Here is a 60,948-nt window from a genome sequence, read left to right on the forward strand (position 1 = left end):
CGGCATAATTCCCAAAAGACTTTACTCTAAAAATATTTTTATTAGAGTCTAAAATAATTTAATCATAGGCATCTATTAGTCAGAGTCCAGAGTACCCTGTTGCCCGACAGCGATATCCTCCCAGACTTTAAAACAGGAAGCTCTAAGTCCATGGCACAGAAAACATTCGGAACCCTGCCAGGGACTCCAAAAGTCATCCTCCACCCTCACACAGAAGGTATGTTACACCTAAAACTAAAGAGGGGATTTGAGGATTCTTTTCACAGTGTGCTCGGGCTGAAGAGACAGAGCCTGGCAGAATTACCTCTTTATGAAACAGCCTCTCTGTTTATGGTTGCCAGAGAGAAGGATGGGGGAAAGGGACAGTTGGGGAGTTTGGGATAGACATCTACACACTGCTGTACTTAAAGTGGATAACCAAGAAGGCCTACTGTACAGCACAGGGAGCTCTGCTCAACGTTATATAGCAGCCTGGATGGGAGCAGGGCTTGGGGGAGAATGGATGCATGTATCTGTATGGCTGAGCCCCTTGGCTGTTCACCTGAAACCACCACTGCATTGTTTGTTAATAAGCTATATTCAATACATCTTAAAATACTTAAAAAAAAAAAAAAAGAGCCTCTCTGACCTCTGAGTGCAGGAGAGAATGATTCCTGGAATCAGGTTCTAACCTTCTCTTTCAATCACAGAAGAGAAACATCCTCGTTAGCCCTCAGAACAAACCAACTCCCATGAACACCCAGCAGCCAGTATAGTCCGCTCATCCATTCATTTGATGTCTTTGAGAAATCTGTGGACCTCTGCTTTCTAAGGAACATTTATGAGAATGGATTCATTTAAAGCATTGAGGTACACACAGGAACAGAGATAAATGGGCCCTTAAGGAAGAGCTGATTCTTGGACACTCCAGGAGTTAGGAGTGAGCTTCCTAGACCGACACGGAGGTGGGGAACAGGGGCTGTGCTTCACATGCCCAGCACCCTCGCACTGTCCTTCATTTATTCATTCACTCATTAACTCATCTAGTATTTAGTGGGTGTTTAATGTGTGCTAAGCCTGAGTCATTACTTTGCCAACAAAGGTCCGTCTAGTCAAGGCTATGGTTTTTCCTGTGGTCATGTATGGATGTGAGAGTTGGACTGTGAAGAAGGCTGAGTGCCGAAGAATTGATGCTTTTGAACTGTGGTGTTGGAGAAGACTCTTGAGGGTCCCTTGGACTGCAAGGAGATCCAACCAGTCCATTCTGAAGGAGATCAGCCCTGGGATTTCTTTGGAAGGAATGATGCTAAAGCTGAAACTCCAGTACTTTGGCCACCTCATGCGAAGAGTTGACTCATTGGAAAAGACTCTGATGCTGGGAGGGATTGGGGGCAGGAGGAGAAGGGGACGACAGAGGATGAGATGGCTGGATGGCATCACTGACTCGATGGATGTGAGTCTGAGTGAACTCCGGGAGTTGGTGATGGACAGGGAGGCCTGGCGTGCTGTGATTCATGGGGTCGCAAAGAGTCGGACATGACTGAGTGACTGAACTAAACTGAAGCCTGAGTCACCAGGGCAAAGCCAAGGTGTAGAACGTAAAGACCCTACCCTCAGGGAGCTTAGGATCCATTTGAAAGCACAGACAAGGACACAGACAACTGCAGTGACTGGGGAAAGGCAAAATCAGAGGCTAAGCATGTGGCATCTGACTTAGAAAATTAAAGAGCTGAAACCAGGGCCCCAGCTGGGCCCTCATTAGACTCACCCGCAGGGCCTCAGAGGCCCCAGGAGCCCCAGCCATCAGCAGCAGGGCCCACGTGGTGAGCTCAGAGGGCAGAGCACCGCCTTCCTCTTTCCAGATGGTCCTGTGAGCAGCCAAGGCTGGAACCTCCCGCTCACCTGGCCCACACACGCTTGAATCAGGTCCTCCACATCAGAACCACATGCATGGGAGAGGAGGAGCTAAGATGGTGGAGGAGTAGGACGGGGAGAACACTTTCTCCCCCACAAATTCATCAAAAGAACATTTAAATGCCGAGTAAATTCCACAAAACAACTTCTGAATGCTGGCAGAGGACATCAGGCACCCAGAAAAGCAACCCAAGTCTTCGAAAGGAGAGAGAAGAAATACAGCTCCACCCACCAGAACACCGACACAAGCTTCCCTAACCAAGAAACCTTGACAAGCCATCTGTACAAACCCACACAGAGCGAGGAAACGCCACAATAAAGAAAACTCCACAAACTGCCAGAATACAGAAAGGACACCCCAAACTCAGCAATTTAAACAAGATGAAGAGACAGAGGAATACCCAGCAGATAAAGGAACAGGATAAATGCCCACCAAACCAAACAAAAGAGGAAGAGATAGGGAATCTACCTGATAAAGAATTCCGAATAATGATAGTGAAATTGATCCAAACTCTTGAAATCAAAATGGAATCACAGATAAATAGCTTGGAGACAAAGATTGAGAAGATGCAAGAAAGGTTTAACAAGGACCTAGAAGAAATAAAAAGAGAGTGAATATAAAATGAATAATGCAATAAATGAAATTAAAAACACTCTGGAGGCAACAAATAGTAGAATAACAGAGGCAGAAGATAGGATTAGTGAATTAGAAGATAGAATGGTAGAAATAAATGAATCAGAGAGGATAAAAGAAAAACGAATTAAAAGAAATGAGGACAATCTCAGAGACCTCCAGGACAATATTAAACGCTACAACATTCGAATCATAGGGATCCCAGAAGAAGAAGACAAAAAGAAAGACCATGAGAAAATACTTGAGGAGATAATAGTTGAAAACTTCCCTAAAATGGGGAAGGAAATAATCACCCAAGTCCAAGAAACCCAGAGAGTCCCAAACAGGATAAACCCAAGGCGAAACACCCCAAGACACATATTAATCAAATTAACAAAGATCAAACACGAAGAACAAATATTAAAAGCATCAAGGGAAAAACAACAAATAACACACAAGGGAATTCCCATTAGGATAACAGCTGATCTTTCAACAGAAACTCTTCAAGCCAGGAGGGAATGGCAAGACACACTTAAAGTGATGAAAGAAAATAACCTACAGCCCAGATTATTGTACCCAGCAAGGATCTCATTCAAATATGAAGGAGAAATCAAAAGCTTCTCAGACAAGCAAAAGCTGAGAGAATTCAGCACCATCAAACCAGCTCTCCAACAAATACTAAAGGATATTCTCTAGACAGGAAACACAAAAACAGTGTATAAACTCGAACTCAAAACAATAAAGTAAATGGCAACGGGATCATACTTATCAGTAATTACCTTAAATGTAAATGGCTTGAATGCCCCAACCAAAAGACAAAGACTGGCTGAATGGATACAAAAACAAGACCCCTACAGATGTTGTCTACAAGAGACCCACCTCAAAACAGGGGACACATACAGACTGAAAGTGAAGGGCTGGAAAAAGATTTTCCATGCAAATAGGGACCAAAAGAAAGCAGGAATAGCAATACTTATATCAGATAAAATAGACTTTAAAACAAAGGCTGTGAAAAGAGACAAAGATGGTCACTACATAATGATCAAAGGATCAATCCAAGAAGAAGATATAACAATTATAAATATATATGCACCCAACACGGGAGCGCCAATAATATGTAAGACAAATGCTAACAAGTATGAAAGGAGAAATTAACAATAACACAATAATAGTGGGAGACTTTAATACCCCACTCACACCTATGGATAGATCAACTAAACAGAAAATTAACAAGGAAACACAAACGTTAAACGATACAATAGACCAGTTAGACCTAATTGATATCTATAGGACATTTCATCCCAAAACAATGAATTTCACCTTTTTCTCAAGCGCACATGGAACCTTCTCCAGGATAGATCACATCCTGGGCCATAAATCTAGCCTTGGTAAATTCAAAAAAATTGAAATCATTCCAAGCATCTTTTCTGACCACAATGCAGTAAGATTAGATCTCAATTACAGGAGAAAAACTATTAAAAATTCCAACATATGGAGGATGAACAACACGCTGCTGAATAACCAACAAATCACAGAAGAAATCAAAAAAGAATCAAAATTTGCATAGAAATGAATGAAAATGAAAACACAACAACTCAAAACCTGTGGGACACTTTAAAAGCAGTCCTAAGGGGAAAGTTCATAGCAATACAGGCATACCTCAAGAAACAAGAAAAAAGTCAAATAAATAACCTAATCCTACACCTAAAGCAACTAGAAAAGGAAGAAATGAAGAACCCCAGGGTTAGTAGAAGGGAAGAAATCTTAAAAATTAGGGCAGAAATAAATGCAAAAGAAACAAAAGAGACCATAGCAAAAATCAACAAAGCCAAAAGCTGGTTCTTTGAAAGGATAAATAAAATTGATAAACCATTAGCCACACTCATCAAGAAACAAAGGGAGAAAAATCAAATCAATAAAATTAGAAATGAAAATGGAGAGATCACAACAGACAACACAGAAATACAAAGGATCATAAGAGACTACTATCAACAATTATATGCCAATAAAATGGACAACGTGGAAGAAATGGACAAATTCTTAGAAAAGTACAACTTTCCAAAACTGGACCAGGAAGTAATAGAAAATCTTAACAGACCTATCACAAGCACGGAAATTGAAACTGTAATCAAAAATCTTCCAGCAAACAAAAGCCCAGGTCCAGACGGCTTCACAACTGAATTCTACCAAAAATTTAGAGAAGAGCTAACACCTATCCTGCTCAAACTCTTCCAGAAAATTGCAGAGGAAGGTAAACTTCCAAACTCATTCTATGAGGCCACCATCACCCTAATACCAAAACCTGACAAAGATCCCACAAAAAAAGAAAACTACAGGCCAATATCACTGATGAACATAGATGCAAAAATCCTTAACAAAATTCTAGCAATCAGAATCCAACAACACATTAAAAAGATCATACATCATGACCAAGTGGGCTTTATCCCAGGGATGCAAGGATTCTTCAATATCCACAAATCAATCAATGTAATACACCACATTAACAAATTGAAAAACAAAAACCATATGATTATCTCAATAGATGCAGAGAAAGCCTTTGACAAAATTCAACATCCATTTATGATAAGAACTCTCCAGAAAGCAGGAATAGAAGGAACACACCTCAACATAATAAAAGCTATATATGACAAACCCACAGCAAACATTATCCTCAATGGTGAAAAATTGAAAGCATTTCCTCTAAAGTCAGGAACAAGACAAGGGCGCCCACTTTCACCATTACTATTCAACATAGTTTTGGAAGTTTTGGCCACAGCAATCAGAGCAGAAAAAGAAATAAAAGGAACCCAAATTGGAAAAGAAGAAGTAAAACTCTCACTGTTTGCAGATGACATGATCCTTTACATAGAAAACCCTAAAGACTCCACCAGAAAATTATTAGAACTAATCAATGATTATAGTAAAGTTGCAGGATATAAAATCAACACACAGAAATCCCTTGCATTCCTATACACTAATAATGAGAAAACTGAAAGAGAAATTAAGGAAACAATTCCATTCACCATTGCAATGGAAAGAATAAAATACTTAGGAATATATCTACCTAAAGAAACTAAAGACCTATATATAGAAAACTATAAAACACTGGTGAAAGAAATCAAAGAGGACACTAATAGATGGAGAAATATACCACATTCATGGACTAGAAGAATCAATATAGTGAAAATGAGTATACTACCCAAAGCTATTTATAGATTCAATGCAATCCCTATCAAGCTACCAACGGTATTCTTCACAGAGCTAGAACAAATAATTTCACAATTTGTATGGAAATACAAAAAACCTCGATTAGCCAAAGCTATCTTGAGAAAGAAGAATGGAACTGGAGGAATCAACCTACCTGACTTCAGGCTCTACTACAAAGCCACAGTCATCAAGACAGTATGGTACTGGCACAAAGACAGAAATATAGATCAATGGAACAAAATAGAAAGCCCAGAGATAAATCCACACACCTATGGACACCTTATCTTTGACAAAGGAGGCAAGAATATACAATGGATTAAAGACAATCTCTTTAACAAGTGGTGCTGGGAAAACTGGTCAACCACTTGTAAAAGAATGAAACTAGAACACTTTCTAACACCATACACAAAAGTAAACTCAAAATGGATTAAAGATCTCAACCTAAGACCAGAAACTATAAAACTCCTAGAGGAGAACATAGGCAAAACACTCTCCGACATACATCACAGCAGGATCCTCTATGACCCACCTCCCAGAATATTGGAAATAAAAGCAAAAATAAACAAATGGGACCTAATTAAACTTAAAAGCTTCTGCACAACAAAGGAAACTATTAGCAAGGTGAAAAGGCAGCCTTCAGAATGGGAGAAAATAATAGCAAATGAAGCAACTGACAAACAACTAATCTCAAAAATATACAAGCAACTCCTACAGCTCAACTCCAGAAAAATAAATGACCCAATCAAAAAATGGGCCAAAGAACTAAATAGACATTTCTCCAAAGAAGACATACAGATGGCTAACAAACACATGAAAAGATGCTCAACATCACTCATTATCAGAGAAATGCAAATCAAAACCACTATGAGGTACCATTTCACGCCAGTCAGAATGGCTGCAATCCATAAGTCTACAAGCAATAAATGCTGGAGAGGGTGTGGAGAAAAGGGAACTCTCTTACACTGTTGGTGGGAATGCAAACTAGTACAGCCACTATGGAGAACAGTGTGGAGATTCCTTAAAAAACTGGAAATAGAACTGCCTTATGATCCAGCAATCCCACTGCTGGGCATACACACTGAGGAAACCAGAAGGGAAAGAGACACGTGTACCCCAATGTTCATCGCAGCACTGTTTATAATAGCCAGGACATGGAAGCAACCTAGACGCCCATCAGCAGATGAATGGATAAGAAAGCTTGTGGTACATATACACAATGGAGTATTACTCAGCCATTAAAAAGAATACATTTGAATCAGTTCTAATGAGATGGATGAAACTGGAACCTATTATACAGAGTGAAGTAAGCCAGAAAGAAAAACACCAATATAGTATACTAACGCATATATATGAAATTTAGAAAGATGGTAACAATAACCCTGTGTACGAGACAGCAAAAGAGACAATGATGTATAGATCAGTCTTATGGACTCTGTGGGAGAGGGAGAGGGTGGGGAGATTTGGGAGAATGGCATTGAAACATGTAATATCATGTATGAAATGAGTCACCAGTCCAGGTTCGATGCACGGTAATGGATGCTTGGGGCTGGTGCACTGGGACAACCCAGAGGGAGGGGAGGGAGGGAGGAGGGGGGAGGGTTCAGGATGGGGAACGCGGGTATACCTGTGGCGGATTCATTTCAATATTTGGCAAAACTAATACAATATTGTAAAGTTTAAAAATAAAATAAAATTAAAAAAAAAAAAACTCAAAAAAAAAAAAAAGAACCACATGCATGAGGGAGCAAGGTTGCATGGGGTCCTGACCATTCATACATCAAGAGAACACCATCACAAGGCCAGAGGGTCATCCTCATGGGTCCGAGGGCACAGGGGAGGCCACTGATCTTCTGAGGGTGGTTCTGTAGCTGAATCTGGGCAGGGAGAGAGTGCTTCCCTTGGAAAGGCCTAGAACATTCCACTCACAGGCTTCCCTGGTGGCTCAGTGGTAGAGAATCCTCCTGCCAGTGCAGGAGACATGGGTTCAATCCCTGATCCAGGAAGACCCCACGTGACTCGGAGAATCTAAGCTGATGCCCCACAACTACTGAGCCTGTGCTCTAAGAGCCCACATGCTGCAACTGCTGAAGCCTGTGCCCTTGAGCCCGTGCTCAGCAATGAGAGAAGCCACTTCAGTGAGAAGCCCAACACTGAAACAGAGTCGACCACCTCCCCACCCCACCCCACCCGCCACCCCCCACAACTAGAGAAAGCCCACGCAGAGCAATCAAGATAGAGGGCAACCAAAACTAAAGAAATTAAGTATTTTTTTTTAATTGATGATTCATTGCTTTGTTCCACTGAAGGTAAATCATGAAAATCAAAAGGAAGAAAAGAAATTTCTGCTCAGGAGGCCGTGGTCCTCAGTGTTCTGGCCCAGGATAGTCTGTGCCCAACGATAACATTCCTGGGGACAGTTTGTCACCAGAAAGGGCCCAAAACACATGACTTAGGGGAAAAGACCCAGTAAGAAGTTCTGAACATGCTTGGTAGGGAAGAAAGGCCACAAAATGGCCCAGAGCCTGGGAGATGAGGGTGGAGGGAAAGACTACCCTTGCAAATGCCTGAATTAGTCATGAAAGCATCAGAGGCTGAGCTACAATGCACAGGTTGGATTTCACAGATATGGTCACCGTGGTGCTGTTGCTCATGCCTGTTGGAGGAACTGGCCCAACAGAACTCACATTCCCAGGCCATGGGTTATAGACAGAGCACAGCGGGGCCCAGACCTTGAGGAGCACGAGACCACTTGAGAGGGCCCGTGAGCAATGGGTCCCGGGCCCAGCACTCGGCAGCCCTGTCACTTCCAGTGAGTCCCTGGGATGCTGATGCTACTGGTCTGCAGTCCACGCTCTGTGCTGGCATCTGTCTTCGCTTCCACCTCCAGGTAACCCTGAGGCTCTGCTGACACTCAGCACCTGGCTCTGGGAGCAGCATTTGCCTGGGAAATCTGCCCCCAGAGACCAGTTCAGTTCAATTCAATTGCTCGGTTGTGTCCGACTCTTTCGACCTCATGGACTGGAGCACACCAGGCTTCCCTGTCCGTCACCAACTCCCAGAGCTTACTCAAATTCATGTTCATTGAGTTGGTGATGCCATCCAACCATCTGATTCTCTGTCCTCCCCTTCTCCTCCTGCTTTCATCTTTTCTATGAGTCAGTTCTTCGAATCAGATGGCCAAAGGATTGGAGCTTCAGCTTCAACATCAGTCCTTCCAACGAATATTCAGAGTTGACTTCCTTTAGGATTGACTGCTTTGATCGCCTTGCTGTCCAAGGTACTCTCAAGAGTCTTCTCCAACACCACAATTCAAAAGCATCAATTCTTCAGCACTCAGCATTCCTTATTGTACAACTCTAACATCCATACTTGACTACTGGAAAAACCATAGGTTTGATTATATGGACCTTTGTTAGCAAAGTAATGTCTCTGCTTTTTAATATGCTGTCTAGGTTGATCATAGCTTTTCTTCCAAGGAGCAAGTGTCATTTAATTTCATGGCTGCAGTCACCATCTGCAGTGATTTTGGAGCCCCCAAAATAAAGTCTCTCAATGTTTCCACTGTTTCCCCATCTATTTGCCACAAAGTGATGGGACCAGATGCCATGATCTTAGTTTTCTGAATGTTGAGTTTTAAGCTAACTTTTTCACTCTCCTCTTTCACTTTCATCAAGAGGCTCTTTTGTTCTTCTTCACTTTCTGCCATAAGGGTGGTGTCATCTGCATATCTGAGGTTGTTGATATTTCTCCCAGCAATCTTGATTCCAGCTTGTGTTTCATCCAGTCCAGAATTTCTCATGATGTACTCTGCATATAAGTTAAATAAACAGGGTGACAATATACAGCCTTGATGTACTCCTTTCCCAATTTGTAACCAGGCCACTGTTCCATGTCTGGTTCTAACTGTTGCTTCTTGACCTGCATACAGGTTTCTCAAGAGGCAGGTCAGGTGTTCTAGTATTCGTATCTCTTTAAGAGCTTCCCATAGTTTGTTGTGATCCACACAGTCAAAGGATTTGGCATAGTCAATAAAGCAGATGTAGATGTTTTTTCTGGAATTCTCTTGCTTTTTATGATCCAATGGATGTTGGCAATATGATCTCTGGTTTCTCTGCCTTTTCTAAATCCAGCTTGAACATCTGGAAGTTCACAGTTCATGTACTGTTGAAGCCTCACTTGGGAGAATTTTGAGCATTTCTTTGCTAGCATGTAAAATGAGTGCAATTTTGCAGTAGTTTGAATATTGCTTGGCATTGCCTTTCTTTGGGATTGGAATGAAAACTGACCTTTTCCGGTCCTGCGGCCACTGCTGAGTTTTCCAAATTTGCTGGCATATTGAGTGCAGCACTTTCACAGCATCATCTTTTAGGATTTGAAATAGTTTAACTGGAATTCCATCACCTCCACTAGCTTTGTTTGTAGTCATGCTTCCTAAGGCCCACTTGACTTCACATTCCAGGACGTCTGGCTCTGGGTGAGTGATCACACCATCATTGTTATCTGGGTCATTATGATCCTTTATGTATAGTTCTCTGTATTCTTGCCACCTCTTCTTAATATCTTCTGCTTCTGTTAGGTCCATACCATTTCTGTCCTTTATTGTGCCCATTTTTGCAAGAAATGTTCCCTTGGTATCACTACAATTTCTTGTAATTGGGCCCAGAGATGTGATAATCTTGTACTAATATCAGGGTCATTTTTCAAAGGGTGTGTAAAGTGAAGGTTGTACTAGTGGTAAAGAATTCACCTGCCAATGCAGGTTAGATGCAAGACACTCGGGTTCTATCCCTGGTTGGGGAAGATCTCCTGGAGGAGGAAACGGCAACCCACTCCAGTATTCTTGCCTGGAGAATCCCGGGGACAGAGGAGCCTGGCGGGCTGCAGTCCATAAGGTGGCACAGCGTTGGACATGACTGAAAGAACTTAGCATGCACACAAAGTGAGATAAGTCAGATACAGAAGGAGAAATATCATATGCCATCCCTTGTGTGGAATTTAAAAAGAAATGATACAAATGAACTTACAAAACAGGAACGACTCACAGACTTAGAGAATGAACTTGTGGTGGCTGGTGGCGGGGGAGCGGGGGCACAGGGATAGTTAGGGAGTTTGGGATGGACATGTAGACATTGCTATGTTTAAAATGGATAACCAACAAGGACCCACTGTATGGCATAGGGAACTCTGTTCAGTGCTATGTGGCAGCCTGGATGGGAGAGGGGTTTAGGGGAGGAAGGATACATGTATATGTTCGGCTGAGTCCCTTGGCTGTTCACCTGAAACTATCACAACATTGTTAATCGGCTTTACTTTTTTTTTTTTTTCTGGTACGTTTTTTTTTTTTTTTAATTTTTATTTTATTTTTAAACTTTACATAATTGTATTAGTTTTGCCAAATATCAATCGGCTTTACTTTAACAGAAAAAGGTTTTTAGTTTTTTTTTTTTCTTTTTAAATAAAGGGGTGTGTGGGAGGTCAAGTTGATGACACAGGCCCAAGAAGCCACACCCTTCCCTGCAGACGACAAGGCAGCCTGGACTGTGGTCCCCTTCCCAGACAGAGGAGTCTCCCTGCTGGAACTAGGGAGGAAGGAATTGATGAGGAGGAAACACAGACCTTGATTTCAACATCTGTGAGGTTTGGTTTCATTGTACTTCAATTTACAAGGGCAAAGTAACTTAATCTTTGGACTTTAATGTCTTCTCAGGAACTAGACCATGGGAAAAGGCTGAAAATCAAACGTGGGACTACAGGATAATACCTTGTGTGTGTGTTGGACACAAAACCACAAGCAAGAAGCTCCATTTATGTGCAGCACTAGCTTCCAACTGCTAATGCTTCCCAGGTTTATGGTAACTGTTCTACTGGCTTGACTGTGCTTAACAAACGCTGTTTCAGCCATGGGATCCAGCAGTCCCACTCTAGGGCATGTATCCAGACAAAATTATGATTCAAAACAATACGTGTATCCCTATGTTCACCGCAGCACTGTTCGCAATAGCCAAGGCATGGAAGCAGCCTAAATGTCCATCAGCAGATGAATGGGTAAAGAAAATGTGGTGCATGGACACAATGGAATATTACTCAGCCAAAAAAAGAACAAAATAATGCCGTTTGCTCCAACATGGATACAACCAGAGATTATCATACTAAGTGAAGTAAGTCAGAAAGAGGACAAATTTCATGACATCCTTATACGTGGAACCTAAAATATGATAGGAACGAACGTACATGTGAGACAGATTCACAGAGAACAGACTTGTGGTTGCTGAGGGGGAGAGGGTTGGGGAGGGTGGAGTGGGAGTCTGAGGTTAGCAGAGGATGGACAAACAAGGTCCTTCTGCATAGCACAGACTATATTCACTATCCTATGATAAAAGTGGAAGACAATGAAGTCACTCAGTCGTGTCCAACCCTTGGTGACCCCATGGACTGTAGCCTACAAGGCTCCGTCCTTGAGATTTTCCAGGCAAGAGTACTGGAGTGGGTTGCCATTATCCTTCTCCAGGGGATCTTCCCGACTCAGGGATCTAACCCTATGATAAACCATAATGGAAAAGAACATTTTAAAAAGAATGTATACATATGCATAACAAAATCACTTTGCTGTACAGCAGAAATTAACACAAACATAAAAATCAGCTATACTTAAAATATTAAAACTGAAAAAAAAAAGGATATTTGACCATCTCCTTGAAAAGAATAAAACTGGGAGCCTCTCTGTTTGGCTGGCACTTTACTTTTGGCCGTCTGATTTCCTTGCATATCATGTGATGCGCTGTGTCAGACTAACTGGGCATAAATGTATTAACCACTTGTTTCTGAGGCTTTGATATCCAGGCCTTGCTTGCTCTGAAGGGACTTCCCCTCCCCAGGCTAGCCAATTCCCAGAGCATGTGTTTCAAACAGTCCACACACCAAACATCTCCTTTATCAGCTTTCACATTCTGGGCCACCCTTTACCTGCCCCAACCCACACACCAGACCACCAGGGACAGCCCCGTGCCCCAGAGCCCACTGAAATGATTCAGACGAGCTGCCACTAAGCCCACTTCTCCTGCCTCACCGATTCCTTCCATAGGAACCACACTAAGGGCTCTCTCCTCGGCCCCCTGACCCACACCGGTGCTTCCCCGTGTGACCCTACAAGGTACGGCATGCCGCTTCTCTTGGGATCTGTGAGTAACACGCCATCTTTCCAGTGACACTCATCTCTTGATCTGCTGGCCTCACCAGCCCTGAATAATAATAAAACCTACATTTTCATGTGGTTACTGGGGACAGGAAACACAGTCAGGTGAATTTCCAGCTCTGAGTAGAGCGTGGTTTTGCTGCTAATCTCATTCCCATCATGTTCTGAATCATTTCTGAGCCTTCTGGAGGCTAAATGAATGTTGTCCGACAGCAGGCTCAGAATGATCCGGAAAGTGCACCTGTATTTCCAGGACTGAGCAGGACTGTATTGGTGGGCTGCTCACCTCCATCCCCGTGGGGTAAGCAGGGCCCTGGCTGGAGTCCCATGAGCCAGGAGAACAAGCCCCAGCGAAGGCAACAGGACCACTTGGCTCCCATGTCTGGGTTTGGTGCTTCCTCCCGTGTGGAGGGACCCCCATGAGTCACTCTGGTCCCCTCACAGATTCTAGATGAGTGGGGACAGGAGCTGGACACACGTAGCTCAGCGCTTCTCGGCAGCCAGGCTGTGCTTCCCCCACCCCCACCCCTAAAGACAAATATTTGCCCTGCCCCTTTCTCCCACGTTCTTGAAAAGAACTTGCCCCCAGCTGTTCTCAACTGTGCCGAGTTCTGGAATCCAGTCTTAGGCAACCCTTTGTGGCTGCACATCTAAGCCACCTTCTCTGGGAAATAATATTTAAACTCCTTGGTTTCCTCATCTCTCAAACATGAGTTACAGTATCCACCTTGCAGATTTTTTTTTGAGGATTAAATTAGGTAAAACATAGAAAATCTTGCACATTTACAGACGCTTAAATGTCTGTTTCCCCTTGTCCATTCTTGCTTTTTTTCTCCTCTCTCTCCCACATCAACAGTTTTTCTCTCCCAGTCCCTGCCTCTGGCCAAGCAGCTCCTGGCCTCCCGGAGCCCGAGTCCTGGGCCTCCCTCAGGGCTTACAGCCGAGCCGTTTCTGAAGAAGCAGTGGTCAGCACCCCTGGGAGTCTCTCTGCAGGAGGGTTGATCTGGTTTTTCTCTGTCTGCCAAAGAATGAGGAAGTGGTTTCGGCAGGCAGCCAGGGAGGAGGCGGGTGGCTCCGTGGCCAGACCCGTGGGAGAGAGGCTATGAGGCCACCAGCACCACCATTGTGATGCCTGGAACGGGGGGCCCTACAACAGTACGAGGCGGCTCCTGACACATAGCTGACAGAGGCTGCAGCCCGGGGAGGGGGCAGCTGGGCCGCTTGCTCCCCAGTCAGGTCACCCCAGAACACTCTGCAGGGTGACAGTGCTCTCAGAGGCCAGCAGCTGTAACAAGGGGCCCTGACAAGATGGCACGAGTGACAGGTGCCAGTGGGGATGGAGGGGCAGACAAGAACAGGTAAGAAACCACAAAAGCTCAAGACCCGTTTCATGTTGGAGTGAGCCATGGTGAAAGCCACGGAAACAACCACAGCAAGTTTGGGAGCAGGATCAGGAAAAGGGAAAATCGAAGGGTCTCACTGAGGCCATCCCGTTTGTTCACACAGGCTCACGAGTCCCCGGAAAACTCAGGTCACACACGATTTATCCATCCCCCCAGCAGACACTTCCTCAGTGCCTGTGGGAGCTGGGGATACATCAGAGAGCAAGAACACCTCGCCATCACGGTAGACAGACAACCCAGCCTTCTCCGAGAAGCACCTATCTGCTCCCGAAGCATATGAAATGCTTGAGACATCAAATTTCATTTCTCATGCAGAAATTATTGTTGATACCTGGTCCAGGTGTTCACTGTCATCCTCAGGCAGTCCTTGGGCTGGTGGGATGGGATGACCTCGGGCTTGTTTTTCCTATGGGCAGCAGAGAAGTGCAAGGTGGTCAGATGCTATCTCCCCTCGCCCCCACATTTTGTAGGAGGAGGTGAAAAAATTCACCTTAAGAAAGTGAAACCAATGGAATCAAAGTAAAATGGATGAGATCAGCCACATTAAGAAACCATCTTGTTTCTTTTTGTTTAATTTGGACTCAGGGGCTCAGAATTAGATTAATCAGAATCTTTGGTTCAGGGCACATACTCTTAAGCGGCCTGTTTCTTGACCTGTTTGATAAAAATAAAAGCCCACCACTCAGTATAAAAGCCAGGGCATTCTTGGTGGCTCAGTGATAAAGAATTCACTTGCAATGCAATGCAATACAGGGATGTGGGTTTGATCCCTGAATCACAAAGACCCTCTGGAGAAGGAAATGGCAACCCACTCCAGTATTCTTGCCTGGGAAATCCCACGGACAGAGGAGCCTGGTGGGCTGCAGTCCATGGGGCTGCAAACAGTTGTACCTGACTTAGTGACTAAACAACAGTGTGACAGCCAGCACTTGAGGAAACTTACACCTCCCTCCGTATCTCCACCCTGGTCCTACCTGTCACCTGATGACGTCACTATCCTGAAACTTACATTTCTCATCTCCTGCTTTCTTAAGTGTCAGTCACTCAGCTGTGTCCAACTGTGTGTGACCCCATGGACTATAGCCCGCCAGGCTCCTCTGTCCATGGGATTCTCCAGGCCAGAATACTGGAGCGGGTTGCTATTCCCTTCTCCAGGGGATCTTCCCAACCCGGGGATCAAACCTGGGTTTCCCACATCGCAGGCGGATTCTTTACCAGCTGAGCCACCAGGGAAGCCTGCTTTCTTAAAAGTACAGGCAATTTTAAATGCTTCAAATCACATATGTGCTCTTTAAATACAGATACATTCACATACAGTTAAAATAGTTTTATCGTATGTGTTCAGATACAAATTTGAATGTATGTTAATATATGTGCATGTATGTATTTAGAGAGTTTAGTTTTAGTTGTTTTCCACTTTCTATAAAAGAATGTATGTGCGTGCTCGGTTTTGTCCAACTCTTCGCAACACCATGAAATGTAGCCTGCCAGGTTCCTCTGTCCATGGGATTTCCCAGGCAAGAATGCTGGAATTGCCATTTCCTTCTCCAGGGGATCTTCCCAACCCGGGGCTCAAACCTCAGGTATCCTGCATTGGCAGGGAGGTTCTTTACCGCTGAGCCACCAGGGAAGATCATATAAAAGGACATCATTCTACAAATCAATGTTTCTGGGATTTGATATTTCTTCAAGAATATCTTTCTAAGAGTCAACTGCAGGTAGCTGTCCTTTATTCATTTTAACCTTTGCAGAAGATTGCACTGTGCTATGACATCTCAGTTTATGTAGCCATTGTCTTGTCTAGTGGGTATCTGCATTGCTTCTACGCTCTGACGGAAACTTTTTTTTTTAACTTTACATAGTTGTATTAGTTTTGCCAAATATCAAAATGAATCCGCCGGTCATGTGTGCAGGACATTCCTTACACCAATCTCTCTATAAAAGTTTCCGTCACAGGTTGTGAAAGGAATTGGTGTAAGGAATGTCCTGCACACATGACCGGTGTAAGCAACGGTCAGCACACGGCCAGTCTTATTCCACGCGCATCACTCCCACTCCAGCGCTAGACTGTGCATGCGTGCTAAGCCGCTTCTGTCGTGTCTCACTCTTTGCAGCCCCATGGACTGAAGCCCACCAGGCTCCTCTGTCCAAAGGATTCTTCAGGCAAGAATACGGAGTGGGTTGCCATTTCCTCCTCCAGGGGATCTTCCCAACCCAGGGATCAAACCCACATCTCCTAAATCTCCTACACGGGGAGGCAGGTTCTTTGCCACTAAGGCCTCCCGGGAAGCCCAGGTGTCCCACTTACCCCTGGATATGATCATAAATCAGTGCCCCAGACTCCCCGAGTGTCTCCCACTTTCTCTGACAACGTGACCCAGACTTCAAATCTTCAGAGAGGAGAGGAAATGCGTAAGGGAGCTGTCAGGTAGAGTCTGGTAGTGGTGGCTCTCCTGGCTGCAGGCTGCTCCTTTTCTGGGTCATGGCTAAAGCCGCCCAGATCTGAAGGTGGGGTGAAGAGCCCGCAAGGAGGGGCCCCAGGAGGGAAGCAGGATGAATGCCACGTGGCCCCCGAGCTGAAGACCCAGCAAAGGAGAAACATCTGGAGCAGCCATTCACAAGGCTCCTGTCCACCATCTCCAACCTCACTTTCCACTCCTTCACGTGAAAGTTCCTGATGGATGCAAAGACCTCTGCCTGCTCCATCTCACGTCTCTCTCTTCACCAGCTTTGAAAACAGGCAAAGAAGGGGAGAGATGATAGTAACAGGGAATCTAAAATGAAGGGTCAAAACTGCCCATCATCTCTTGTCTAAACCAGCCATCTGCAAACCTTTTCTGTAAAGGGCCAGAGGGTAAATTCTCCAGCCAGAACTCCACTACTCAGCCCCACCTTCAAAGAGCCAGGGTAGCCGTGGACGGTCCATCCACAGACAGGCCTTCCTGTGTCCTGATAAAACTGAATTTATAGAAACAGAGGCCATGTTGGATTTGGCCAGAAAACTCATCTGCTGACCTTTGGTCTAAACATTTACTTCTAGATGTTTAGAAGTAATGGTTCTAAGTAAATGGTCTAAATATTTACTTCTGTCTATTCCTAGGTGTTTTTGTTTTTGTTTTTGTTTTTGCCTTGCCACTCAGCTTGTAGGATCTTAGTTTCCCCAACCAGAGGTGAAACCCGACCTCCACAGCAATGAAAGCCCTGGAGTCCTAACCACTGGACTGCCAGGGAATTCCCACTATGGTTTTTGATTATTAAAGAGCCAAAGACTCAAAAAATAATAATAATAAATAAACAAAAAGAGCAAAAGACTCTATTAAAGACTCCAGGGTCAGGCCTGTTACTATCCCCATTTTTCAGATAAGAAGACTGACCTACCATGAGATGAAAGGGCTCGTGCAGGATCACGAAGGCAGCTTGACGTGAACCTAAGAAACATGTGTTCAAAGTCTCTGGGTTTTGTTTTTCTCCTTGTCTCAATGCAAACAAATTTTAACATCACTGCAACCATTTAAACTGCATGGGCCCAGGACGCAAGAGTGGCTCCTCTCTTGCTCTCTGTGCGTCCCACACGTGAATCATATGGACTTCCCCTATGCCCACTCACACGAGAGTGCTCTCCCTCTGCTCCAGGCCCAAGACTGTTCTGATCCTTAGGCCAGAAGGGCTCCACCTGCTAGCTTATTAAGGGGAAATGTCTTTAACCTGAGGGCCTGTGAGGTCAGGCCTGAAGCTGGTTTCTCGGGTAACCAATAAGCCAATCTGCATCAGTTCCCTTTAGAACCGGTAGCCTCCTGCTCTTCCCTGGTAGCTCAGCTTAAGGAATCTGCCTGCAATGCAGGAGACTCAGGTTCAACCCCCAGGTTGGAAAGATCCCCTGAGAAGGAAATGGCAACCCACTCCAGTATTCTTGCCTGGGAAATCCCATGGACAGAGGAGCCTGGTGGGCTGCAGTCCATGGGGTGGCCAAGAGTCGGACACGACTGAGCAACTAACACTTCCTGCTCCCCCAGGAGTGAAGACTGCCACCCTGTGCTGCTAGCCAGCCATGGTGGGCGGTGGATCCAGGCCACTTGGCCCCATCCAACAAGCCACTCATGTCTCTGCCACCGTTTCCAAGCTTTCTTGGGTCTCCAGGCTGGGCAATTACAAGGCTTGCAGACCTGTGGGGTGCAGTCCAACTGTATAAAACAACTTCTGTTTTGCATACAAACTTACTTTAATATTATAAATATCCTGGTCTCAGAATCTTGATAATTATCACTTATTACTGAGGCATAATGTTTCATCATCAGGGTGGTAAGTTTCACTGAATGCTATCTCCTATTTTACTGAATCAGGTCCTAAGTTCCCAGGAATAGCAGTACTGGGCATCTCTATGGTCCTCATAGTGGGGTACCGCAGAGGGGAAACTTGTGGCATTTGCCAATTTCTGTGATGTAAATTCTCCTACCAGAGTTGGTTTTAAGCTACAGATGACATCACTGAACAGAGTAGAGAGGAGATGACACACTGGCTCTTTAAGAAGGTGCAAGCTGGTCCCAGGTGGTGCAGTGGTAAAGAACCTGCCTGCCAACAGGAGATGCGGAAGACTCTGTTTCGATCCCTGAGTCAGGAAGATCCCTTGGGGTAGGAAATGGCAACCCACTCCAGTAATCGTGCCTGGAAAATTCCACAGATGGAGGAGCCTGGAGGGCTACAGTCCACGGGTCGCAAAGAGTCAGATGCGACTGAACCCACACGCACAGGACTGGAAGCTGGTCCCAGCACCCCACTGGCATCGCGGGTATTCCTTGTCACCTCCCAGTGCCAATGTATACACGGTATCACAGCGTGTGAGGGTGACTGTTTTGTAATGATCTTGGTATCACCTTTAACACTGGATAGTAGAGGATGAGATGGTTGCATGGCATCACCAGCTCAATGGACATGAGTTTGAGCAAACTCCAGGAGATGCTGAAGGACAGGGAAGCCTGGTGTGCTGCAGTCCATGGGGTCACAAAGAGTTAGACAGGACTTAGCAACTGAACGACAGCAAAAGTGTGTGAGTGCTTCTTTAATTCATCTCTGATTATTACGGAAACCACAGTTCCTCGGTGCTTGTTTCCTCTGCAATTCTTTACTCATGTTCTTTCATCTGTTCAGTTCTGACACCTTTCTTAAAACCTTGAATCCCTCTGAAAATTATAGTTATTAATGCCTTGATCTTGCTTGATGCAGTTTCTTTGACATTTTGCTTTTATTGTTCTATTATGCAGAAATCGTAACATAATGAATCCTGTCCATCTATTGCTATAAAGAGAATTCATCCTATTTTCTTCTATTCTACAAATAATTATTAAATGCCCAGTGAACAGCAGGCTTGATTCTAGGTACTGGGAGTATAGTTGAGACCAAAATAACATCTCTGCCCTCAAGGATCTCCCATGCTGGTGGGGAAAACAGACATAAAATAAACAAGCAAATATAAAACAGAAGGTCTGGTGTGGGTAAGAGCAAAAATGACACAAAGCACAGCTGGTGGGGGGACACAGAAGGATGGAAGTAGAGGGGCTCTTGTTTAACTTATACGCAGAGGACATCATGGGAAACGTTGGGCTGGAAGAAGCACAAGCTGGAATCAAGATTGCCGGGAGAAATATCAATAACCTCAGATATGCAGATGACACCACCCTTATGGCAGAAAGTGAAGAGGAACTAAAAAGCCTCTTGAAGAAAGTGAAAGAGGAGAGTGAAAAAGTTGGCTTAAAGCTCAACATTCAGAAAACGAAGATCATGGCATCCAGTCCCATCACTTCATGGGAAATAGATGGGGAAACAGTGTCAGACTTTATTTTGGGGGGCTCCAAAATCACTGCAGATGGTGATTGCAGCCATGAAATTAAAAGACGCTTACTCCTTGGAAGGAAAGTTATGTCCAACCTAGATAGCATATTCAAAAGCAGAGACATTACTTTGCCAACAAAGGTCCATCTAGTCAAGGCTATTGTTTCTCCTGTGGTCATATGTGGATGTGAGAGTTGGACTGTGAAGAAAGCTGAGCACCAAAGAATTGATGCTTTTGAACTGTGGTTTGGAGAAGACTCTTGAGAGTCCCTTGGACTGCAAGGAGATCCAGCCAATCCATCCTAAAGGAGATCAGTCCTGAGTGTTCTTTGGAAGGACTGATGCTAAAGCTGAAAGTCCAATACTTTGGCCACCTCATGCAAAGAGTTGACTCATTGGAAAGTCTCTGCTGCTGGGAGGGATTGGGGTCAGGAGGAGAAGGGGACGACAGAGGATGAGTGGCTGGATCGCATCACAGACTCGATAGACGTGAGTTTGAGTGAACTCCGGGAGTTGGTGATGGACAGGGAGGCCTGGCGTGCTGCGATTCATAGGGTTGCAAAGAGTTGGACACGACTGAGCTACTGAACTGAACTGAACTATAAGGGCCTTTGGGAAGATCACATTTGAACAAAGACTTGAATAGGTAAAGGAGTGAGTCATGCCAATTTTTCTGCAATTTGATTTTTAAATTTAACTCATTAACTTAGCAGGAATTTATTTTTGGTATATTATATATAAGAGGCTGTGATTTTTTTCCCCACAATGTGTATAAACCATCTCAACACTCTTCCTCTTTATTTTCAGAAGTTTAATTATGAAAGCTGAATCCATTTCTCCATTTACTGGTACGTTACGTATTTTTCAGACCATCTATTTGAAATTACCATTTTCTGGACCATCCTTTTCAAAAGCATTTACCAGTTCTTGAGGATTCTTCCCCTTTAGTATTTCTAAATCATCCTTTCCAGTTTTGAGATAAAATTCCACCCTTCCAAAAGGAAAACCACGCCTTCACTATTTTTGTATCTAGAACATCTGCCATAGAACATAGTCAACATAGAACTTTTAACAAACTTTTATGAAATGAATAAATGAATTTCAAAACTCATTTTGATGTTTTCACCTCTTATTCAAAGAGCGCCTCACACCCACCCACACGCACCCTGGTTCCCGTGATCTGGTTTCACAGTAAACATTACGTGGACATTTCAGTCTTTCACTACAAACCCACTATAAACACAGTAGCTTTGGTAAATAACTGAGGAAAAGAACAGCATCCTTCACAAAGCTGAGCCGCTCCCGTTGGAAAGGACATGGTTTGATTTGAACTATTTTATTTCCTTTATTTTACTCGGATAGGATTGCGAATCTGGATGGCCAGTCTTTAACTCCATCAAACCATAGGCTTTTCCAGTTCTGCGTTTATACCGTCTGTGCATCCATATGCCCCCCAGAACCAAGACGATGAGGGACAGCGGGGCAAGCATGATCTCCCAGGAGAACGTGGCGGCTGTAGGAAGAACAGAGACACATGAGCTGGGAACAAGCTCCTGCGGCCAAATGGGACACTGCTGTGCACTCTACAGAGAAGGACGCCCGGATCAAGAGTACTGAGAATGATATTGACGGCATTATGGAAACAAGGAAGGTAAACAGGAATTTCCTGGCAATCCAGTGGTTCACTAGAAAAGCCCCAGAAGCTGGGCGAGACTGAAGGCAAAAGGAGAAGGGGATGGCAGACGATGAGTTGGTTGGATGGCATCACCGACTCAATGGACATGAGTTTGAGCAAACTCTGGGAGACGGTGAGGACAGGGAAGCCTGGCGTACTGCAGTCCGTGAGGTCACAAAGAGTCAGACATAGTGACTGAACAACCAGTTCAGTCCAACTCCAAGCTTCCAGTGTAGGGGGCATGGGTTTGATCGCTGGTTGGGGAAGATCCCATGTGCCCCACAGTGGGTAAAGAAATAAATAACAACAACAACAAAGTCAGGTAGAACAAATATCCAGCAGAGAGAAGCAGTGTGGATTTCGGCGGGGGTGGGGCATGTGTCAAGGTCTAATTTTGTTCCACCTGCTGGACTGTATGCAGTAAGGGGTCTATCGAGGTCTTTGCTGGCTAACTGTGATGTGACCAGGGTATAATATGTCCTTTTCCAGGGAGCCTGGGTGTCAGGAAGAGTCAGTAAAGTAACAAAGGAAAAGAAAAATCTGGGATAAAGGAGCTTTAGGTGTCAAGATTATTGCCTGGATCCAGCTGTTTTTAATTCTGTTCCTTTGCAGCTCTGTGTTATGAAAATATAGGAAGCAAGTGTTGATTAAAAGTTAACAAGTGCTGCAGGAGAGGGATAAATTGGGAGGTTGGAATTGGCATATACACACTATATAGAATAGATTACTAACAAGGACGTGCTGTATGGCACAGGGAACTCTACCCAATACTCTGCAATAACCCATACGGGAAAAGAATCCAGAAAAGAATAGATACGTGTGTATGTATAACTGAATCACTGAGCTGTACACCTGAAAATAATACAACACCATAAACCACCTATACTCCAAAATATAATAAAAATTAAATTTTAGAAAGTTAACAAGTATATTTTAACACTTTAAAATGGTGACTTGTGGTATGTGAATAATATCTCAATAAAATAAATATAAAAGCACAAAAAAGAGTAAAGATGGAATTAGAGAAGGTGTAGTTCAGATGTAGAGAACAAATGTATGGATACCAAGAGGGAACAGTAGAGGTGGGGGATGAACTGGGAAGTTGGGATTGACATACATACACGATTGACACTGTATAAAACATGATTAATGAGAATCTACTGTATAGCACAGGAAACTCTACTCAGTGCTCCGTGGTGACCTAAAAGGGAAGAAAATCCAAAAAAGGAGGAGATAAATGTAAACATATAGCTGATTCACTTTGCTGTACAGCAGAAATTAATACATGGTAAAGCAACTATGCTCCAATAAAAATTGATGAAAAGGTTAATAAGTATATTACTTGTTAGATTCACAAAAGAGGCTCTGATTATTGATCACACATGGATGAGGAGGCCAGAATTCTACATTTCTGAGATACTATTTATCCTACTCTGCCGATTTTCGGGAAAAAACACATTCTCAGGCAATTTCTCCAGATGATTCTTGCATCTTAAAATTCCACAAACCGAGTGAAGCTTTCGTTTCTGGAGCCACTATTGGGAGGCACCTCTGAGCCCTGGTGGAAGCTTTCAGCTGTGAGCTCTGTGGTCAGTCAGGCTTTGGCCTCCCCCCGAAAGAATTTCACTGGGTAGGTCTGGGGGTGAACCCAGGATTCTGCATTGTCAACCAGTGGCTCAAGCAGGGCATGCTGGTGTGTACAGAGAATGGTTGCAGAGAAGTTACACTGTGTGGTCATTCCTGCCCTAAGGCTTATCCAGATCCTCAACTGTCCATTAAAAGCTTTCCTGATGTTTCAAGTTAAGGAATTCAGTGCTTTTCTCTGTATGGGAAGATGCAAGAGTCTGGGCTAACTAAAACCATCCTTTCCTATACATCTCAGCTTTCTGGGGCCAGTATCTGGTGGTTTTTCACATCCTCCCCCCACCCACCCCCAGCTCCTCCATGGTCACTGTAGGAAGTGGGTGCAGCCTGGTGGGGGCCTGGATCATAGGTATTGTTCTTTCTGGGTGCCCTCCAGAAGTAACTCTGAACTTAAAAAAAACTTGTCCGCAGCTGCCTCCTCTGCAAACACCCAAATGTAGGGGGGCTTGTGTTTACTGATTGTGATGAAGTCAGGGTAAGGTCCCCAGTGGGAATCACTTTGTCTCTTCCCTTCTTGTCCTTCGAGCAGCTGACAGACTACATCACTTATACCTCCCTTTTCTGCTCAGCACTCAAATACTGAGAAGAAATCAATCTTTCAAAGTGATTTTTTTTAATTTTGAAAGTTGCTCAGTTGTGTCCGACTCTTTGCAACCCCATGGACTATAACAGTCCATGGAATTCTCCAGGCCAGAATACTGGAGTGGATAGCCTTTCCCTTCTCCAGGGGATCTTCCCAACCCAGGGATCAAACCCAGGTCTCCCACATTCCAGGAGGATTCTTTACCAGCTGAGCCACGTCAAAAGGATAAATCAGGTTTTTCTTTCCTCCTTGTTTCAATGTTCTTCCATGAGCAGTGAGTTGATCTAGCTACAGTCTTGCACTTTATTTCCTAATGTTGTTGTTTAGTCACTCAGTTTTGTCCAACTCCTTGTGACCCCATGGACTATAGCCCGCCAGGCTCCTCTGTCCATGGGATTTTCCAGGCAAGAATAGTGGAGTGGGTTGCCATTCCCTTCTCCAGGGGATCTGCCCAACCCAGGGATCAAACCCCTTTCTCCTGCATCACAGGCAGATTCTTTACCACTAAGCAACCAGAGAAGCCCTATTTCCTGGTGACTGATGGCTTTAACCCTAAACCCACTTGAGCTCTGGGTACCTCCCAATCCCCAGTCCTGGGAGGATGAAGTTTCTCAACCTCAGGATGAAAAACCTCCTACCCGCCTCGAGGGGTCAGGGAAGCACACTGGCCCTGCTGATCCGGCAGAACCACAGGAAACACAGGGTTTGGTTTTGTTTTTTAACCTATCACAGAACCATTTTGTCTTTTTTCCAAAAAATCAGCTTCCTCTTTAAATTTTCCTTTGAGTATAATCTCCCAAAGCCAGCCTCCACCCTACCAAAAACATTCACAAATACGGAGAGATGTGTTTTCTGAGCTCCACTAACAGAAAACTCACAGATTCACCTAAGTAACCACCTGATGAACCAGGACCTTTGTTTCACATCCACAGAGCACCCAACACCTGTCTTTCCCTTTCATGACCCGCCCCCGAAATCCATACCTTCTTTGACCGTGGTACGAAGCGTCTGGGAACTCATCGTATTACGGACAACACATTTAAAATCCGTGTGCAAATCCTCTCTTCTGACAGGATCAAAAATCAGTGGCACTTCAATGTAGTTCTCATTGTTTTCTGAGTATGCCCTGAGTGAGAAAACAGTTCAACATCCGCTGTCAAAGGCCGGCTTGTCTTCTCAATGCAGACACCTACACATCCTCAGAGCTCCGCTGGACTTAAACTGATGGCACGATTTACCAAGTTAGGGCGACTTGCCATTACAGTTGTTATTTACTTGGGAGATTTTCTAAGCCTATTCCTGAAGATAAGAGTAACTCTCAAGATGCTGGTAGCTGTGATAGGATGCTTGTGACAATGCGAACTTACAGAAGCCAGCTTCTTTGGATAAACAGGTGAGGGGGCTCACTTTTTAAGGCTCTTGATGAACAATGAACCATTGGTGGGAACAGAAATGTCTAGTCTGGGGAAATTGGACTGCATGACCAGCCAATCATTTGCATATTGAAGGGAGGGAGGGAGTTTCCAGGAATCCCATCCTCCTCTGTGTCTGTTCTCATCACCATTCACTGCCAGCTCTCTGGAAGTTCAAGTTCAGAACCAAGGGCAGCAGACGTGGGGGAGGGCTCTAGTCAACATCACTGCCATTTGTAATGTTACAGGAATCCAAAGATGCCTCACATTATTTATTAGTACAAATAAAAATATCATGGCTGTGGGTCCACTAGGACTATTTTCTTTTTTCATCTATGGGGGAAAAAATAGGCTCCTGTAAGTAAATGGATAGTATGAGCAAGCTGGCATGTGGCATGTGAGTCCTGCCCAAACTTCTTGCAATGAGGATCCACAAGCAAAAGGTCGTGCTAACCACACCTAATTTCTATCCACTAAACTGCATCTAGAAAGGTCATGTTGGATAGATCTTTCCAAAAAGACAAGAATTTGGCAGGCAAAAATTCAGGCAAATTCAGAGTACTGACACTACAATTTAAAAATCCTTTATAAAAAATAAATAAAATTTAAAAATAAATTAAAATCCTTTATAATTTGGAATATGGAAGGGTCTGCCTTCCTCACACAAAAAAATGGTTCCCATTTACAAGGCGTGACTGTTCTGCGTTCAGAGGGAGAAAACGTTTTCCAGAGAAGGCTTATGAGAACAGAGTTCTCTCTTTCATAGCATCCTTCCTTAGAGACTGTGGTAGCTCACGGTTTCCTGAGAAATAGGCGGGGCTCAGATCCAGCTGCTACATCTCAGGGTCTCTTTAAGGGCTATGAAAATGTTGGACTCCTAGGTTGCAAAGTCAGGAATGGACACATGTTAGCTCAAAGTATTTGTTTGAAAACTGCAACACTCGAGAGAAAAACATTTAATTAAACAACTAGAAGAGGCAACACCAACCAAGTATTAGGCTGCTACTCAACTCATAGCATTACAAGCCTTGATTCTCAAGAGCAGTTGGTGATTCTTAGCAAAGCTCAATGTCAAACATGCTAAAAATCCAACAGATTAGAATAAAAATATATATATAGGTTTGTCCTGTGGTGTGTGTGTGTACGTCATATAGGATGGGTTGGCTAGGACACCGTCTGTACAAGGAAGTGACGTCTGCGGAGGGTCACAAACAGCTGCGCCCAGGGGACAAGGAAGATCCGCCCCATCACTTACTGGCGCTCGCCCTCGGTCACGCGGCCCCCGTGGTAGGCATCCTCTATGAAGGTGTTGTTGGCCGTCCACCACAGCAGAGTGGTTGTGTGTATGCCGGCTCCCAGAAACACCTTACATGGGATTGTCAGCCTGGACCCTGTGACAGCAAGACAGTGCATCAGACGTCAGAACCCAGCTGGCGGACAGGGGTCACGTGTCATGCGGAGTGAATAAGTCAGACAGAGAAGGAGAAATATTATATGACATCCCTTATATGTGGATGAGCAGTGGGCCTTTCACTTCTTCTCAGACACCCTCAACACACTATTATTTTTTCTTAGAAGGAATGTTAGTTCCCTTAAGCTTTCACCTTGAGCGTCAGTATTTACTAAGCATCTCCAGCTCCTTCCTCGTGGCAGATGGAAAGCCAGAAGCAAACAGCTTCCCAAGGCCACTGGGCTCCTACAGAGCATTCTGAAGTCCCAGGCCACCTTCCTCCACAGTTCATTCTCGCTGCCTCCAAAAATCCGGGTGTGTGTGTGCATTCTCTTTGCCCACTGCTGGTCCCGGCTCTCCTGTTTGCCCAGGGCGCTCTCCACCCAGGTCGTGCTCATCTGGGATTAACCCCTTCAAAGGTCACTGTGTTCTACATGCATGGTCCAAGAGGATGCACGCACCTCAGTGTTCACTGCAGCACCATTTACAACAGCCAGGACATGGAAGCAACCTAACTGTCCACAGAGGAATGGATAAAGAAGATGTGGTATATACATACAAGGGAATATTGTGTGTGTGTGAGTCGCTCAGTCGTGTCTGACTCTTTGCGACCCTACGGACTGTAGTTCGCCAGGCTCCTCTGTTCATGGGACTCTCTAGGCAAGAATCCTAGAGTGGGTTTCCATTCCCTTCTCCAGGTTAATCTTCCTGACCCAGGGATTGAATCTGCACTGCAGGCAGATTCTTTACCATCCGAGCCACCAGGGAAGCCCAAAGATGTGGCACATATATACAATGGACTATCACTAAGCCATAGAAAAGAACAAAATAACGCCATTTGCAGCAACATGGACAGACGTGGAGATTGTCATGCAGAGTGAAGTGAGTCAGACAGAGAAGGAGGAATATTACATGACATCCCTTATATGTGGAGTGTAAAAAGAAATTATACAAATGAACTTACAAAACACAAACAGGCTCACAGACTTAGAGACTGAACTTACGGTTGCCTGCAGGGAAGAAGCGGGGGAAGGGACAGTTAAGGAGTTTGGGATGAACAAGTACACACTGCGATATTTAAAATGGATCAAACAAGGACCTACTGCACAGCACAGGGAACTCTGCTCAATGTCATGTGGCAGCCTTGGGGGGAGGGGAGTTTGGGGGAGAATGGACACATGTATGTGTGTGGCTGAGTCCCTTTGCTGTTCACCTGAAACCATCACAACATTGTTAATTGACTATACCCCAATACAAAATCAAAACTTCTTTCAAAAGAAAAAGCCACTGCGTTTTACACGAAGGGTGCCTTCTACAGTTGTGTGATGTGATGGTCCTGAGTCCCTTGCCTCAATCACTCTAAGTTTTTTTTTTTAGTCACCAAAGTGGGGAACAAAAGAAGAAATCCTTCCCATGCGTATCGTCCTCGAGTGATGGGCCTCCCTGGGGCATGGCCTTTAGCCCCCCTGGCCCCACTTCAGGCTCAGAAAGCCTGCTTTTGTTCTTCCTGCACACCCCTCTGACCTTAAAAGATTTCTCAGGCAGCAGCAGCCCATTCAATCTGGCCACAAGTGACTCTGCCAGGCACATCCATGCGTGCAAAGCAACGGGGTGGGAGGTAAAGTTTTGTGGGCTGGGGAACATGGAGGAGCCAGGGTCAGCACTGACCTGGGTCCCCACATCCCCAGGCTTCCAGAAAGCTCTTCTGAGACCCAAGATAGCTGAGGCTTCCAGAGCTGCAACTCCGGTGTCAGGCCACAACCCCAGCATCTGCAAGAGCCCCCCTAGGCTCCATGGTCACCAATTAAAGTTTAAAATATAAATGCTAATTGCTCAGTTGTGTCCGACTCTGCAGCCCCACAGACTGTAGCCCACCAGGCTCTTCCATGCCTGGGCTTCTCCAGGCAAGAACACTGAAGAATACTGTTTGAACCACCAGGGAAGCCTCAAGAATACTGGAGTGGGTAGTCATTCCCTTCTCCAGGGCATCTTCCCAATCCAGGGATCAAACCCAGGTCTCCTGCATTGCAGGCAGATTCTTTACCATCTGAGCCACCAGGAAAGCCCTTAAAATATAAGCCTAAGACCAAACAGAAGAGATAGGTAGGTAGGTAGATAGATGAATGGATGGATGGATGGATAGATAAATGATTGATGGATCAATAGACATGTGATTGATAGATGGATAGATAGACAGAACTCTGCAGCCAGGGTTTAATAAATGAGCATAAGACCTAAAAAACGATTATATAAAAACAAACACACACAAAAGGTGCAGGCCTCACAGACACACAGGCCTGAGTCTGAACCCCAGCCAGACTCAACTGAAACTTTTTGACAGACGCTGAGCCAATGACCCCCACCACCCTCACCCCAGGCATCTTTTCTTCTGGAAAATGGGAGAAATAAGACCATCCCACAGGGTTGATGTTGGCATTGAAAGACATCTTATTAGACTTCACAGTGTTTGATAAGAAAGTGTGTGCTGCTGTTTATAATAGCCAGGATATGGAAGCAACCTAGATGCCCATCAGCAGATGAATGGATAAGAAAGCTGTGGTACTTATACACAATGGAGTATTACTCAGCCATTAAAAACAATACATTTGAATCTGTTCTAATGAGATGGATGAAACTGGAACCTATTATACAAAGTGAAGTAAGCCAGAAAGAAAAACACCAATACAGTATTCCAACGCATATATATGGAATTTAGAAAGATGGTAACAATAACCCTGTGTACGAGACAGCAAAAGAGACACCGATGTATAGATCAGTCTTATGGACTCTGTGGGAGAGGGAGAGGGTGGGGAGATTTGGGAGAATAGCAGTGAAACATGTATAATATCATGTATGAAACGAGTCGCCAGTCCAGGTTCGATGCACGATACTGGATGCTTGGGGCTGGTGCACTGGGACGACCCAGAGGGAGGGTATGGGGAGGGAGGAGGGAGGAGGGTTCAGGATGGGGAACGCGGGTATACCTGTGGTGGATTCATTTCGATATTTGGCAAAACTAATACAATATTGTAAAGTTTAAAAATAAAATTAAATTAAAAAAAAAAAAAGAAAGTGTGTGCTGGCCGGAACAGTGAAAGGGTGAAAAACGAAAACCTCTGACAAGCATTACCTCCCTTGACCCACTGACCTGATAGGAAGCGACAAGAAACTGTCTCCAGGGAGCCAGCAGGGCAGTCTGAGCCTTGGGTGTAATGCTAGCATTAGCCACATGTTGGTGAAGTGAATTATTAATGTTTTAAATACACCTCAGTTGCTGCCTGGGACATCATGCCATCAATTATTTCTTTCATGTAGTTAACAATGGCCAATAAATGTTCTGATTTTTTACATTGAGTGTTTTTGTTGGTAGAGTTTTCAAGAAGTTAAATATGCCTGCTTCTCAACAATGCCATTTCTATGAACATTTGACAAAGAGAAATGTTCGCTCACACTTGTTAATTCGCGCTGGGGTAACAACATTGTTATTTCTTGCAGGGAGGGTCTCCACCGAGACATGCATCCCCTAGGGCAGGCACAGTGGGTGACACGGGGGTCCCGGGGCCCCAGGTTTGAGATTGCAGGCACCCCCATGGGTCACATGGTCCTTACCCAGTGAGGCTGAGATGGTCTGGTGGGGAGAGATGATCACAGGAATAGTCTCCTCGTCTCTTTCTGAGAAAGACAGGAGGAAAGGAGATTCAATGAGGAAGCACTTCATTACGAGCTGAGGGTCAGGGTCTATTGTTTAGCTAATTAGCTAAATTCTCTTTTGCAGCAGAGCCAGACATTGTGAGTCTCGGCTTTTGTCTGGCAAAGGAAACCGGCTAGCCACAAAATTGAGGCTCTGTGGCCAACGCTTTTCCCAGAAGAGAGATTACTGGAAGAAGCCGCAGTTACACACATTCCTCTCGCAGATGTTCTATGCTCTGCGATAACAATTAACCATTCCACTCCCCAGCTTCCTGAACGAACCCTTAACAGGAATGTTCTCGATGTCCACGGGACGGGTGTTACTTCAAAGGCTCCTCACCCTAAAGTAGCCCCCTCCACACCTGCCACTAGAGTCCTGGAGTCACTTCTGAAAAATAAAAAAGGCACAGGACATCCAGAACCACCTGTTCGTGATGCTAACCCCACGTGTGTGTGTGGCTTTGTGCGACTCTATAGACTGTAGCCCACCAGGTTCCTCTGTCCATGGAATTTTCCAGGCAAGAATACATGCCCTCCTCCAGGGGCTCTTCCTGACCCTGGGATCCGACCTGAGACTCCTGCATTGGCAGGTGGGTGCCGCTGGGAATGGCCACCTGGGAAGCCTGTTAACCCCACACTGAGAGAGAAACGGGGTAGCCCAGCTTGGCCACCTGCTTGTAATTGAGGAAATCGACTCTTTGTGGAGGAATCAGAGCCCAGCTCCCCAAGAGGCAGTTCTCCCTGCAGCTTGAAGAAACTGGGCATCTAAACTGGGGCAGAAAGGACAGCGAAGGGTGGATGAAGGGCTGCCCATGTCCACCACGGCTCTATCCTCGCGTCTTCCACTAAAGAGCATCTGAAACCCTAGTGGGATAAGCTTTAGGCAGCATCCCCGGCGAGCCCAGAGAGCAGCCGGCTTCTCCATTGTGACCGAGATCACGACCAGGAGCCTGCGCCTCCCTCCAAGATCACAGGGCTGCTTCAGGGAGGCAGATAGGGGAGAAAGATGCCCCAAGGACGAGATACATCCGTGGGTCGAAACTCCAGGGCATGTCAGGATCACCTGGGAGCTTATTAAACATGGGTTGCTCATTGTTTCTTATTCAGTACGTCTGGGAGGAGGCCTGAGAGCCTGCGTGTCTAATGAGTACCCAAGTGATGCCGCAGCTGGCGGAGGACCACCCTAGAAAACGGCTGAGACATAGTGTGGTCGGGACACAGGATAATAGGTAGGTTGGCGCCCCCTCGTGTTCCTGTGCTGTATCACATGAACAGGATAACGGTGGAGGGGGGCGGGATTCTAGGGGATCCCCTCTGCGGGGGAGCAAGGGGCTGATGCGATTGAATCCTCACCAGACACAGAGATTTCCATTCATGGAAGACTCGATTTCCCCTGTAATAAGACTGGATCTCTGTATTCTCTGGGAGAAGAAAATCTTTTCCCTTTGTAGACTAATTATATGCCTGAACATAGTTTCAAAGCTCTCTGAAATGTCCGTGTGTGTGTGTGTGTGTGTGTGTGTGTGTGTGTGTCTGCTCACTTGCTCAGTCATGCCCACCTCTTTGCAACCCCATGGACTGTAGACCGCCAGGCTCCTCTGTCCATGGGATTCTCCAGGCAAGAACACTGTAGTGAGTTGCCCATCCCTCCTCCAAGGGATCTTCCCGACCCAGGGATCGAACCCTCATCACGTATATCTCCTGCATTGGCAGGCGGATTCTTTACCACTAGTGCCACCTGGGAAGCCCTGAAAAGACCCCGACTGTGTAGTTATTCAGCGTATAAAATTAAGAGAAGCATCACACTGTCCAGAGCAGGGGCCAGGACTTCACCGCTCGTGTGCCTCTGCACCAAGCTTGATGCCCAGCACGTAGGAGGCGTGGAAGAAACAGTGAACAAACTTGACTTGCTACTTGGTGCTGTTCACACATCATTTTCAGGTAGAACTCATGTAAACCAATGCGCACCCTTGCTATTTCAAACCCTGGTTTCAAGAGCCACAAGACACTCTTGTGTGTTAGTCGCTTAGTTTTCTCAGTCGTGCCCGACTCTTTGTGATACCCTGGGCTGTAGCCCACCAGGCTCCTCTGTCCATGGAATTCTCCAGGCAAGAATACTGGAGTGGCTTGTCGTTTCCAAATCCAGGGGATTTCCACAACCCAGGGATTGAACCTGGGTCTCCTGCACTGCAGGAAGATTGTTTACCGTCTGAGCCTTCAGGCTAGACATGCTTGGGGAAGATCAAAAAAGAGAGATTTTTTCACCAGCTATACCAGTGTATAGACTTCTCATTAAAAACTCCAAAAAATCCTAGTATCCTAGAATTAGGAGAAGGAAATGGCAACCCACTCCAGTATTCTTGCTTGGGAAATCCCATGGACAGAGGAGCCTGGTGGGCTACAGTTCATGGGGTCACGAAGAGTCGGACACGACCCACCAAGTGATCACGCATGCACATCCTAGAATTAGACACAAAGTTGTGGCAACTGGGTTCTGATGACTGGCCCTTGAGGTGCAAGCCTTCCAAACCGACCTTGCAGAGGGACCTTCCAAGTGAACTCCTGTTTGGCTCCCTCTATTGGTGTATATTTTAACTTCAGACTTAGAACCCTGTCACCTACCCAGGGATTCACTGTTCATAACATCACCCAGCTTTCTATCCTTCCAAGTGTCTTATAAGCCTGGTGCCAAGAGATTTGCCATATCTGTTTTCCTCTCATACCAAAGACACTCAAAGAATTCTACGTGAAATCAAACCAATTGAAATCAAAGCAATTTTCCCTCAATTAAAAATATTTCTTTAAAAAAATCAATCAAGAAATAACAACCTGGGGGTAAAAAAGAGTTCTACGTGAGCCCTAATTTTTTCCTTCCATGCTTGTTGCTGAACCAGGGTACAGAGGTTTCTTGACGGCAAGTACTCACTCTTAACTCGGAGTTTGATATTCCTGGTGATGTTGTATTGCCTGCCTTTGTGGGCATACGTCATGGCACAGGTATAGTAGCCTGCGTCCTCCATGGACACATTGTTTACGAGTAAGCGAGTTCCCCTCACATTGAGAAACTTCTGGTTGTCTTGATCCAAAGGGACAGAATCCTTAAGGGAAAATGGTTTTCAAAGTTACACTGTATCCTTGTATATGTATGGCTGAATCTCTTCATTGTCTACCTAAAGCTATCACAATATTGTTCATCGGCTATATCCCAATGCAAAATTATAAGTTTTTTTAATAAGTTAAACTATATTCTAACTGATATCTCAAAAGCTATGAACAGCATTGGTATTGTGCATCACTATTGAATTTGCAACCCAAGAATCACCCTGGTATTTACTTCGCAAATATTGTCCTTTGAGGCGTGGTTTTATCTGTATTTTGAGGAGAGGGAGTTTGTTAGCATATAAAATAAAATGGCTGGATTGAAAAGAATGAAATAATGCCATTTGCAGCAACATGGATGGGGCTAGAGATTGTCATACTGAGTGAAGTAAGTCAGAAAGAGGAGAAATATCATATGGCATTGCTTATATGGGGATTCTAAAAAGAAATGATACAAATGAACTTATTTACAAAAAAGAAATAGACTCACAGACCTAGAAAACAAACTTATAGTTGCTGGGGGGAAGGATGGGGGGAAGGATAGTTAGGGAGTTTGGGATGGACATGTGCACACAGATATATTTTAAATGGATAACCAACAAGGACCTACTATTTAACACAAGGAACTGCTCAATGTCATGTGGCAGCCTGGATGGGAGAGGCGTTTAGGGGAGAGTGGATACATGTTATATATGGCTGAGTCCCTTTGCTGCCCACATGAAACTATCACAAGATTTTTGTGAACTGGCTATACCCCAATACAAAATAAAAAGTTTGTAATAAATGGCTGGGTCTGTTTAACCACAAGGTTTAAAGCACGTTTGCTTCAGCACAATGGGAAAAAAAGAAACTATCTTCTTTGAAAAAGTAGGCCATTAAAATATAGATATATTTATGGCCTAACTGCTGCCTATAGGCCCTGGGAAACATCCAGAAAGGAGTGCTGTGATGTAGTCACGGTGAATGCCCCCAAGAGTTGATGTTGCAGTAATCACATTAAGAATCATTTCTAGTTAAAGAGTCAGGAGAGATGGAGAAAATTTTGTAAGAGAAAACTGAGTGTGAGACATGAAGCCGCACTTTGGACAAAGGTACTGCAGAGCAGAGCAGGGGAAATACTTCACAAGCACAAAATGTTCTCAGGAACATCTCTTTCAAAACCATGACGATTGCAATCGTCAGATAGAAGCCTGAGTCAGTTCACAGACTTATTCTGAATGAGAACATGGGCATAACTGGAGGAGTTTGTCAGCCACATGACTCATTAAGTCTAATTGAACAATATACTTAATTAAAAACAGACTTCATCATTCCCGACACATGTTATCAAATATGAACAAACCCAAACAGGGCTCAGATGGTAAAGAATCTGCCTGCAATGTGGGAGACCGGTTTTGATCCCTGGGTCAGGAAGATTCCCTGGAGCAGGAACTGGCAGCCCACTCCAGTATTCTTGTCTGGAGAATTCCACGGGCAGAGGAGCCTGGCGGGCTACAGTCCATGGGGTCCCAAAGAGTTGGACACGACTGAGCGACTCACACACACACAGAGTGTGGGTTTCTGATTAGTGTACTTGAAATGTGAACAGTCTCTAGTGTGTTGATTAAGTTTAAAAAGTTAAAACAGGGCAGAGCCACATGGTTCTTCCAGGGTCTACAAGTCTCCAGGGTTCCCTGTGTGCCAGGGATGTGTGTGTTCTGGCCTCCACGATCAGAGGTCAGACTTCACCCTCTGCCAGCTGAGTGACCTTGGGCACAGTACTCGCATTTGTGTGTCTCCCTCTCCTAATCCATAAAACGGAGATGTTAACAGCCCCTACTGCACTGGGCTCATGTCGGGGACCTGAGAACAGACTTGGACACAGTCATGCTCAGCGACGGTCAGCACTCTTAGGACGGGAACCGACATCATTAAGAGCTACCAGGATGCCCCTGTCCACCCACATTTACACACCAAGCACTTCCCAGGGTGTTTCACACACTTGCTCCATGTCAACTCGAAACAGTCCCAGGTGGTGGGAGGGATGAACTGCCCTCTTGCGGAGAAAACAGGTTAAAGAAGGAAAAAAGCTGACCAAGGCTAGACAACAGGTCACTGAAGATGCAGGGTTTCCAATCCAGACTGGTCACCCCCAGAATCGGTGCTCTTTCCTCTATGGTAAAATCTCTCACTTGACCTTTTTATACTCTTATGAAACCAAGAGTTCCTCTATTGGGTGGACTAATTCATAAGAGCTGGCTACTTACTGGGTTCATTAAAAAGGTCGTTCAGGCTTTGCCATGCCACCCTATACAAAAAACTGAACAGACTTTTTGGCCAACTCAATATTTTCTCTGAAAATCACTTAAAAGTTTTCAATATTAACTTGACATACTCTGGCTATTTTGCAGTTAGAATGCTTGTCAATTGGTCAACCTATTTTTTTTACTGAAGTGTTCATTTCTATCCATTTTTAAACAAGTAACTGTACTTTTCAGTATCAACTCACAGTCTATATCAGGGGTCAGCAAACTTTTTCTGTAAAGAATCAGCAAGTAAATATTTTAGGCCACATATCTTCTGTCCAACTATTCAACTCAGTTGTCGCTGCCCCATAAAAACACAGAAACAAATAAGCACGTCTCAGTAAAACATTACTTACAGACACTGAGATTTGAGTTTTATATCATTTTCACAGGTCATGAAATAATAGTCTTCTTTTAATTTTTTAAACCATTTAAAAATGTGAAAACTATCCTTAACTGGATAGTTAACATCCAAAAATGAGTAGCAGCTAATATTTAAAATGGATAATAACAAGGACCTACTGTACAGCACAAGGGAACTCTGCTCAATGTGATGTGGCGGCCTGGAGGGGAGGGGAGTCTGGGGGAGAATGGGTTCATGTGTATGTGTGGCTGAGCCCCTTTGCTGTCCACCTGAAACCATCACAACATCATTAATTAAATATACTCCAATACAAAATAAAAAGTTAAAAAACAAACAAAGGAGCGGCAGCTCACTGGCCCACGGCTGTCTTTTGCCCACCCCTGGTCTACCCAAGGGAGCTGACAATGGTATTTATCAAACAAGATAGGAAATCATGTTTACATCAATATTTACTCCTTTAACCCAAAGGCTGACTTTCATGTGCTTTTACAAAAACTCTACTAACATGTATATAAAGTTGTTAAACAGTTCTTTCTAAATTTCTATAGACACAGCATAGAGTAAAAAGCTACTTTCTTCAGCTTTTATTTATTCTGCATTCATTTCACACTCTGTCTTTTCAAATAACTATCTGAGGATGCTTACTCAAGCTTATAAAGATGCATAGAATATACTAATCATGGTCCTTTTTAACAAAATAGAAATAGAGGAGTGAACATATTGCCTTCAGAATGGGTGTTTTATGTCTTTTCTATGGCTCTTCAAACATGTATTCATTAAATGGCAACTTTTAGAGACGTACCTTGTACCACTGAATCTCCACGTCAGTTCTGTTACCGATGAATTCGCTCAGATCAGGACAAACTAGTAGCCCAGAGGCTGACAAGGGTATAATTTGTGGATAGAAGATGAGAGGCACGGAGGCATCTGTCTTCTCGAAAACCCTGAGCTCAACGGACATTTTGTCACAGTAAGAGGCATTTCTGATTGAAAAGAGGAGAAAAGAGTACTAAATGGCAAGGCAGAATGAAAGTAAAACTAAATGAAATGAAGAATAACTTCCCCAATCTCAGTGAATACTTCATTCTGTATTTTTCTCATTAGTATTGTAGTATTTCTGTCTCTAGTCCTTTCAAATCTTTGGGGGGCAAAAGAAGTACCGTGTCATAACTGTCATATAGGAATGGTGATGTATTCTGCTTGTTTCTCAAAGGACCCTTCACAAGACTGCTTTCAAGGCCATCGAGGCCACTAAGAAGAAATTCCAGTGTCTTAGTGGAGAAGGAAATGGCAACCCACTCCAGTATTCTTGCCTGGAGAATCCCAGGGACAGAGGAGCCCAGTGGGCTACAATCCATGGGTTGCCAAGAGTTAGACACGACTGAAGTGGCTTAGCACACGTACAAGAAACTCCAAGTCCTCTTCAAAGGGGTCTATACCCTCCCAGGTTCTGGGGGGTGCTTCAGCACAGCTCCAGCATGCTCCAAATCCCTAGCCCAGGAAACCTTATCCAGATGGAGAGGCTGTTTCCGAAGAGCCACTGTTTCCACAGAAAGAATATCCCCTTTACTTCTCTTGGAAATCATGTATCAACTGAAATCAAATATCAGGAAACTGTTACCATCTTTGGATAATATCTGTGAAGTATTTTTTTCAATACTGCATGGGGGAAATGAGCTTGGTAAGTCTGTTTGGGTTTTTGGTTGGTCTAACAATAATCTCAATATCATCATTCTATCAAGACCTTAGAACTGGGGAAAAGGCAGAGGCAAAATGGTGGTATTAATGGAAACAGAGACTTGGAAGACTGCAGTTGACACATATACGCTATTGATGCTATGTGTAAAGTAGACAATTGATGGGAACACAGTGCATAGCACAGGAAGCATACTCAGTGCTCCGTGGTGACCTGAATGGGAAGAAGCCCAGAAGGGAGTGGATGCATGCATAGGCACAGCTGCTGCCCCTGCTGTGCAGCAGAGACCGATGCAACACCGCAAAGCAGCTGCGTGTGCTTAGTGACTCTGTCATGTCCAGCTCTTTGCGACCGTTTGAACTACAGTCTGCCAGGCCCCTCTGTCCGTGGGGTTTTTCAGTCAAGAATACTGGAGTGGGTTGCCATTTCCTCCTCCAGGGGATCTTCCCGACCCAGGAATCGAACCCACGTCTCCTGTGTCTCCTGTACTGCAGGCAGACTCTTTACCCACCGAGCTATTGGAGAAGCCCTAAAGCAACTACACTCCAGTTAAAATTTAGAAACAAATAAAAATAAATTCAGCTGATATTAAAAAAAATTTTTTTTAAAGGTTAAAATGGTAAATGTTATATTATCCTTGTGTCGCCACAATTAAAGAGGAAAAAAGGCAACAGGACAATAAAGGGGGAACTAAGTTCCATGTCAGGAACTGCGGGTTCCAGCCTCAGCTCCACACCCACCACCTGGGAGAACTTTATGAGCCTGGCTCTCCCCGCCCCATAAGCATTTGGATTAATTGCTTCCTAAAGTCTCTCCCCCGTCTCCAATCCGACTCAGGGTTCTGCATGTATTCCTTAAGTCCTTGTGGATTCAGCAGTGAACGAAATAAACCACGCCCCTGCACTCCGGAGCGTATGTTCTAACGGGGTGGACAAGTCCTTAAATACATCAAACCAGTACGTGTGTGTCAGATGGAGACAAAGGAGAGAGAGTGACAGGAATCCCGCTCTAGACAAAGTAGCCAGGGACATCCTCTTCCTAGAGCTGACACTTAGACAAAGACTTCAGTGAAGGGGAGAACGGGCACCGTGGGGACGTCTGGGGATAGGCTCCCGGCTAGGAGGCATTTCAGGAACAGTGAGGCAGACGGAAAGTAGGTTCCCCCTATGGGCCGGATGCGGAAGTCCAGGTTGTTATGGCAATGCCATGCAAGCATCCGTTGTGGAGGAGCCCCCTCCCCTCTTGTCCCCAAGGGGCTGACCTGACAGTGCAGATGTAGGTGCCCGAGTCTGCCTGGGAGGCTGGCACGATCCAGAGAGCTCCGTCTCGGACCCACACGCGCGACTCTTCTTCCCCTGGGACCGCCACGGCGGAGTCATTTCTACGCCAAGTCACGTTGACATGGGCGCTGGTAGACTCCCAGTGGAGAACTTGGGGGCACGTCAAGACCAAAGGCTCCCCTTCTACCTTGAACCTTGTTTTGGGGTGCCTGCCATGAAATCGGCAGCTTCCTGCGGCCACTGGAGGACAGAGAATCCACAGTCAGGTTTTGGGTCTCTCCAGGCGCACTACGTGCCCTGACGATGTGGGGCCCCACCAACAAATCTGAAAGCTCACAATGCTCTCCAAGCTCCCAGATAATGACATTAGGGCTGCTAACAAGGTCCATCTACATCTGGTGGGAAGAGTTAAATTAGATTCACAAGATAAAAAAAAAAATTTTGGTCTTTTTTAAGAATTTTTTTTTTTAATGTGGACCAGTTTTAAAGTCTTTACTGAATTTGTTACAATACTGTCTCGGTTTTATGTTTTGGATTTTTGGCTGTGGGGCATGTGAGATCTTAGCTCCCTGACCAGGGACCAAACTCACAGACCTTGCATTGGAAGGCAAGCTCTTAACCTTACTGGGCCACCAGGGAAGTCTCAAGTTTGGCCTTATTTTTTATTTGATGACAGCTGGCCATTCAAAGTCGATCCTGATTGAGTTTAGCTTAGTTCCAACACATTGGACGGTAAAAATCCAAAGCCACCTTTTATCAAGGGCAAAAGCACAGTCTCTTTGGTTTGTTCCTTTGGCAGGAGTGACTGACGCCCACAGGAAACTCATCCACCAGACGAGACCGGCAAGAGAAGACTGTGTCTCCTACCAAGGCATGGATGGCCACACCTTGCTTCTCGATAACAACAAAATCTCCCTAGATAAAAGCAACTCCTATCCCCAGGTGGCTCAGCAGTAAAGAATACGCCTGCCAATGCAGGAGACGTGGGTTTGATCCCTGGGTCAAGAAGATCCCCTGGAGAAGAAAATGGCAACCCACTCCAGTGTTCTTGCCTGGAGAACCCCATGGACGGAGGAGCCCGGCGGGTTACAGTCTATGGGGTCACCAAGAGTCAGCTTAGTGACTAAACAACACCATCCCCAGAGAAGCTGCAGGCAAGCCCTTCCAGCTGAGAGTCACTACTTACCCAAGTGCTCCTCAGACTGCACGGCGAAGGTGGACACACCCATTATCAATACGGACAAGAGGAACATGGCTCCCAGAAACTTCTGGAGGACACAGGAAGGGGAGGCTGCCAGTCCAGCACACCAGAGCCTAGCAGAGGAGACAGAGAGAGCGGTATCACCAGGAGCCACCACACCAAAAGAGCGGACCCGTAAGGGTGGTCCCGGGCTGGTCTCTGGAGCTTTTACCTGACAACAGAAATCTTGTAGCCTAGATTTTTTTTTTAACAAGAAAACTCAAAAATTTTTAATCTGTTCTTCCTCTCTGGCAATTTTCACTTGAAATAGGAGTTTTGTACCCTAAGTCTCCTGAAATGTGCCTTAGCACTCCCGGCTCCTCGGCCCAAGAGGTTCGTTCCCCACCTAAGGCCACTGCTAATGTTTTGGCTCAAACACCACTCTTCACAAGGTCTTCCCCGACCTTCCCGCATAATTGCACCCCCTTCTGCCCCAACACTCCATCTTTCCTTTCCAGCTCTATTGCTCTCTTGACATTTATCATCAACCTTGTCTTTTCTCACCATCATGTAAGCTTCAGGTGCTCAGGATTCTAATTCATTTTGTTCAGAGCCATTTCCTAACTCCTGTCTGTTGAGTGAGGGATGAGTGAATGAATCACAAAGTCAAAAGGCCCTCATATTTAACTTGTCAGAGAACTTTTGCCACAGTCCTTATGGATTAACTCTTATTTTACACACAATACTGACATAACCTGAGGAATTCTATATAATCTGTGGTCTAGAGCATCCCAGAGGAAAAAGCAAAATGAGGGCCAAAACCTGAATATTTTACACCAGTTCACGAAGCGTTCCTCCCCATCAACCTCCCCAAAGCTGGAGTATCAGATGCCCCCTGTACTTCCCCCCAGGCCCCCGCGCCTCCCCCGTGGGGCCCCCGCACCTGCCCCCTGGACCATCCACATCTCCCCTGGTCCATCTCACACTCTATCACAGGTGCCTCTTGTATCGCTAGCCACTGCCACAACCATACTGCTAACAAGCCAGCCCCAAACCAGTGCCATAGAACACCAGTCTTTCGTTCTCGCTCACAGGTCTGTGGGTGAGATGGAGGTTGGCCGACCTAGATTACGCTGGGTTAGGCTCAGCTCCGAGCTTCAGGTGGGACCCAAGTCAGCTCCATGGATGTCTCGCTGTCCTTGGACCAGTGACTTTCTGGGAGGTGATGTTCTCATGTGATGGCAACACATAACAACGTGGGCAAAAGCACGCGAGGCCTTGCTTGCTCAGAACTAGCTCACTCTTGTTGACCCACATTCCATTGGCCAAAGCAAGACACGTGGCCAAACCTGCCATCCGTGGGGCAGGTAAATACCCCCACCTGTAGAGGGAGGAGTTTCCCCAGGAGGGAATGAAGTGGGCGCCATCAGGCCTTGGACCACACCTCTGGACCCCAGGGGTGGGGATGGATTTGAGGACAATTGTGTCAGCGGCTCAGTGTCCCACTCTTTGCGACCCTATGGGTTGTAGCCTGTCAGGCTCCTCTGTCCATGGTATTCTCCAGGCAAGAAAACTGGAGTGTGTAGCCATGCCTTCCCCCAGGGGATCTTCCCAACCCAGGGGAAGAGCAAACCCACATCTCCTGCATTGGCAGGCAGACTCTCTACCACTGAGCCACCTGGGAAGCCATGAGGACACAGGCTCCATCTTATTCAGTTTTCATGGACTACGTGGTGCCCACTCCCAGAAAGTACCAGGGAATGCGCACACCTGAAAATCAGCTAGGGAGCTGGGAGTGATGAATGAATCCAGACAGAAACACCCTTGCCAGCATCCACCTTCATATTCTTGAAGGAGTTTGGCTTGTTACCCATTCCTGGCACAGATATCATTCAGAATGGCTCATAGTAAACCCAGATGGCTCTCAGCTTGCCAGGGCAGTGTTGGCAGACAGAGGAAGTGACCCTTGAACTCTAGAAACCTCCCCCACCTCATCACTGGGCAACCACCAGAAGATGGGGGCTCAGAGCTGTGTCCCGAGCTCTCCTGCCGGTGACAAGTGGTGACATGGAGGACCTGAGACTTTCCCCTTAGCTGGGTGTCCACCCTGGGCTGTCTCACCATCAGCTCATCCTGCTTCTATTCCTGTAACTTTGCCTCCAACCCCACCCAAGGTTCACCAGGCCATTTACTTAGCATAAAGGTCACCCCAGCATTGACCATGTTGCTTTATCCTCTTTGGACAGGGACTTCCCTGGTGGCTCAGATGGTAAGGAATCTGCCCACAATGTGGGAGACCCAGGTTCGATCCCCAGGTCAGGAAGGTCCCCTGGAGAAGGAAATGGCAACCCACTCCAGTATTCTTGCCTGGGAAATCCTGTGGAGAGAGGAGCCTGGCAGGCTACAGTCGAAGGGGTCGCAAAGAGTCAGACACAACTGAGTGACTAACACACGCAGCTAATCACATCCTAGTTGTCCTGGTCCTAGCCAGACTCATGAGATCTCTAGTGAGGACTGAAAGAAATAGGAATTAAACACACATACAATCAATACCAGTAGTCATGTACGGATGTGAGAGCTGGACCATAAAGAAGGCTGAAGAATTGATGCTTTTGAACTGTGGAGCTAGAAAAGACTCTTGAGAATCCCTTGGACAGCAAGGAGATCAAACAAGTCAATCCTAAAGGAAAGCAACCCTGAATATTCACTGGAAGAATTGATGCTGAAACCGAAGCTCCAATAGTTTGGCCACCTGATGTGAAGAGCCGACTCATTAGAAAAGACCCTGATGGTGGGAAAGATTGAGGGCATGAGGAGAAGGGGGTGACAGGATGAGATGGTTGGATGGCATCATTGATTCGATGGACATGAGTTTGAGCAAACTCCGGGAGATGGTGAAGGACAGGGGATCCTGGTGTGCTGCAGTCCATGGGGTTGCAAAGAGTCAGATACAGCTTAGTGACTGAACAACAACAATCAATACCACACACCTGAATAAATGAATGAAGTCAAAGATACTGACACAGAGACCAGGGGACCAGTGACGGCTGCTGTGCTAAATACTGAGTGTTGATTCTTTCGTTTTGCCCGTGATGTGAGTATCGTTCCAAATCCGTGGATGATAGAGTAGAAGAGATTAAAGAGGTGAAGTAGCTTGGCCACAGCTAGTACATGGGGTTGATGTTTAAACCCAGGACTGGTGATTCCAAAGCCCTTAGTTTTCAGAAACAAAGTTTCTACGACAGATGCTAACTTCCTTCTCCAGGGTCTGCTTCCCCAATAACAGAAACCCCCCGACTCTTAACTGAACACCTCCCATCCCACACAAAGACTACATTTCCCAGCCTCTCTTGCAACTAGCAGTGGCCACATGACAAAATTTGGGCCAATGAAATGTAAGTGGAAACGTATTATCCTCCCAGATGTCAACTTAAAAGTATCCGAAAAACTTAAAAGTCTCAGCTCCAAAGTCTGCCTTCTGCCAGCTCAGTGTGGATACGGTGGCTGGATGGGGCCATGTGCAGACCATGTGCGGAAGGAGCCTGGTCCTCAGCGCCTTCGTGGAGCTGCCCCCACCCCTACCCCGACTGCCGTCTTTGTTCAGGCTTCCTGTCACCCTTATCCTGAACCCCTAATTTCAAGGAGCTCAGGGAAGGAACCCCTCAGGGATCTGTCACACATAACATTCTCTCTGCTCTTCTTTCTGAGACCTGACTCTTAAAACATTTCTGCCTGTTGACCGTAAAAAGTCATCAACTCTCCTGGGATGAAAGCACCCCCAAGGCTCAGGCTTAGCCTCCTCTGATGGGGAGAAGGTTTGCAACCACTTTTAAAGTCACTCTGACTCCAGGAGTTAGGCTGCGTCCACTCTGGGGTGGCTGCCTGCTGAAGCCTTGGAGCTGGGAGGGGATCCAAGAAATCTCGCACCATCACTTTCTCGTCAACCCTCCTCTCAAAACCACATCTGGTGGGGGTGAGGAGTAGGGCTGACCCAACAAGGACACCCTGTTCCAGGGGAACAAAATTCTACACTGTTGCTCTCCTCCCAGACCAGCCTCTGCCCATCCATCCCTGACCCCAGCTGGACCCTCCAGTCCCACCTGGGTCCCCGATCCCCACCTGGACCCTGAGCCCCACCTGGGCCCCTGACCCCCTACCTAGACCCCCCAGTCCCACCTGGGTCCCCCAACCCCCACATGGACCTAGGCCCTGCCTGGACCCCCAGCCCCACCGTGGCTCCCCAAGCCACCACTAGGGCCCCCATAGCCCCACCTCGTGCCAACCCCCATGTCACCTGGGCTCCCGACCCCCCGCCTGGACCCCCAGCCACCTCTGGGCCACGGATCCCCTCCTGGGCACCCAGCACCCCCGAGGCTCCCCATTCCCTGGCCTGAACCCCCAGACCCGCCTGGGCCCCCAGCCAAAGGCAGCTGTCTCCAGTCCTCTCTGTGGACTTTGGCAAAACAGCAGCTTCCCTGTGACCTCTTCAGGAAGTGGCTTCAGACAATTAAACCACAAACACATAGCCGTGATCATTTTCAATCATCTAAACCTCAGAAGCAGGCTGGAGCCGGAGCTGCCGCAGTGTGGGAAACATCAGTTTTTGGCAGCCCCGAGGAAGAAGAATTCACTTTGCAGCAAAATGCCGTTTTCCTGTCCTACTTTCTTTAAATGTGTCTTTAAATTACAGGCAGTTTGACATTTCTGCTTGAATCTGAGATGACCTTCTTACTGGAAGAAAGAAATTGTAAAGGCATTTTGTTCCAGTATTTGAGTTACAATTCTAGCTTTAGTTTTTTCTTCTGTCAAATGACCTGTTTTGCTGAACTCAGTGTAAAGTAGAGAGGAATAGGAGGCAAAGCAGGGCCAGACTCTGAAAACGACCAAAAATGTGGGAAAAATTGAAAAAAAGAAAAAGAATGAAGTAAGGTGGAAACTGTTGATGGTTCAACCTAAGCCAGGGGTGCCAGGGAGGGGAAGGGGCGGGAAGGAGGCGGAGGCCCGAGCAGCGTCCACCACAGGCCCCCTGAGGCCCAGGTGACTGTAGCTGCCGGTGACCCTGGGCCTGACTCCTGCTCAAGGAGGGACGTGCAGCCTACGGCGGTGCAGGTGTTTACTTCACCTTTAATTCTGAACAATCCCAACAGACTAAAAAGTTGCAGAAAGCAATTCCAACAGACTAAAAAGTTGCAGGAAGTTATATATACTCTAAAAAGTAGAACACCAGTATGCATCTTATCTTGTTATTATTGTTTAGTCGCTCAGTCGTGTCTGACTCTTTGAGACCCCACGGACTGTAGCCCGCCAGGCTTATCTGTGCATGGGATTCTCCAGGCAAGAATACTGGAGTGGGTTGCGACTGCCTTCTCCAGGGGATCTTCCTGACTCGGGAATCGAACCTGTGTCTCCTGCATTGGCAGGCGGATTCTTTACCACTGAGCCACCTGGGCGGCCCGATGTATCTTACCCAGAGTCACCAATTTTGGTTTATCCTCATCTTCTCTGTCTTTTTGTCTCTCTCTCTTTCTGGGCCCCTGAGCCCTTCATGACCCCTCATGACCTCTGTGCTTCTCAGAAACTTAGATCCAAATACTTTTCATTTTGCTTCAGCTTTTAATTTAGAAAAAATTTCCAAGCTTAATTTTGATGTAAATAGTAATTTCCCATAGTTTTCAGAAGTGGGGCCTGGGCCCCCAGCCCTGCTTGGACCCACCCCAATCCCACCTGGGCCACACACACACACACACACACACACACACACACTTCCCCTGAACACCTGAACATTTATTGAGAGTAAATAAGCAAACGTTAGCTCCAGAGATAAATCTTCAGGCATTTAAAAGGAGCAAAAATTTTATTCTCTAGTATATTTGAGTATCTCTCTTAATTCACCTAGAAGATGAAACTTTTCTTTATTTCTACCTTCACCTTGTTCCCGGAAGGTTTTAAGCCATTACAAGTGCCTCTGTCTGTGAGTCAGGAAGTACAGTCACCCAGAACACAGATGAGGTGACCGATCTTGACTATCAATGAAGTCAAATAGCTCTCCAGCCTCACGCCTACCACTGAGTCACGTCCAGTTTGCAAATTCCTAAAAATCTAAACAGGGTGTTTCAGGCATGTGATACAAAAGCCCCTGAAACCTATGGGGAAATAAATATTTACATCAAAATTAAGCTTGGAAAAGCAATTACTAATTCAATGTTGAAGCCAAATAAAAAGTATTTGGAACTAGGTCTCTAGGAAGCACAGAATGTTAGGCATTTGAGATTCTCTAACTTCAAATGCAGAGAAATAAAAGACAGGTTTGAGGCAGACAAACGTGTTGGTTCAGAGCGGAATCCCTGAGAGATGTCCACACACAACTTCTGTCCTGTAGAAAAGAGAAGCTAGCATTTCCCTCCCTTCTGGGATTAAGGGAATTTGGAGCAGGATGGTAGGACTCCTTCAGGTTTGCGTGGCTGTGTCAGCGGCAAGTCTTGACCCTAATGGGGTCAGGGGGACAGATGCGCTAATTGGAAGCCAGGGCACAGGAAGACCCATCTTTGGCAGAACCAGCCTTTGGGCCACATTCGGCGGAATCTCCAAGGGGAGAACTTGGTAAGGCTCAGACTCAGCTCCACCATGGGCTACACACTCTCTATTTTACTGTCTACCAGTAAGTGTCTTTCTCTCTAAAATCACCCTTTCCCAATGAATTTATCTGCAAAACAAAGTAGAGTTACAGATGGAGAAAACAAACTTATGGCTACCAGGGGGTAGAGAAGGGTGGAGGGATAAATTGGGAAATTGGGATTGACAAATACACACCACTTCATATAAAACAGAAAACCGACAAGGACCTACTGTACAGCACAGGGAACACTACTCAATACTATGTAGTGACCTATATGGGAAACGAATCTCAAAAATAAAAAGGAGCAAATATGTGTATATACATATAACTGACTCACTGTGCTGTACATCTGAAACTAACACAACATTATAAATCAACTATATGCCAATAAAAAAATTTTTTTAACAAAAATAAATTTTAAAAATTAAATTAAAAAAGTAAATAAAATCACTCATTCCCTGTCAAACTTTTTGAACTTTGACGAACATCTGCCCCAGGAACTATTACCCAAGAGATTCAGCAAATCAGCCCAGCTCATCCTGCCACTCAAATACTCCATTCACGTGCTTCATTCCCAGCAAGGCACAGTCGTTCAGAGCCCCTGGGGGTTCTGGACCAGCAAGCAAAGACACTTCCTCCTGCATCAGCCCCTCCCACAGGCCAACCCTCAACAAGCCCTTCTCTAGCTCAGAAGAGTCACCTGTAGTCAGCCAGCGGGACAGACATGGAAGCTGGACCCCTGAGGCCCTTGGCAGCCACAGTACAGACCCACCAGGCTTCCAATTCTCCCAGCCCGAGGTTTGTGTAGAAGGGACTCGGTACTCTGAACAACTCCACAGAGCAAAGCTCATGGGTCTGGTAAGAGTGTGTCATCCCCAGTGTAAACATGAACAATGGAAACAGACTCAGATACATTAAGCAGGTTCCCCAAGGCCAGAGAGCTGATGGAGTGATGGAGTAGGATGTAACCCTCGACCTACACGATCCTCATCCTTGGGACTGGATCTCAGCTCTGTGGAAGCACCAGCACCTGGAGCTGGAGGGGGTTCCAGGAGCCATCAAGCTTAGCAGCCCACCTACACAGTCTTCCCAAACTAGCATCCTCCACAGATGGCCACGCTGGCACCTCTTAAGACGGACACTTCCAGTCTTAGAAAGAACTCCTCATCGGAAACATCTGTCATTTCAGGATGCAGGTTTGCCTACCCCTAAGCTCCACTCAATGGCCAGATTCCATCCTGGGGGAAGCTCATAAGAAGTCCTTCTGTATCTTGCAAGAGCCTTGAGGGTCAGGTAAAGGTGACCAGATTGTTCAATGAGAAGCAGAGAAGAGGTTGTTGTTCATTTGCTAAGCTGTGTCCAACTCTTGCGACCCCATGAACTGCAGCATGCCAGACCTCTCTGTCCCTCACCATCTCCCAGAGTTCACCCAAGTTCATGTCCACTGAATTGGTGATGCCATCCAACCATCTCATCCTCTGCTGCCCTCTTCTCCTCTTGCCCTCAATCTTTCCCAGCATCAGGGTCTTTTCCAATGAGTGTGGTTCTTTGCATCAGGTGGCCAAAGTATTGGAGCTTCAATTTCAGTATCAGTCCTTCTAATGAATATTCAGGGTTGATTACCCTTAGGATTGACTGGTTGGATCCCCTTGCTGTCTAAGGGACTCTCAAGAGTCTTCTTCAGCACCACATTTCAAAAGCATCAGTTCTTAGGTGCTCAGCCTTCTTTATGATCCAACTCTCACATCCATACATGACCACTGGAAAGATCACAGATTTGACTATACGGACCTTTGTCAGCAAAGTGATGTCTTTGCTTTTTAATATGCTATCTAGATTTGTCATAGCCTAGACATAGAAGAGGCAGCTACTCAGAAAAAGAGGGAGGGCTGATGGAAGAAAACACACCCACAAAGATGCAGCAGCTGATTGCCCAATGACAGAGAAGAAAAACTAGTAAGAAGAGGGCAAGAACCAAACAGCACAACAGAGCCCCATAAGAGCAGACACAACTGTCCCCCTCCACCTCTCCATGCTTCGTGAAAGTATCTAGATGTTCCAGCACAAAACAGTTGGTGTCTGTAATGATTTCCCCTGAATCATGAAGAACAGTTTAAATCCCGCTCTCAGTCATTAAAAAGAATATAATGTCATTTGCAGCAACATGGACGGACCTAAAGATTGTCTTACTGAGTGAAGTAAGTCAGACAGAGAAATCTCATATGATTCCTTATTGGTGAATCTAAAAAGAAATGATATAAATGAATGTATTTTCTCTGGACCTTCTTTCTCAAGCTTAGGAGGTGCATTATGCATGTGGTGGGGACAACAGCGAATTATCTACCAGTGTATTTCCCTTCCTGTTTCCTCTGAGTCTTCAGCCACTATGGCCCTAAAAGAGGGGAAGAGCAAAGGCTTGTTCGGTAAGGAGGGCAGGAAGTGGACACAACGTAGGGGATGTCCAAGGTGGGAAAGTGGGTTCTGCCCCCACTTCCAGGCTCAAAATCTGAGTGCAGAGGGACAGCTCTGCTTTCCAACTGGATCCCTCGAGGAATTCCCACCAGGGTAAAGTAGGGAGCCCTGATCAAGACGGCAGCACCCAGGGAGGATGGAGACATTGGCATGTTAAGGTGGAGGGAGGCAGCGTTAGTTACCTGTGAGTCTCAGTTCTTTGCTGATGGGGAGGAAATACAGCTCCCCCTGTGCTTCCAGTGGAGAACTGGGGCAAGCTGAGATCTGAGCTGATATGGGGCTGCCATGATGGAGGACAAGATGACCTAGAGGCTGCGGGACACTCAATCTATAGGGAGCAGTACAGCCGATTATGCAAACATGTTCCTGCGAACGTGTGTGCTAAACTGCCTCAGTCATGTCTGACTCTCTGCGACCCCATGGACTGTAGCCCGCCAGGCTCCTCTATCCGTGGGACTCTCCTGTCAAGAATACTGGAGTGGGTTGCCATGCCCTCTTCCAAGGGATCTTCCCAACCCAGGGACTGAACCCATGTCCTTCCTGTCTCCTGCATTGGCAGGCAGGTTCTTGACCACTAGTGCCACCTGGGAAAGCCAGAAGCGTCCTGGCCAGCTAGTAAATAACCACTTACTTAAGCCCTGAGCTCTCTACACTCTGCCTTTCCAGAGACGCACCTGAGATCCTCATGGTCCAAAGCCTAGTGCAGCACCTGCTCTGACTGATGGGTGCTCCTGCCCTGCTGGTTGGTACATGTTTTGGGTATCACCTGCACAGGTAGCAGTCTAAGCCAGGGGAGAGCCAAGGCCATGGCTGGGGCACAGAAAACCATGGGGCCATCAAGGGGCACAGTGGGGCCATGTCAGCCAATGCATTGGCTCTGACTCCCAGGCAAGACCAGACCCTGGGTTTCCCAGCCACAAACTTCAGCAGAAGATGTAGAGGGACACTGTGTGACCAGCCAGGCCCAGGAGCATCTTCATAGAAGATGAGCCAGTGAGAAGCCCCCAGGCCAGCAGATGGGGACCAGCCACCCTCCCCATCACACCCTGGGGACACGGCTGCCCCAGTTCTCAGACTCTGGCAAGAAGTAGATGGCAAGGTCAGAAACTCTAAACGATTGAGCATCTACCCAAAGCGTTAGTCACTCAGTCATGTCTGACTTCTGGCAACCCCATGGACTGTAGCTTGCCAGGCTCCTCTGTCCATGGGATTTCCTGAGCAAGAATACTGGAGTGGGTTGCCATTTCCTTCTCCAGGGGATCTTTCTGACCCAGAGATCAAACCTGGGTCTTCTGTATTGCAGGCATATTCTTTGCCATCTGAGCTATATACCCAAAAGAGACTGAATAAAACCCAGAAAGGCAGAGTTGGACCAACCTAGACCAGAATAACATGAGCTGGCAGCTTAAATTCCCCTTTACTCATTAATAGGAGTGAGAAATGGAGTATTTCCTGCCATATCAGTGAACAAGGATGTCACAGTCATAAGCATTTCCAGCCCTCCAGGGCACTCAGGAAGAACACCTTCATGCCCTGGCAACCATTGGGGTGCAGCCACTCTCTACAGTGAGCCCTGAAGAACTCAGGATGTGAAAAAAACACAGGATACTGGCTGTGTGTTTTGAGATGCATATGAAAGGAATGATTTCAGTGAGCCCAGACTCTTGCATCTTACCATACACAGGAGGGCACTGAATTCCTTCATTTGAGATTGGTTTTCTGTAATTCACAAAAATACTTTGATGTTCAGACTACCTACCCTTCGTTGCAAACTCATATACAACCTAACTCCTCCCCACCACCTCCTCAGAGTAATTCTCTCAGGGTTACTTGAGATGCTGTCTCCCAGGCCTGAAGTCCTAAAAAATTCCCGTCAAATAAAACATAGCTCTCAACTTTTAGGTTGTGACTATTTTTTAAGTTGACAGAAGCCTCAGGAACCAAATGAGATTCTTATTAGAAAAATTATTAAAAGCTCATTTTTGTGACATCAGCTTGCAGTGAGTACAAATATTCACCCCCATACATATATTTTAGAAATATTTTCTCCCCAAGTTATTAAGCTGTCAGAACAGAGGAGATTTTTCTTTTTATGCTTCAAAAGATCATCTCTTACTCCCTGGAAAATATGCCCACCCAGAATGGCTTGTCCCCTAAGGGTCACAGAAGGCATAATTCCCCCCTAGCCCTGTGCCCAGCACAGACAAGAGAGCAGGTGAAAATCAAGCCAAAATAAACCAATCATGCTAGGAAACCCAAGCGATTCTGGTCTATCGGGTGTGGGGAAAGTCCTTGGCACAAGAATCCCCAGTCATTAGCCTGAAGACAGGCCAGAACTGATTGGATTGTCCACCAATCCAGGAAGCCCCACCAAGAAACTCTTTGCTCTCTTCTGGGCCCAGAGGGAGAATTTCTATTGGAGGGAAAAGGAAAAAAGAGGAATGAGTTTTTCTTTTCTTTCCTGAGACGGAAGAAGATAAAGAGAACAGTGAGCAGGCCTGGCCACTCTTAGTTTTTACTTTAATTGCTCCTAATCTGTAGTCTGTAACTAGGTTTGCGTTTCTGCCCCCCAACTCACATTTTGCACCTGTTATCCTTTGACTCTATGCTAATTACATCCTGTATCTGCTCATCTTTACAGCACTCTCCCCACAGATCACCCCTTGTAGCTTTTCTCTTTTTTACATTATAGAAAGAAGGCCCAGTACAACACACAAAAAAGAGTAGACCCAACTACCAGGCTACCAGACTGCCGGCCTCAATTAACAGACTCCCTGATGCCAGCCTATGACTGTCTTTAAAACAATGCAAGAGAAAGAATACAGGATCCTTACACCTCCATTCCTCATCACCTAGCCCTGACTGTGAGCCCTCAGCTAATATAAGCCCCCAGGTTCCTCATGGAAGGGGGACACAGTTCTTGAGGCACAAGCCTATCATGTTCTCCCCCTCTGCCAGCTGAGGAATAAAGCTGCCTTTCTATTTCCTCTGTGTTTTTTTATTCCACTTCGGTGGGCAGAGAAAGCCAAGATTTTGGCAGCATTCCCTTCACATACATGTGCTCCCTCTGGCTTCTCCCAGGCGGCCAGGACAGCCAGATCCATCCCTGGTGTGAGACAAGCATCCTGAAGCTGAGCTATCTGAAATTCTGCCTCCTCTCTGGCAACACAGGGGTTGACAGACTCAGGTTCCCAACATCTGGACCGGTGCTACCTTGAGGCGCACAAGGAATTTCACTTCTCTGTACCCTTGACGTTAGGCATGGTCACAGGACTGGTTATCATAAGAAGGAAGCAGGAAGGACATGGGTCACCCCCAGGAGTTTTATTTCTGGTTGCTCCCCCCACCCCAGCTCTCTTCTACCATGGTGAACCCTGAGCCCTTGTTGCTGGATGGCGGCCACCTAGGATAGTCAGGACACCCTGATAGGAGGCTGAGGTTTACTTCTATCCATGGGTCCATTCCCTTGTTCCTGAGTGTCTGTTTTCCCTTTGGTCATGTACGGATGTGAGAGTTGGACCATACACAGGGCTGAGTGCCCAAGAATTGATGCTTTCAAGTTGTGGTGCTAGAGAAGACTCTTGAGAGTCCCTTGGACAGCAAGGAGATCAAACCAGTCAATCCTAAAGTAAATAAATCCTGAATATTCATTGGAAGGACTAATGCTGAAGCTCCAATACTTTGGCCACCTATGTGAAGAGCCAACTCATTGGAAAAGACCCTGATGTTGGAAAGATTGAGGGCAGGAGAAGGGGGTAACAGAGGATGAGATGTTTGGATGGCATCACTGACTCAATGGCTATGAGTCTGAGCAAACTCAGGGAGATAGTGAAGGATAGGGAAGCCTGGTGTGCTGCAGTCCATGGGGATGCAAAGAGTTGGACACAACTTAGAAACTGAACAACAACAAATAGAAATACCAATTTTTCACCCCAGCACTTGTGTCGAGATAATCTGAGGCCAATGTTGTCTACAAAAGTTCTCTTTAGGCACAGCAATCCACGAGAAGAATGAGGACATTGGATTTGCTTTCTATTGCCCTGGAGCAAAAGACCACAGACTCAGTGATGTGAAACCAAGCCCCATTATGAGCTCACATCACTGTGGGTCTGCCTGCTCGGATAGATTCTGTTCAGGGTTCCACAGTGAAGTGAAAGCCGCTCAGTTGTGTCCGACTCTTTGCGACCCCATGGACTATACAGTCCATGGAATTCTCCAGGCCAGAATACCAGAGTGGATAGCCTTTCCCTTCTCCAGGGGATCTTCCCAACCCAGGGACTGAACCCGGGTCTCCTGCACTGCAGGCGGATTCTTTACCAGCTGAGCCACCAGGGAAGCCCCACAGGCAGATATCAAAGCTTGGGGTCCCAGCCCACTTGCCTGGGGCTGTTGGCAGAATTCAGTTCCTTGCAACTCTACAGCTGGGGTCTCCACTTTCTTGCCGGCTGTCAGCCAAGGCCACTCTCAGCAACTAGAGGCCGCTGCCGCTTCCTGCCCCAGGGCCCTTTCCTCAACAGGACAGTTTGATTCCTCAGAGCCAAGGGACAATCTCGGTTCTATTTCACATCTCTCTTACTCTGGACTCTGACCCCAGATCTTCTTTTAAAGAACTAAGGGCTTCCCTGGTGGTCCAGTGGTTAAGAATCCACCTGCCACTGCAGGGGACATGAGTTCATCCCTGGTCTGGGAAGAACCCATGTGCTGCAGGGCAACTAAGCCCGTGAACCACTCACACCACAGAAGCCCACACACCCCAGAGCCCGAGCTCCACAACAAGAGAAGCCCACACACCTCAACGAGAGAGGAGCCCCCACTCCCCGCAACGAGAGAAAGTCCATCCGCAGCAACGAAAGCCCAGCACAGCCAAAAATAATAAATAAGGAGCCCAACTGGTTGTGCCAGGCTGGTCTTCTATTCGATTAACTTCAAGTCAATTGACTGGAGACCTAAAATACATCTGCAAAATTCCCTCTCCTTCGCTGCATATGGTCCTCTAATTGTGGGAAAGCCATCCCATAATGTTTGTATAACCCACTCTCATTCAAGGGGAGGCACTTAGACAAAGCGTGATCAGTGAGGGGTGTCTTATAATTCTGCCAACCACACACAGTTAAGGAAACATTCTGATGACTATTAGCTCTAGAAAATTTAGGGCATGTCCAAAGCCGTACGTTAACTTCCTTGCTCCCAGATAAGAAAACTTTGTCTCAAATGTTCTAAAGCCTTCCTACTCAAGTTGTGGTCCCTGGACCAGCAGCATGGACATACGTCACTTATGAGAAATGCAAAATCTCCGGCCCCAGCCCAGACCCAGGGAACCAGAATCGGCTGTGCTTCACCAAGACTCTCATGTGATTTGAGAAGCATTGATATTTAGGCCTGGCTTATCCTTAAACAAAGTAGGCAGATACCCACAGGAATTAGGAGCAGAGATAATGCTAAGTCCCTGTGCCTCTGATCGTGCCAGCCCTCTCAGAGTGTTGTTTTTTTTTTTTTTTTTTCAGAGTGGTTTTTGAAGTTTTGAGGTCAGTGATTCGTAATCGGATGGTAACGATGGTGAGGATGGTGATGGCAGCTAACATTTCTTGAACACCCACCATGTGCCAGGCACTGGGTGAAGTCTTGACATGTGTGATTTCTTTTAATGTTCCCAGTACTTTACAAACTAGATATTACTATTTTCCTTTTAGAGATAAAGACATTGAGGCTTACAGATGTTCAATAACACCTCCAAGGAAATACAAACAGAAGTGGTGGAGCCAGGATTTGGCCCTCGTCCCTTTAACTTAAGGGTGATGTGATCTGATTGTCACAAGGTGTCAAAGCTACACGGGGAATCACAGACTGGGGGTCACAGGCCTGTTCAACATGTGGGTGTGTATCTTCCAGTCAGAGTGGTGGCACTGTCTTCCGTTAAATGTCTTTCCAAGGGACAGACTCATTGCAGTGGGTCACAGGCCCTGTCACTCACAACCTCACAGATATGACTTTCTTCCTGGCCCCTGAACACACTCAGACTGCTGCTGCTGCTGCTGCTAAGTCGCTTCAGTCGTGTCCGACTCTGTGCGACCCCATAGACGGCAGCCCACCAGGCTCCCCCGTCCCTGCAATTCTCCAGGCAAGAACACTGGAGTGGGTTGCCATTTCCTTCTCCAATGCATGAAAGCAAAAAGTGAAAGTCAAGTTGCTCTGTCATCTCTGACTCTTAGCAACCCCATGGACTGCAGCCCACCAGGCTCCTCCGTCCATGGGATTTTCCAGGCAAGAGTACTGGAGTGGGTTGCCTTTGCCTTCTCTGACACTCAGACTAGCAATCCCCAATTAAGCCCAAGCACTCTTAAATTTCCTCTTGATGTGTCATGAAAAATTTGAGTGAAATGGGTACCATCCCAAACCATTTTTAAAATAACAAAAGAACCCCTGCTCTCTAATCCATCCATTTCATCGAATAAATGAAACATCCAGAAACATAAAGTTATATGTCCAAGTCACATAGCAAGATAATATCCCGGTTTTAAACGGGGCTTTTTGGCCCATAATCAAGTGCCATGATAACTGACCTCCTATGTTTAGGAAATTATTTATGTTTCATAGGAGGTTCTTAACTCAAGTATGCTCCAGAAATGTTTCCATGGAGTTCCATACAGATTCTCAGATTTCTCTCTGTTCATGCTCCTGGTGAAGCAAATGCCCATTTAGCTCATGAGAGTCAATCAGATACATAACAGGTTCAGAACCCAGGTTCTGAGGGGAGACTTAGATGTTTGTGAAAAAAGAAATGTAATTTTTTCCCATCTAAGTTCACAGACTCCCAGAATTGTAAGCCCCTTCAGTGGACCCCACATTAAGAATCCCTCCTCTGGGACTTCCCTAGTGGCCCAGGGGGTAAGACTCCATGCCCCCAGTGCAGAGGGCCTGGGTTTGATCCAACATGTCACAATTAAGATCCAACCCGCTGCACCTAAGGAGCTCGCGTGCCACAACTAAGGCCCGATGCAGGCAAATGAGCAGATAAACGTTAAAGAAAAAGAAGCCCCTGAGCAGTTTAATCCAGGGTGGCAGTGAGGAACACAGCAGGCAGAACGGAGCAGTGAATGTCGGCCTCGGCTACATATCAGAAGTGCCTGGAGAGCTTTAAAAACTAAAGATGCCGAGCCCCCCCACCCCCAAGGTCCTGATGTAATTGGTCCCAGGTACAGAGAGTTTCAAAGCCTCTCCAGGTGATTTTAACGCTCAACCCGGGCTAAGAACACTGGAGCAGGTAGTCTGAGAAGCTACAGAATCAACACCACCCTCATCACTATTTTTCTTGTGACCCCCATCAACTGGAAACTTCCATATCCCTTTCATCTTTTCGCTGTCCTCTTCTTCCCTCCTTCAAGCAATGTGCCTTCGTGAGTGGGGAACAAAGTTGAGAGGAACCTGAGGTCTGGTTTCGACACTGATATACTCACTTGTTACAGCTGATTCGCCTCTGGACATGAGGTCTCTTAACCTCCTAAGGAAGTGGTTCTCCAGGTCCCCAGACCAGTCACCTCAGCACCACCTGGTAACTCAGGAGCAGCACAGGTCCTCAGCCCCCTTCCTCCCTGGCACCTACTGAATCCAGAACCCTGAGTGGGCTCAGCCATCATTTGAGTAAAGTCCTCCAGGTGATGCTGAAGCAAGCTCAAGTTTGAGAACCTCCTGTCAAAGGCACTGTCATGAACAAGTATCCCCCATGTACAGAGCAGGTGATGGTGACATAAGAAGACCGCCTGGGGCTTCTTTGATAGTCTAGTGGTTACGCATGTGCCTTGCAACGCGGGGTTCGATCCATGGTCAGGGAAGATCCCACATGCCACGGAGCAACTAAGCCCGTGTGCCAAAACCACTGAGCCTGTGCTCCAGAGCTCGGAAGCTGCAACTACTGAAACCCGTGTGCACAGTCTGTGCCCCACAATGAGAAGCCACTGCAACGAGAAGCCTGCATACTGCAACGAAAAGTAGCCGCCACTCACGCAAGTAGAGAAAGCCTGCATGCAGCAATGAAGACCCAGCACAGCCGAACATAATAAATCTTCAAAAAAAAAAAAGCCCATCGGAAGCTGCACTGCATGCTTGCATTACTTCGGTTGTGCTATTGCTAGATGCCACCTCTGCCATCCTAGCTCTGAGCATTCCTGATCACCCAGGTGTTGACTGTCAAACAGCCCGGTTTTGAGGGGCTGGTGGGAGTAGAGACACGGGGGGGAAGAGGGGGAAGGTCGGCTGGCAGCATGGAGAGGGGGGTCACAGACCAGCTGGGAACAAATGGGGCAGTAGCTGTCTTCATAGCCCCCTGCCCAATCCCACCTGAACTCCCTTCTTGCCCATTAGGATAACCAGACAGGTCAAAAAGTGGGAAATACAATTAAAACAGACAAGACTGTTATGAGGTTTGAAGGAAGGTACACCTTCTATGATGCATGCGGGAGGAGCCCGCCTCACCACCCCTGCCTTGTTTGGAAGGCAGAGCTCAGGGAAGGGTGAACTGGGGGGCATGGAGGGCGCCCCATCACCCCACCGCAGACAGTGAGCTGCAGGAGGAACTCCGAAGGGCAGGTCACTCAACGGCCTCAGTTTACCAGAAACTCAGAAGGATGACAAGCCCTGACCCGGGATCACACAGCATTAGAGGCAGAGTGGGGCCAGGGGCTCCCAGGGAGGGAGCTGGGAGCCAGGGAGAGGACAGGCTTCCAAAGCGGAGTTTGGATTTGAGAAGGAGGACAGTTAACACAGAGAGAAAACATTCAGATGGCACCCCCTGTGCCTGGCACTGCACCAAAGCTCCATGTGGGTTGGATTCATACTCTGCTGGGCTTCCCAGGTGGCACTAGTGGTAAAGAACCCATCTGCCAATGCAGGAGACATAAGAGATGCAGGTTTAACCCCTGGGTTGGGAAGATCCCCTAAAGGAGGAGGAAATGGTAACCCACTCTAGTATTCCTGCCTGGAGAAGCCCATGGACAGAGGAGCCTGGCAGGCTACAGTCCATGGGGTGGCAAAAGAGTCGGACACAACTGAAGCCACTTGGCATGAATGCACACATCTCACCACTAGCATTACGATTTACAGGTGGGGACACAGCAGGAGCTAGAAGGGTAAAAATAAACTGCGTGGGTTACTTAATGATAATTGAAGGTAAAAATGACTTTATAGAAAATCATGCCCAGTTTTATCATTACATCACAGGAATAGAGCAAGGGATAAAGGTAAGCTTAACGTTTCCTGACTGCAGATTACTGGTGAGTTGCTGGCCTTTGGGTGGACCATCTCTATTGATGGTACTCCTGATTCATTCAAGTACAGGGTTCTTAAAAGACAGTCACCATAGGAACACACGCATGATGTCATACAGTTATAACAGGCACAGCCGGACTTGAACCTGGGCCCTTCAACCTCTGGGACTGGCACTTAAACACTCTGCCTGTTGCTCTTCCAAGGCGGCCAGAAGGTTTGGGGCTCAGCCAACCCTGAGAGCTCAGATGTTAGAAAAGTTACTCATACTTTGGAAAAGAAAGCATCCTGTGATCTTTCCAAAGAGGAAAGCCTCTAAGCTCAGTTTAAGTCCCAGAGGCACAGCCTCCCCTGAGCCAGACAGACCCTCTCAGGCATTCCTCCCCTATTCCTGATTCCATGGCAGTTTTGCCTGTCACTCCAATCACAGCGACAGTAAAGAATCTGCCTGCAATGCAGGAGACCTGGGATGGATCCCTGGGTCAGAAAGAGCCCCTGGAGAAGGGCATGGCAACCCGTGCCAGTACTCTTGCCTGGAGAATCCCATGGACAGAGGAGCCTGGCGGGCTACAGCCCAAGGGGTCACAAAAGAATCAGGACAGAGCGACTTTCACTCAGTCACTCCAATCATAGAAAGTCCTTGGAAATCCTCTGATCCAGACCCTTTCTTGACAGATAGAGAAACTGAAACCGCAAAAGGTCCAGGTCACCTTCCCATGGGTGGGGAAGGTCACAGAGAGAGGGGAGCCCCCTGAAGGAGCCATCTGCGGTCTAGAGACATCAGGGAAGCTTCCTGAGGTTCCCTGGAGAAATGATGGAGCCCAGGCACCCTGACTCCCAGATTGAGCCCTCCCCCCCTTACCTGCTGCTCTGCAGTGCTCACCTGGAGCTTGTCTCCTGGGAAGGCTGCCAGGCCTTTCACCTTCAGTGGAAGCTCAGCGGTCGGGCAGGAATTTATATCCTCGTTGTCCAGGGATTTCCCAATCGGGCTTGTGTCCCTCCCCCGACTGGGTGGCTGTGAACACACCTTTTCCCTTCTCACTGAGAGCGCCCTCCGAGCTGCAGCTCTGGGTGTGTGATCACTCAAATGGGGAAGTGGCAAGGAAACTCTGTGAGTTTCCCTATTTTTTGTGACTCGCTAAAACTTGCGTACTTCCAGCTGCGAGGTGATTTTACAGGGATGTGTATTTTGCCCGGCCACAGTTCTGTTCAAGAGGAAAAAGAGGACTTTGGAACTTTAACCAGGGACAGAGTTGCTGTTTCCCCCATGGAGTCCTTCTGGGGGTAGAGAACCCCCACCCCCAGACTTATGTGATGTTTAACTGTTAGTGAAGGAAGAAGGTGGTTTTTCCAAATATTTATCAGAGTTTGTGGGATTTGGCTGAGTAATCTGTACCCTGGAGGTAGAAATTCATGTCTGTGCAAGACAGATGGCGGTAACTCTCCCCTTAGGAGCAGTCCCTGGAGCTAGAAAGGATGGAGTCCCAGGGAGAGGATGAGCCTGGACCCAGGCTGGTGCTGGGGGATGGAAAGGAAAAACACCCTTCCAAATGTCCTTAAAAATCCCTGTTACTATCCTAACGGATACTTTCTGTCTGATTTATTCAGATACTGATGTTCTTAAAGGTGAAAATGCAGAAACAGAAACCTTTGTAGAGAAATCTTAGGAATTTCATACTCAGAGCAAATGGTTCAGAGTCAAAAGCACCCACTGACCCTAGTTTGATTCTTCTGCTGACAAGGAAGGTAAGGCTTCCCTGGTGGTAAAGAATCTGCCTGACAATGTAGGAGATGTGAGTTTGATCCCTGGGTTGGGAAGATTCTGCTGGAGAAGGAAATGGAAACCCACTCCAGTATTCTTGCTTGGTAAGTCCCAAGGACAGAGGAGTCTGACAGGCTACAGTCCATGGGGTCTCAAAAAGAGTTGGGCATGACTTAGCGACTGAACAACAACAAGGAAGGTAATTCTCGGGGGTCTCAACTCAGATGGGTAAATAAAATCTGAGAAAAACACCATGTTGGAGCAAGACAGAGACTTTGAGATGGTCAAATCCATCCTCCAGTTTAAAGCAGAACAAACTGAGGTCCAGGCATATGGGGTACCACAGGT

At 46.3% G+C, this 60,948-nt stretch overlaps 1 protein-coding gene across 2 annotated transcripts; it reads right to left on the minus strand.

The window, feature by feature from the left end:
* Positions 1-20,655: 20,655 nt before the first annotated feature.
* Positions 20,656-59,866, minus strand: IL1R2 (interleukin 1 receptor type 2). 2 transcript variants are annotated; one of them, XM_005892326.3, is made up of 9 exons: positions 59,722-59,866; positions 40,499-40,626; positions 39,294-39,552; positions 37,139-37,319; positions 33,515-33,686; positions 30,508-30,570; positions 26,704-26,839; positions 25,020-25,162; positions 20,656-21,647 (listed from the first exon to the last, which is right to left on the minus strand). In XM_005892326.3, exons 2-9 carry the CDS (start codon positions 40,563-40,565, stop codon positions 21,466-21,468), a joined length of 1,203 nt encoding a protein of 400 aa, XP_005892388.2. In that variant the 5' UTR covers positions 40,566-40,626; positions 59,722-59,866; the 3' UTR covers positions 20,656-21,465. The 2 variants fall into 2 exon arrangements, with proteins under 2 accessions (XP_005892388.2, XP_070236274.1); XM_070380173.1 differs by having other exon boundaries at positions 59,701-59,866.
* Between the last annotated feature and the right edge of the window lie 1,082 nt (positions 59,867-60,948).

Source organism: Bos mutus, chromosome 11 (genome assembly GCF_027580195.1).
Source record: "Bos mutus isolate GX-2022 chromosome 11, NWIPB_WYAK_1.1, whole genome shotgun sequence".
In the NCBI taxonomy this organism is placed as follows: domain Eukaryota; kingdom Metazoa; phylum Chordata; class Mammalia; order Artiodactyla; family Bovidae; genus Bos; species Bos mutus.

Coding starts and splice junctions, on each gene's coding strand:
- IL1R2 (XM_005892326.3), bottom strand. CDS start 40,565: ATGTTCCTCTTGTCCGTATTGATAATGGGTGTGTCCACCTTCGCCGTG. Junction 30,571..33,514: donor TATCAAACTCCGAGTTAAGA/GTGAGTACTTGC, acceptor TGTCTTTCTCAG/AAAGAGACGAGGAGACTATT. Junction 26,840..30,507: donor GACCATCTCAGCCTCACTGG/GTAAGGACCATG, acceptor TTGCTGTCACAG/GGTCCAGGCTGACAATCCCA.